This window comes from Aplidium turbinatum, chromosome 3 (genome assembly GCF_918807975.1).
Source record: "Aplidium turbinatum chromosome 3, kaAplTurb1.1, whole genome shotgun sequence".
Taxonomy (NCBI): Eukaryota; Metazoa; Chordata; class Ascidiacea; order Aplousobranchia; family Polyclinidae; genus Aplidium; species Aplidium turbinatum.
In genome coordinates, this window is record NC_137474.1 from 12,691,641 (window position 1) to 12,763,206 (window position 71,566).

The 71,566-nt window shown below is 37.7% G+C and overlaps 4 protein-coding genes across 5 annotated transcripts; 1 reads left to right on the top strand and 3 right to left on the bottom strand.

Annotated features, from left to right (window-relative positions):
* Positions 1–6,366: 6,366 nt before the first annotated feature.
* Positions 6,367–24,785, top strand: LOC145766915 (calcium-responsive transcription factor-like). Of its 2 annotated transcripts, none has more exons than XM_082578622.1 (11): positions 6,367–6,411; positions 10,605–10,771; positions 12,930–13,037; positions 13,229–13,375; positions 14,387–14,523; positions 14,924–15,054; positions 19,491–19,672; positions 20,688–20,780; positions 21,794–21,946; positions 22,300–22,514; positions 22,831–24,785. In XM_082578622.1, exons 1-11 carry the CDS (start codon positions 6,408–6,410, stop codon positions 22,838–22,840), a joined length of 1,347 nt encoding a protein of 448 aa, XP_082434748.1. In that variant the 5' UTR covers positions 6,367–6,407; the 3' UTR covers positions 22,841–24,785. The 2 variants fall into 2 exon arrangements, with proteins under 2 accessions (XP_082434748.1, XP_082434747.1); XM_082578621.1 differs by lacking the exon at positions 6,367–6,411 and adding an exon at positions 9,782–10,144.
* On the bottom strand, positions 15,980–18,750 carry LOC145765941 (uncharacterized). Its single transcript, XM_082577601.1, has 3 exons — positions 18,419–18,750; positions 17,895–18,025; positions 15,980–16,793 (listed from the first exon to the last, which is right to left on the bottom strand). The coding sequence occupies exons 1-3, from the start codon at positions 18,748–18,750 to the stop codon at positions 16,612–16,614; spliced, it is 645 nt and encodes a 214-aa protein (XP_082433727.1). The 3' UTR covers positions 15,980–16,611.
* A 1,543-nt stretch (positions 24,786–26,328) lies between the features above and the next one.
* On the bottom strand, positions 26,329–32,911 carry LOC145767622 (tolloid-like protein 2). The gene is made up of 6 exons (XM_082579478.1): positions 32,775–32,911; positions 32,038–32,240; positions 31,024–31,180; positions 28,597–28,823; positions 27,510–27,732; positions 26,329–26,681 (listed from the first exon to the last, which is right to left on the bottom strand). Exons 1-6 carry the CDS (start codon positions 32,815–32,817, stop codon positions 26,599–26,601), a joined length of 936 nt encoding a protein of 311 aa, XP_082435604.1. The 5' UTR covers positions 32,818–32,911; the 3' UTR covers positions 26,329–26,598.
* A 9,272-nt stretch (positions 32,912–42,183) lies between these two features.
* LOC145767227 (uncharacterized) lies at positions 42,184–49,206 on the bottom strand. Its single transcript, XM_082579014.1, has 4 exons — positions 48,963–49,206; positions 46,709–46,932; positions 44,452–44,615; positions 42,184–44,112 (listed from the first exon to the last, which is right to left on the bottom strand). Exons 1-4 carry the CDS (start codon positions 49,163–49,165, stop codon positions 43,702–43,704), a joined length of 1,002 nt encoding a protein of 333 aa, XP_082435140.1. The 5' UTR covers positions 49,166–49,206; the 3' UTR covers positions 42,184–43,701.
* Between the last annotated feature and the right edge of the window lie 22,360 nt (positions 49,207–71,566).

The window sequence follows — 71,566 nt, forward strand, 5'->3', positions numbered from 1 at the left end:
TGTTTTGAATCCAATGACTGGCAAATCGAAGTTGGTGTATTGTCAGCATGATCCTGGTTCGCAGTTGACGTTTGTTTCGAGTGATTTGGTGTGTGAACTTGATCTTAAACCGTACGATAAAGCGTCGTTTAACTCTTTCAGTGCCACGCTTTTTTTGATAAAATTTTCAGGATTTAGTTTGAGCAAAGGCTTTGATTTTGAACAGCTGTATTTTGAGAACCGTAACTGCTAGAAAAACAATCAAAACATGAAAGTTGTTGCATTTTCAACAGTCTTTTACAGTATGTTTACAAATTTTGTGTATTTTTTTTTTAAAATGCCTTAAATGACTAAAATTTCTGACAAACTACAAAAATTCTGTGTTTTTTTGACTTTTTTTCGCTTCCGTTTAGATATCGGAAAAAAATTTTCAAACTGCGAAAAACTTCACCGGTAGATGTCAGGCAAGTACTACGCTTGCCGCACAAAGGTTGTCACGGAGATGTTGATGCGTTATGCGAGGAAAGAACTGGATAAGCTTCACTTTGCACAAAAAATGACAGTTTTTTACAAAAAATGACAGTTTTTTGTAAATAATTGATGATTGCAGAAAAAATTTAAATACAAACCTAGTAATTTCTTTCCACTTTTAGACAATACAAGTCTTCCTCTTTCTAAAACAGTTAGATTCATGCAGTTTGGAAAACAATAAGACCAGATTTATCTATTTATCAAATGACATCAAAATTTTTGTTTTTACTACGTGATTTCACGTAGTAGGCACTGGCAGTGTTAAAATGGATACCCTGGCTGGTCAGAAAGCTACTTGTGCTGACCTTGTCAAACTCAACATCCAGTCGTTAGAGACAGATGAACTGTTTTGTGATATAACTTCGGTGGTTAACCCAGCTTGGGCTGACGATGTTAAAACTTTACCGCATAAACAAGATTTAAATGGTTTCCGTCATTTTCATGACGTGAATATGTTTCATTTGAATGATTGTAGTACTGTAGATGTACTGATTGGCAACGACAACGCTTATTTGATGTGTGCAAAAAAAGAGCGTGTTGGTGAAAATCGTAGTGAACCACATGCTTTGCTCACTCCTCTCGGTTGGTTGGCTTGTGGTGGTAAGTCACCCTTAGATGAAAGCGTTGCTAAAGTGTGCAGAGTGCAGACGTCTTCAGAGTCGGATGTCATCTCTGGCTTTCGGCGTAAAATTGAGTCTCGTAATATGGAAATAGCAGACCTGAATAAAGTCATTCAGGATTTGACGTTGCAAAATGAAACCTGTGAATTGTCTCGCAATGATAAGTTGGCTAGAGAACTTGTTGAACCGAATATTGAGTTGAAAGATGGTCGATTTGAGATACCTGTTCCGTTGAAGGAAGATATTGATCTACCTAACAATTTTGTGTTGGCGTCAGATAGAGTTGCTGCTTTAAGGAAGAAGGCTTTAAAACAACCTGAACTTCGTGACTTCCTTACTGACACCATGAAAGATCTTAAATCAAATGGCTATATTGAGCGTACTGGTGAAGCAGGAAATGTCAAGGGATTTGAATGGTATTTACCATACTTTGTTACGTCACAATTAAAAAAACGCATTGTTTACGATGGCAAGTCTGAATTTCGAGGAACTTGTGTTAATGATGTAATGTTTTCGGGTCCTGACTTGTTAAACCCTCTGGTAGATGTCTTGGCTAGATTTCGGCTTGGTAGATTTGGTCTCATGGCTGATGTGACTAAATGCTTCTTTCAAATAAAGTTACCCGAGTTGATAGAATCAGCTGAATTTCACAACGCCCTGAGACAGAGAGAGATAAACTGGGAATTTATACCTCCATATGCTCCGGCGCAAGGTGGCGCCTGGGAGGCAATGGTTAAACAATTTAAAATCGCATTTTTTCACATTTTGGACTCTTCAATTCGTAAGCCCAATTTTATTGAACTGCTTACGTACACAGGCAGTGCCGTTCGGATCGTGAACGAACGCCCTTTGATACCTTTGAGTGACGACCCTAGGGATTTTACTGTCATCACCCCTGCCTCACTTTTGACCCCATACTTAGACCCATACTGTGCTGTTGGGCAACCACATGATCGTGACCAATTAAGAAGGGATTATCGGTTCAATTTGTCACTTTCTCATCAGTTTTGGAGTAAATGGATCGATTTTTACTTGCCAGGTCTTCAGGGCCGGAAAAAATGGCTAAAAATGGCCGAGAATTTGGAGCCTGGTCAACTTGTAGTCGTAGGTTCTCTCCAGGACATTGGTAAACGTGGGAAGTATCAACTTGGGAGGGTGCATGAGGTAATTCCACAAATTAGGAAAGAGAAGCCTGTGGTTCGTAGAGCTAAAGTTGCCGTCTGCAACTATGATGAGAGTACAGGGAAAGTGAAAGTAGACTATGTGTTGAGGGATATTTCGTACCTCGCCCCCGTAAAGAACACCTAAGTGTTAGGGTTTGAGCCTGGTTTTGTCTGCGGTGGCCGACACTTGTCTGAGCCCAGAACAGTCGGTTATTATCGCAACCATTGTATATAGCGTCATTTTTTGCGTGTACCTAATACCTATGGTACCAATTTCATGTATCGTCGTGTTTATTCTTATTGCTGTTCATTCTTTGCATGCCCTTTGTATTTGCGTATTAACTTAAACGTGAGTGATTCAAACAATTTGTGTATCATGTGTTTTTATTCATTGGCTCACAATTGTCGTCAATTCTTTTTTAGTTATGCCATGTCAGACTGTCATAACTAGGGGCCGCTATGTTCCAGACGGTTGTTCGCCTGGTCAAACGTCATATAAAAACCGTTCAAGTCTACTGAATATTACGTCATGGAAATTCCTAAAACATGAGCCAAAATTGCGCCATCGTTCGTAAGAATGTGTCAAACCTGTTTAAACCTGTTTCAGTTTGAAACCTGTTTGGACATGATATGTCGCGTCGCGCTACTGCTGGCGTGCCTTTGAGTTATCACAAATTTTTCTGATTCATTCTTGAAGTTGTTTGTTGGAAGTCGGTCGCACATTTAACTGGTTTATTTGGTGCTTGCTAGCTGGACAAACTCTCCGTCTTTTATCCAAGTAATCTGTATCGTAGTGACAGTTTTAGAGGTGTACGGCTTTGCATCTCGATTTCGATAGCCGCGGGCTAATTTTACAGGAATACACTTATTGAAAAGACGTTTCGAAAGAGTGTTTATTTTTCGGTCACTTACATGCAGACGAACGGATTTGGGAATCTTATGTTACAATTTTCCCACGAAGAGATTATGGTTTACCGCTGTGACCAACAGCCTAAAGCAGAAGGAATAGTATGTGTCGATCTTCATTTAACTATCTAATTGGCTGCATTGATTTATTTCATGTAGGAGATTTCAACTGAAGCAGAAGCTCTTGAAGCTATAAAGGAGTTTGGATTAAAAAGTGGAATGAAGTTTAAACGCAACAAATTTGTTGAAGTTGGTAAGTGATCACTTTCCAGATGTCATGCTGTTCATTGGATTGACCCTGCCCTAACAATTTGCCAAATTATCTTCATTTAGCTTAGGTTTTATCTGACATAGCCTATTTACTTAGTCCATATATCCTACTAATTTGGATATAATAGGTTATTTCAAGTTTTTTTTTGGTTATATGTGTAGTCAAGTAACCTAATCTTTTTTCATGTCAGCCTACTTTGCCAAATTATCTTCATTTAGCTTAGGTTTTATCTGACATGATAGCCTATTTACTTAGTCCATATATCCTACTAATTTGGATATAAGAGGTTATTTCAAGTTTTTTTTTGGTTATATGTGTAGTCAAGTAACCTAGTCTTTTTTCAGGTCAGCCTACTTCTTTTATAGCTTTGGACAAATGTCAAAATGTTCTGTGGGATTCTACAAATACTCCATATGTCATTGTCCAAACTTCTTACTTTATCTCGACAAAGAAAGTTGTCACTGTAAGTAACAAAATCTATTTTATTTTTATTTTAACAAGATTTTCAACCTCAATATGGCTCAGGGTTTGGTTTTGAATTTTTATCCCCGAACTGACAAAGCCTTTGACAATTTATTCCTGGTAGTTTATTGAAGCGTACACCCCGAGAGCCCTCCTGCGTGTTGCCTATATAGGCCTATGTAAGCTTTGTATCTTCCTGCAAAGTGCAAACTCGTGTTTGCATTATAATGAACACATCAAGGTGGCAAAATAAAACTTTTGAAAGGTTCATTTCTGACCATTGGATTGTGAAAGTTTGGTACAGAGTAATTTAAATTTATTTGAAAAGTTGTTTGTCTCTCATAGTGCGACATGTCTGTTAGCTTGAAACATACAAGATCGTTAACATACATGTACAACGGGGGTCACCAACTGGCGGCCCGCCACGCTGAACATGAACGGCCCACGGAAGGTATCAGCGTACAAATATAACCAAAAATACTTTTCTTGAGGAGTTAAAGAGTACGAAGGCAAGAAATACTTTGCGGGAAGCGTATTTTCACTTTGCATACGATTCCACCGACCGACTAATCAGATTGTAGTTCAAGGTGGGAGTCGCTTAAAGTTATTTCAATGTGATGTTCAACCACACTGTCCCAGTGGTTGATTAAAACGTTTTTTTTTCGAATTTCAATATTGTCTATGAGCATAGGGTTACTTATTTTAAATTTATAAATTTCATGTAAACATTAGTACGGTATGCGTTTCACCGTTATTGTGTTTCACGAGCAGTATTCCCTATATGCAAGTTGTTGTTGATAGCTTGATAGCTTGAAAGTTGATAGCTTGATAGCTTGAAAGCTAGTAGTTCATCTGACTCCACCGAGGTGAACGACTCCACTGTTTTTGATTGTAGCATCAACACTGAACCTACTGTCGTTGATAGCTTAAAAGCTAGTAGTTCATCTGACTCCACCGAGGTGAACGACTCCACTGTTTTTGATTGTAGCATCAACACTGAATCTACTGTCGAGAACACACCTAGCCCAAGTGGTAGGCCTACTGAAACCAACGCTAAGTTAAACCTCATCAAGAAATTGCGCACTGCGATGAATGAAACAATCAACTTCGCGTACAATGTCGAAGATCCAACTGGCTTGAATATTGCAATTGATCGAGCGTGCGCCACAAGAGATTATGTTGCATCACTTTGCAATTCTGATGCAGGCTTAATCGTTCGAAAGGATGGCAAAAAATCTCTGAAAGTCAAGAGGAAACGCAAACCCGACACTCAATTTGCTTGTGATCCATTACCCAAGCGACCAAAATCAAATCCGTATGCGCATCGCCATGGAGAGAAAGCAAATATGATGAGGTCTTTGTGTGCAGTAGCCTATCTTCCTTGGAGGAAATTAGAAAACATACTAAACAAACGATGTAAAGCTGGACAGGTGAGTGCTAGATTACGTACTACCGTTACTGTAACTTTATTACCACACAAATGGCGTCATATTAGTTCTTTTAGTTCATTACTCTGGAACCTACATTTACTAATTGATAATAAAACCAATGTTTAGATCGTCATCACATCCCGCTTTGTGGATGTCGACTTTTGGGGGACTTGTTGGAGCATTCTTCAGTTGTCTTCATTTATTTTTCTACTGTTTGATTTTCCATGGATTGTTCGGACATTTGAACTCTGCAGTGTTTCAAGCTGAAAGTTTGCAAGCTTCAACAAACGCAACATTATTCCACAAATCAAGTTTACATGGTTTTCCTTGAAACCAGGCGACAATGAGCGACTGGCTATCGCGATACCCCCCTATTTAGGGATAATATGCGTGTCTGTGACCGCAGGGGACCTGGAGCCAAACCATGCTTCACAACATACCATTACATTGATTAAATAAGAAGACTGATTACACTGTGCAACACAATATACAGTAATTTCAAAAGAGCAATCATCCTGATGTGATCACAAAAAACATACCCTTGTTCGGAATCAGTTTGTTCGAATGGTTTGTGACATCAAAACAAAAAAATTGTGAGTTAAACTGTGTTAAAGTTAAAATTGTGTTAAAGTTAAATTGTGAGCCTAGGCCCTAGGGCGTTCATATTATTTTTGCGTAGGTTTGATTAGCATAATTTAGTTGCGCGTTAGACAGATCGATGTGGAGGCAGGGTGTGAAAGCGATTCCCGTACTTGGAGCTGAATCCGGCCACCCTCGGTTACGGAGACATGACAGGATTAAAAGTGGATTTGATTTATTTGGGGTTTGAACTGAGTTTTTTGTCAATTGTTCCTGAGTCCCTGGTTATTACCCTGTCGTTTAACTGTTACGTTACGTATTTCTGGGGCATCAATATTACTTTCAGGAAATTACTTTTGGTTTTATGAAACTCTAAAGATGCGGATTCATGGATATAATGACATTAATGAGGCGTGTATGGTCTTTGTCAAACAGCAATCCATCAACTTATGACGTAGCTAGTAATATGGGTTTGTTACAGTACAATTGTTTGTCTTTTCTTACGGTACAATATTGTAAACTAAAATTGCACGACAGGAAGCAGCGAAAGACTGTCACAGCTATCGAATTAGCTGCTTTCCGTGTTCTTAATGTGACAAATGTCAAGCATCGGCAAATTAGGCTACGTTCGAAGGAGATGGGCTGATGTGCAGTAAAAATGAAAAGAAGTTATTTGCTGCAGTAACGCTCAAGTGAAGTCCTGTGGTTATATTCAGACATCAAAAAACGTCGCAGTAACCCATGAGAAAAGCACCTACAAAACAGTGCGGTTATTTGCTGCAGCAATATTAACAAGTTGTCAGTAATGTCAACCATCGGCAAATTAGGCTACGTTGAGGAATAAAACTAGAGTTCTTTTAATTTGCTGGAATTTGAGAATTTCTCTGGCTCTGGGTAATTTTCCGTTCGTCATAAGAGGATGTGACCGTGTTTGCCGAACGACGCCTTACATTTTTGATCTCAACAAGTTAGTTTGGTGGCTGTAAAAAGTTATGTACAATAGCCTACTTATTTAAAACAAAGAAAGTTTTGAATTTAGAAGTTACATTGCCACTTTTCTCTTCTCGTCAGTTACATTGCCACTTGTCACGCATGATTGCGTACCTCTTCGGCCAGTGGGTTATGGCCTTTTTTCTTCTCTTCTCGTCAGTTACATTGCCACTTGTCACGCATGATTGCGTACCTCTTCGACCAGTGGGTAATGTTAAAGTGCCTACCCTGTTCTGTAACTAAATTCTAATATCATCAAGATTGCCAGATGTTTTTTTTTTTAATTTTTAAATTTGCACAAGCTAAAGTAAAAACAATTTTTTTTTAGCTAGAATGGCTATTCACTTTGTTAAATTTTATTTGAAATGAAACGAAATCAACCAGCACGAAATGAAAACTAAGAACACAGAACATGAAACTAAGAACATGAAAACTAAACTATCATCATAACTAAATCGACACCATAACTACCAAGAAAAAGAAACAGATTTCACAACGGCACAGATTTCACAGATTTCACAACGGCACTGAGACGCAAGGAAGCGTAAGAAAAGCCGCAGGCGCTACAGAGACCAACAGAAATTACAATAACGTTTCCAACTGTGTTCAAATAGAAATGAAGTGAAGCTTTTGTGCCAAGACAATAAAGCTCTATAAGCGTTTCGTAATAGATTTACGTTGTTCCGGTTGAGTACATTGCATTTTTTGACGTAATGTTGATGAAGCAATTTTCTTCCGTGGTACGTTAATAATAACACTGGTCAACAGCAAATTTTAATCGAGCTCGTGATTAATTGATTCTAGAAGCATTTTGTGCGCTGATTTCAAAAATGTCTTTACTTTTTTCCTAGCACATCATGTTTTCTAGATATTCCAATTTTAAAATTTTGAAGACATGCCACATTTACAGGCAAGTAAAGCAGTTTTTTTTATTCGCAAATTAAGTGTGACGTCATAATAAAACAATGATATAAACAATAAAACAATGATACGTCATAATCAAGCAAAGGGACAAAATAACTTATCCAAACTTAGAATCTGCTCGCCGGCCGGTTCCTCATGATGAAACCATGTCGCCACCTTTACCTCCACATGGAGGCCTAGATTCCATTGAAAATGATGGTGATGACGTCGCTTCATTAAGCGAACTCTCATCAACAAGTTCTGAGTATCAAGAAGAAGAAGAAGGCAGGCCACAGTTATTTTCCCAGGAGCACCTCAATGATTTGATTAGAGACCTTGGCCTTTCAAAGCAAAAGTCAGAAATCCTTGCGTCAAGATTAAAAGAGCGAAATCTGGTTGAGGAAGGTGTTGCAGTGAGCCATTACGGAAAACGAAACAAAGACCTCGCTGCTTTGTTTAAAGTTGATGGCCCCTGTGCTTTTGTCATGATATTGAAGAACTTTTTCACAAATTGAGAGAAGTTCACAATCCTCATGAGTGGCAAGTTTTCATTGATTTCTCGAAAAGAAGCCTGAAAGCTGTTCTTTTACATAACGGAAATGAAAAGCCATCCATTCCCATAGCATACTCGGTGCACCTAAAGAAATCTTATGTAAACATCGAAATTCTTCTCAATGCTATTAATCACAGGGATTATGAGTGGAGTATTTGTGGAGACCTGAAAATGATTGGAATCTTAATGGGGATGCAAGGGGGATTTACAAAGTACTGTTGTTTCTTGTGTCTGTGGGATAGTTGCGCTACTACTGAGCACTACCAGAAAAAGGATTGGCCAACAAGAAGCTCCTACAATCCTGGATGAGAAAGTGTCCAAAATGTCCCGCTAGTTAATCCTGACAAAATTCTTTTGCCGCCATTACATATCAAACTCGGCTTGATGAAGAATTTTGTGAAAGCAATGGGCAAATCAAATTCAAACGGTTTTCTGTACCTCTGTAAGAAATTTCCAAAACTAAGTCATGCATAGCTTAAAGAAGGAATATTTGTTGGTCCACAGATTCGAGAAGTTTTAAAAGATACTGACTTTGAAAAATCACTCACTTCATCAGAATGTCGAGCATGGCAATCCTTTAAATGATTATGCTTTGACTTTTTGGGAAATTTCAAGGCTGCTTCCTTCAGAAAAGGTCTTGAAAGGTTGCTCTCAACTTACAATGACATGGGCTGCCGCATGTCCCTCAAGATTCATTTTCTTCATTCCCACCTGGACTTTTTCCCTGAGAACCTTGGTGCAGTAAGTGATGAACAAGGTGAAAGGATTCACCAAGATATCCAAAGCATGAAAGCACGCTATCAAGGGTTCTGGAACGAAAGGATGATGGGTGATTACTGCTGGATGCTGCATCGCGATGATCCAACATGTACACCTATGCCCAGTGATTTTAATGCAGCAGTGTCTAAGTGTCATTGCAACATTTTAAACACTATCTTTGGTATCATGCTGAACGTTTTTCTTGTGTTTTTGTAATATAATACAGGGAGCTTAAAAACCTGACACTTCAGTATTTTGCTAGCTCAAGTATTTAGCACCTCAGACAAGGTTTAAGAGGCATTTTTTGCACTCTAGTGTCTAGTATGCATACATATGCAACTAAATAGTGTTGAATCTGTGAAAGCAATGCACAAATCTGAAACACTCTGCTCTCTGAAGCTAATCTAAATTTGAAAATTGTAGCGACAAAATCGGTATTTGAACGCAATATTGACGTTTCTGGTCAAAAATTTTCAGACCAATAACTTTAAAACCTGATGTGCTAGAGCGAAACTAGCGCCAGATTTGAAATCAGCAGCAAATTGTGGTCTAAAAAAAGTTACTCCCATTCTCGATTAAAATTTTTTTTCAAATTTTGTTAACCTGTGTAATTTGTTGCAAGAAAAAGCGGAAAATCAACAGAACATTTGTTGGAAAGCACCTGGCAACGCTGACAACAAGGAAGATTTTGTTTTTTAATCCTGATTGTTTGCGAATACCGGTATTGAATAAAATTAGGAGTTAGGTGGACCAGTTTATCACTTATCAGAAAAGTGAATCCGGAGCTGTTGTAAGCGCATGTGATTCCCACAGATACAATATGACTGAGGCATTATGCCAGCCTCAGTGGCTGTCATATGGGATGCACACTGATAATGATCCATATTTTGGGTATTGCTCATCTACTGATGAAGCTATTAATGTGCTGCATGCTTTTGAAAAAGCAACTTCAAATGAATTTGTTGTTTTAAAAAAAGAAAAGTCATTTGGCACAATGGGTGAGCAAGGATAAATATTGTCAAAATTTTCTAATTCAACGATATACATGTTGGCATTCATTTGACGCTCCCTTTCTAACATAATAATAAGAGTTAATGCACTCAACTCTCTTACATGGTTTGCTTAACTGTGTCCCAATTCGATTAGAGGAGTTTCACTAATAAAGTTGTATGTTACTTGCTATTGTCTATTTGCATTGTTCTACGTACTTAGCACTACTTAGTACCGTACATATGCAACGAGCCGATGCTACAGTAGTTTTTTTTTATTTAAAAGAGTATAGATTTACATTGCATATTATTGCTGCATTGTGCACTTAATGCCATAATGGCTCAAACCTATTTATGATGTAAAATTATGGTGAATTGTATCTTATGTAAAAACGTTTTGCAAAGTATATTAGCAAAGTACATTTTTTGATTATTTTTTTCTGAGTACGGTATGTTGTAAAAATTTCAGACATCACTGCAGAGAATCATTATGTCATGTTTGAAGGCAAAGTATCAAGAGATAGCAAATCAACAATACCTTTTTGTGGGCAACCATTTCTAGTATTAAGCCAGAGAGTTTATGAATGTAAATATGGTGTAGATCGACACTTGTGGCAAAAAGAGCAACAATTTCAAGTTAGTTCAATAAACTTTTTTTAATTGATTGCTTATTTGGTAGGTTATAAGTTTGTCATATATGAGTCATTCCATTATAATTCAACAAATGTTGAACACCACCATCTCTTAGATTTTCTTCATTTTTACATATTTGGTACATATTTTAGAATAATATTCATATCTGTTGAAATTTTTTTGATACCTTGTGTCGTTTTCAAGTTATCGCAATTTAAAACTTGACATTTTTGCCACTAGTGGCGCCATTGTGCGTGGGAATATTTTGGGAAAATGCTCTAAAGTCACCATTTCTTGTCCAATTATGATGAACAAAGTGTCTATTCCCATGTTCTCATGGGTGAGAAATTCAATTATGCTATTAAAATAACAAAAAAATAATTGCTTGATATGAAAATCCTTATGTTATTTTTAAAAGTTCTTCAAACTTTAAGCCCCCCCCCTCCCACTCCCCCATGATTGCATAAATTTTTTTCTGATTGACTCCATTTTGTAAAGTGATTGTTCATTTACCAAGAAATGAAAAATCTTTCACTGAACTTTTCTCTAAGTGCTTTTATCACATTAACTGTTAGCATACGCATCGCAAGCTAATAATTATATTTAAGCTATTGGGAAGTTAGGGATAACAATTATGACTTCAGAGCCATTATGACTTCACAAAGACATAAAAATGATGTGGTTAACCTTAATTTAAAATAAGTAATATCACACCACATCAGAAAAATCTATTTATTAAAATATAGAGCTTTTGCTACACAAGTGTGGCTTCTTCAGTATAGTATAATCATATTCAAATGGAATTATATTTGAATATTTTCAATCTTATTCAAATAGAATTATATTTAAATATTTTCAATAATTTCTATTCGAATAAGATTATACTGAAGAAGCCACACTTGTGTGGCAAAAGCTCTATATTTTAATAAATTGATTTTTCTGATTTGGTGTGATATTGTTTATGTTAAATTGAGGTTAACCATATCATTTTTATGTCTTTGTGAAGTCATAATGGCTCTGAAATCATAATTGTTATCCCTAACTTCACAATAGCTTAAATATAATTATTAGCTTGCGATGCGTATGCTAACAGTTAATGTGATAAAAGCACTTAGAGAAAAGTTCAGTGAAAGATTTTTCATTTCTTGGTAAATAAACAATCACTTTACAAAATGGAGTCAATCAGAAAAAAAATTATGCAATCATGGGGGAGTGGGAGGGCCTTAAAGTTTGAGGAACTTTTAAAAAATAACATGAGGATTTTCATATCAAGCAATTGTTTTTTTTGATATTTTAATAGCATAATTCAATTCCTCACCCATGAGAACATGGGAATAGACACTTCGTTCATCATAATTGGACAAGAAATGGTGACTTTAGAGCATTTTCCCAAAATATTCCCACGCACAATAGCGCCACTAGTGGCAAAAATGTCAAATTTTAAATTGCGATAACTTGAAAACGACACAAGGTATCAAAAAAATTCCAACAGTTATGAATATTATTCTAAAATATGTACCAAATATGTAAAAATAAAGAAAATCTAAGATGGTGGTGTAAAATTTCTTCAAAATTTGTTGAATTATAATGGAATGACTCATATACTAGTATAAAAAGTTAAGGCAAAAACATTCTTGTATATATCTATTTTATTATGTACCGTACTGGTATTCCTATTACTTTTTAACCCTTTGACGACTGCTGGACATATGTGTCCCAAAACTGTCCCATGCACTTAGACGATTACCCTACAGTTAACTTTAAAAAAATTGCCACTGCATAGTATTGGATATTGGATATGAATACCCTAACATAGTATTGGACGTCCATCCTTCAAATTAAATAGAACAATATTTTTTTTGTGTAGATGTTTTTTGTATGACATATGAAGTGTAAATAAACAAATTTTACCTAAATATTGTTTCAGGAAAATTATAAAGGTCATCCTCTAAAATTGGGGCTACTCGAGACCCACTGGGTGTAATAGTGGTATATCAGGGACATAGTATAAACACTGAAGGTTTGGGTGTTTATCAGGATTATTATTGTTTCTAGCAGTAGGTAGTTGCAACATTCATCAGATTTACATTGCAACTACTGCTAGAAATGGTGACGTACTATCTGAATGAACTAAACTGCACGCTGATGTATTTATTAATAGCTTGGAAAAAATCAAGCTAAAGCATCATCTTCCTCCATCACACCAGTAAAGCTTGACTGTCCTGCCAAAGTGGTGATGAAAGAAGTCCTTTTGTTTCCTCAATATTTTGTATGTCGATTTTTATTTTATGTAAAATGTTGCTACCTGAGGTATATTTATTTAGTTTAATATTTTAAGAAGTTGTTCTATTTTGAAGAAATGAAGTCTCCTGAATTAAAAAAGATATTCTGATGAAGTCAATAACCATGGTTTATTGAAGGGTATCATCTAATCTCACAATGTCTTTCATAATGTTTCAGGTCAAGCAAAATGCTCAACCTCTCAAGAAAAAAGCTTCCAAGAAACTACGAGATGCCCTCAAAAGCAATGTCGAGCTGCAAGTCGAGCAAAGAATTTATATTTCTCTTCCCCCTCCAAATACACATAGAAACCATCTCATAGTAGAAGTATGTAAATATATGAAAACAGGCCAATATAAATCAAAAAAATACAAAGTTTGAAACAGGATGGACTATTTTTTTTGGAAATTGCATGTTAATATAATTAATTTATTATGATGTATTGTAACCGACAAATTAGAGATATCATCAAGATAGAAAAAAAAGTATGTTTTTCAAATGTTGCCAATTAAACTTATAGTGCCTACTGCCTATCTGCCATAGATCAGATTAGACACTCAGATATTTTACTTATATGGTGCTTACTAAGGTATGTGCATTATGCAAAAATAATAAGCTACAACTAAATTTGGTCCACTTAGATTGTTTTTGCTAACTATTACAGCTCAATCAAAACAATCAACTGTATGAGTTGATTTATCAATAGTACAATACAGAAAATGTTTTCCTTAGCTATACTAAACTATGTAATGCGTATATACGCTTACAATCCCTATAGTAGTGCATATATATCATAGCAAAGGTGGTCATTATAAATAAACAAGGTAATCATGAACTTGTTAGATATTTTTTATGCTTTTTATAAGCGGCCTAGTTCATTTCAGTAAGCTATAGCCTTAAGAAGGGCCATACGCATTTCTCTTTAGAGCAGCGTACTGTTCTGGAGGGCCACTTTACAATTGAAAGGTACAGCCACATGCTCTTAAGCGGTGGCGACCTTACAAATGTCGAACCAGGGTTCTCACCACTCTGCTTTGCGACCAACATAACATTCTCTTAATTTGTGTCCATCCACTGCATACTGGGAGGTGTCTCATCTGGTCAATGGTCATAACTGTATGAAATTGTGTTATATATGTTTTTTTTAAAGTGTGAGACAGAAACACAGCACATGTACTGAATCAGAACTGTTCCATTGGCTTGACATCAAACTTTCAAATCCATGGCTTTAAAAAAAAAATGCTGTTTTTTGTGTTATTGGCATTGCATTTCTGTTATTATTACAAACAAATAAACATTCTTGTATCACAGTTTTTTATTTGAAATTCTTGGCAACAGATTGAAGAAGCAGAAAAACCTCTGAATGTTCTTTCCCAAAAGATGAAGAACGCTATGATGGAAGCGATACCCGACCCTTTTGCCTCCCCAACTCCTTTGTGGCCATCCTATGAAAATGCACCAGTTGATTCTAGCAGGTATTGCAAAACAGCAACATTTCTTTTCTCGATATTGCTTAGCTTTAAAGTTATCAAGCACAAGATCATGCTTCAAACTTTAAATACTCAGAGCAAAATAAGACAAGTGAACAAGGTATTGTGACTTGTTTGTTTGTTGTAACTTTACTAATGAATGAATTTTTGTCGTATGTCTACTGGTATGTCTGTTTTCTGACATCTATAGTACAACAAAAAATCTCAAACCGTCTTGTTATTATTTTGTAGTTTTTCACACTTGCATTAATCACCAGTAGCAACATCATCTTGTTCTATTGAATATGAATAGTTTTACACCTTTAAACTGGCTTTAATCGCTTAACTGAAAAGAATTACACCAACTTATGATACGGTACTCAAATTATTGTTTTTTTTTTGTCAGAGATTTGGACAACTTTAATTTGCGCATCTTCCCCACCGAGAAAGAGGTGTCAAACTTCATTAATGATCTCGAAAGAGAAACGTCTACATCGTATATCGTTCAACAAAAAGACAAACACTTCAGTGATAAAAGTATGTTTGATAATAATGATTCACACACATTTTCTCTCTCTGAGGTGGTTTGTCTCTTGTTAGGTCATGCACAAGCAGCTAAGCTTCGCCGGTCGTTTTAGTGATCTTCCTCCTATTTGAGTTTATCCAACATCACCGCCTTCTTCTTGACTCTTTATCTTTTAAAATTGTGATTTGTGACACTAATGTTTTTCAATACAAACAAATTTATTTTCACACTTGAATCAGATCTATCATAAACAGCCAATAGTCAATTTCAATCAGCTAGCAGCTAAATCATCTTATTTTGAATAAGAAAATATTTTAAGTTCGATTAAGCTACGATGCGATATGTTGGCGTAATAGGACACCGCACATTAAAGGTATTGAAAGTTACTTTGAAATTGTTACCTATAAAAAAGAAATAATTTTGTTTTAACACATACCGGTACTTCCCCACGTTTGGTTTCGTTTAATCCCGTTATATTATTGTATTGCGACATCATCTCACTTTCAATTGTGGCTTAGCCTTTTTGTTTGTTTGTACTTTGTAGTCTCACCTGGTGAAATACTGTATTGCCCTTTGCGGTTGAATTCCAACTATCTCTGAGGTAAATTCACTAAAGCGGTAAAGATAAACAGCACGATAAATGCCTAAAATTCGATTTGAAAAAGTTGGTAGAGATAAATTTGTCTTTGAAAAGCCTGCAAGAGACAAAACGAGAAGCTTAAGAATCTCTAGAGCAGTCAATTCGTCAGTCGATAACGCATCATAACTGACAAAAATCAGTCTTGGTCGCAAAATCCAGTCTGTCCGTTTGAATCGAACTAATGCTTAAAGGGGCAGTAAACCCCAAACCATACTTTTCGATTTTTTTCTTTGTAAGTGCTCTAGAGATGTATAATAAGTGGTTGTCGTTGAAATTTTTCCTTAATTTCATTGCGTTTCCTTTGTAGGGCCGTTTTAGTTAGCCCTTAGTTTCAGAGCGACGCGTGCTCACTGAACCGTGCCATAATCGGACGTGACGTCATAACGGTACAAGCTGCTCGTATGTTCACGCAAGATGCATTTGAAATGCAGAGTAAGAGATCGCTTATGGTGTCGTTTCCAGCAAATGCAATGAACTATTTATGTCGATTTTAAGCAGCTTAGTAGTTGATAAAATGAACACCGAAAGCAACTAGCTTCAGGCAAGCACCATATTAGTTTATAAAGAACTAGGAACATTTTCTCAAGAACTCTGATAGGTATACTTTAGTGTACAAGTACAAAAATCACTCTCTCTATGCACACGGCAAAGCTTTTCTTGAAGCAGACTTTGAATTGTGACTTCTTTTTATTTCAAATCAGGATAATTTAAATCCAACATATTTTCTATGTTCACTTGAAAATTTCGACCTAATAGCCGAAACAACGCATGACGGCAGAGGCACACGGATTGAATGACAAAGGTAACCCCAGATCCACCGAACAAATTGTCTGTAGACAATGTGCCTATAACGTATTTAAAAGCAACTTTTGGTTACATGAATATAATACAACATGATTGCCCACGTTTAGGTATTGCATTTGCTACATCATTTAAGACGGGTTTTGGTTAGAAAACCGTGAAAAATAAGATGCAATTGCATCAGAAACATCTGGATGCAAACGTCTAAGCATAAATGCATGGAAAGAGGTGTGCTTTCCCATTCTTCTCGGTGTTCTGCCAATGTTTCCCTTTCACACAATGCAATCTTCAAAAGGCTCTTGGCATGATCTTTAAAAAAGATAATGCATTTTAAATCAATAAAAATGTATGGTAGTCACAATGATTGCTGCACACATTTCACTTTACCGCACATGCTTATCCAGTCAACGAAATCAGTCCTTTTTACATTGATTCAACGTTTTGCAAACGTTGAATCAATGTAAAAATGACGAATTTTGCGTCAAATAAATGAATAATAAAATGACAATATTTGCGTCAAATCCGTCATTTTTACATTGTTTCAACGTCTGCAAAACGTTGAATCAACGTAAAAATGATTGATTTTGCTGACTGGGTAATCACATACTACAACTACACAGTACACATATTATAAAGTAGCAGTTTTGGAATATTGCTAATTTCATAAAATTATGGTGTATCATATAGATAACTTATGGTAAGTGGGGTTTTCTTTGATCGTTTTTAGAGAATAGCCTCATTCCTTATGCTTTGCTTTCGGATAGCTAACCCGAAACCTAGCGGTAGACCTGCTGCTATTCTTGTTGGAATGAATAGCAGTTACAAGTTGTCTATGCATAGTATAAAATAAATGCAGTTACAAGTTGTCTATGCATAGTATAAAAGAAATGCAGACCAAAATGATGTTTGCACTCACAAGCCAATAAAAACTTATCTTTTATTACATCTATTATAACAAATCCGTAACAAAAATGTTGACCAATAATAGGCCTTCCCATCCCGCCCCGTTAGCTCAGTGGTTACGCGCCCGGCTCAAGTTCGACTCTCGGAGTGTGCGCTTGAGCAACGCACTTTCAGGACTGCTTCCCATTCAGGGGCACCCAGTGAATTCTCCGGCAACAACACTTCAACAATCGAAAAACTTCAACTTTGCTAATCTCGGTAACCAGCCCTGTGTCAAGAGCCTCCACAAGTATGCGAAACTACCAGGAATAACCAATCAAGGCTTTGCCAGTCCGAGGATAAAGATTCAAAACCAACCAAGACACAAGCAGTTTTACAAATGAAACTCATTTTAGCAGCATGATTCTCAAAAGCAGCAAGCAATGTATGATGTATGAGGGGACGACATCATCGCCACCCGTTATTTCATATGTTAGTTTATTATAATATAAAGTTAAAATTTCTTACCTTTTGCCACACTCCTTGGCTTCATGGCATCCTTTTGACAAACAAACACGAAAATCCGATATGTTGTATTGTGCTGCGGCATAACAAATAACGATTTTTGTTTGGCTTGACCCATCAGAATACCAGGACAACTATGAACACAAAAAGCACATCACAAAACAGCACAATACAACTCAAGATTACAAGACAGTAGGCTAATAAAGAAAACTCACATTTATGTACTGTTACATTACCGTTGCATATCGTGCTAGCCAGTAAATGAAATAAACACCAGTTTGTCAAGGACTTGTTTTTGTTAATATACTTGGTGAGTTATAGATGGGTCATTTTAAAATTACATGTAGCTAGGATAGGAATCGCTATGCCAGCAGGCAGCAACTAAAATGTAATAGGCTTAGCCGGAAGATATTCTAAATTATATGAAAAACAATTTCCCAAGGATGGTACAGTACTCCCCATTCCCCAATTTATGTACGGTACTTTATAACAAACATGTAGTAACATTATTGTTAACTCAAAATTACTTCAAGAACTTGACGTTTCCTGACAGCCGGTCGTATGGATGGATTGGAATTTTGTTGTGGAGTTGTCTCCCCACTGGACCTTGACTCCAAAGGTTGCAGAGTTGTTGAAATGGATTTTTTTGAAAAAAATTGAAGGGCATGCATTGCGGTTTAATGATGTGTGGCAAGTCCCATGTTAAATTGAAGATTTTGAAAATCTGTTTCCTTGAAATGGAGTCGGCATTATTATGCTGGTCTCTGTTGCTCCTGGCCATACTCTTGTGGTGTTTACAAACTTGTCCCATTTCAATTTTCTTGTATGAAGAACCACCAGATGAACACTGAACAGTCATACACAACACATCGACTTGTCATGATGAGTATAAAACTGTAACAGGTTTAGCTTAGTCTATTCAAGTAAGGTATGGCACTGGGAAAGCATGTACCGTATATTGAGGTCACAGGCATATTAGTTTAGCCTGTCTGATAGGCCTACAAACATGTCTGATAGTACACAAACATGACTAAAGATGAAAAATAAATAAATTTAAGCCCCTACAACCCTTGACTGTCTAAACCTCTTGTTACTAAATCCCATCAAAACCATTCTGTAGCACTGAAGCAAAATAATCGCATTTGCTTGTTTCCTGCAAACAGTGCAAGGCCTAGTGTAAATGTGTAGTATGGTCTCTAAAATGATGTAATCTAGTATCAAAGCTACAATAAACTAAATCTGAGCTAAAATTTTTACTTGTGATAATCTTATCTACTGCTGCAACGCTTCAAACCTTATCTGCAGCTGCACTCAACACCTTAAACCAGCAAAATGTTTTTGCCAAAGTCTGGTTATGACGTCACGTAAGCAAATATTTTATTTTGACAACAGTTGAGGCGGCGTGTGTTCGAATTGCAAAACCAAAACTTTGTTTTAAGATTGCGCGAGAACAAATGGGTACTTTTTCATAAAAACAAGTGCAACGTGTTTTTGAATATCCCCTTTATGTATTTCAACTTTCAATTTGCATTTGAAAATGGGGTTGTCTGCCCCTTTAAAAACCTTTTAAGGGTTCTTTTTTTTGTTTTTTTTTGGCAGGTTGGAGACCAAATGTCAGTTATCGCATTTACTGGAAACATCCTGTATCCTTTGCACGCACTTCAATCAAGTTTGACGGCTTTCCCTTTATGTTTGTTGGTCGTAAAATCCTATGCTGTCATCATGGTCCAGATCAAGCACTATCGAAAAGAAAAAAGAGAGCAGAACAAAGAAAACTTCTTGTAGGTTTTGTGATCTGCTAAGATAGTGCTCATCGTTATATTTTCTCGCTATGCGTTCCACTTACACATAATGAAGTCTGCAAGTTTAAATAATTGGTTACGCCATTCAGGTAGAGGCTTGGTGCCTGTATAGTGTATAATTCCATTGCCTTCGTATCATGGTAAAATATGTTCCCTTATCATTGCTTTGGTCTGTCTCTTCCTATTTATTTCAATAATTACCGTATAGCGTTTTTGTAGCTCAATTTATAAAACCAGTTCGTGGCATACCATAGTCTACTAACTTGACATTTTCAATTATCGTTGAGTGTCTGTGTATCACATTCTCTGTAACTTTTCAACATTAAAGCTTTGGTAGAGAGTTTGCTTTGTTGAACCATAGAGAAATAAAACATAGTAACTTTAGCGGGTTTAGCATACTTTATTTCACACAAAATATAACATAATTAAATAAACTCAAACGTTTTCGACACGTACGTGTGTCCTCATCAGGAATTAAATCTGCAATACATAAAATGAAAAATCGTAAGATAAATTTGACTATGCACTGTAACTGTAACGACACTCTGGACTGAAAGCACAAACTGAACAAATGATACGAGAATGATTGCGAGTAAATTATGCGGTGGGAAACAGATCACGTGAGGTGTAGACTACAGGCATTGGACAAAACAATTAGAACACACACAAAAGGAACGATGAGCCACAGGCGAATAACTGCCGGTTGAGAGATGGATTGTTACGTTTGATTCTTAAGGCTTCCATGATCTTAGTCTGAAAATCAGATCTGCCTCGAGAGATGATTTTAAATTGGTCGATCGAGACATTGTCAGTGCACGCTTCACAAGAGGCGATGTGCTCTTTAATTGCACTTTTAGTTGTTAGGTTTGGGTTTGCTAAACCCGCTAAAGTTACTATGTTTTCAACATTATTAGACGATGCCTATGCGTAGACAACCGACTCCTTCTAATGTGCTTTGTTGAATATTATTTATTTGTTGTTTTCTCTTTTTCAGAATCAAACACCTACTCGTAACGTTGGCTCGAAGAAATTAGGTTGCAAAGCCCAAATATACATTTCTCATATAGTCAAGTTCCCTGATGTACGGGTAGGTAGCGGTAGTAGCGTTGACAGGCGTTGACAGGGGTTTCAGGGGGTGCTTTTGGACCCGTACCCGAGATGATTTTAGGGACCGCAATCTTTCCAAGGCCCGGAAGCAACTTTATAAAAGGTGCCATAAAAAATTCTCCATGTTAAAACTTCGGAATAACAAAGGAAAAACGCAAATCGTAGCTAATTTAAGTCATCGGTTTGGCATCGGCTGACTTGGCGCAGAGGGTTAGGGCGATGGTAGTCATTTCATTGACGTGGGTTTGATTCTCACCACTGCTATTGCTGCTTTTTCTTCTGTAATTACCAAACAAAGTTCAAAGTAATAAGTGTTAAAATGCCTACCCTACTGATCAGCGCGACTTTGATTTGTCAAATTTTAAAGAAGGGAATTTTTTATGGTATCTTTTGGAAAGTTGCGGCCCGGAAAGAAGCCACCGCGTCTTTTCTGGATATAATGTGTTTTTCATAAAAGTTTCTTGATTGGAACCCTAGGATATCATTGGCACCCCGCCCAAATCATCCTCTGAAGGGCTCTGGCTAACGGTTTGTTTACACAATGCCTCATTAACGATTTGTGACATCATGTACGTATATCTTTGGCACAGAAACATCTTACTATGCATTTGTAACGTTGTGTTAATATTCTATTCAATGAGTTTTGTTTATTATATTTAATATATCTAGGTGAGTCCCATACTTGAATCCAAGCATCGGGGGATGAGAAGATAAGATTCTCACCATACTAAGCCTTTGGCACTAACGAGAGTAGGATGGCCAGTTCCTTTCTCTCGGCCGCCTTTCCTTCAGCAACTACACCCACCCAATTTATTACACCCTGGGTAGAGGTGCGCGGTGTTTTTCAACAACCACCTTAAGCCGGGAGTCGAATCAGGATTGCATGATTGGAAAGCGAGCGCCTTATCAGCTGCGCCATCCCACCGCTTCTAATATATCTAATTATATCTAGATAAAACGTAACCTACGCAATTAATCGTTCATGCTTTATAGATTCCTAAGGATACTGAAAGACGACGTAAAGTCGGTGCTTCGAAACTGCGCGATATCCTCACAGAGAAACAAGACGCCATAGATTTTAAAACCTTCTTTTTAGTCAGCGTCCCTTCAACAGCTGATCACGAAGGTCATCTCCTGGAAGTATCGGTGAGCTACTCTGAGATGTTTACTTTAGAATGAAGGCAATTTTGATAAGGTCTGAAAGTCACTTCAAAGGCGAGATAATACTGTTAGAATTTTTTTGAGCGGAAGTTTGCAGTTAAACAAAGCGGTTGGTTTGTGTGTGTTTTTCCGATAATTGCACTCGAACAGAAAATAGTTATAATTTTGAATGTAAAGACCGAGAGAGAAATGACCAAGTATGATGAATTAGTATTTTACATCACGAAATTCTTCTGATTTTTTTAAATTTGACTGATATGATCCATTATCGTCATGAGCAGTTGAGCCCATATAATAGATTCTCCGTATTTCCGTTTCCTATCTGTTTTGTATCGCAGGAGATTCCCAAAAAGAAAAAATGTAAGCGAGTTGGTGAATGGATGGTTGGAACATCCCAAGTGCAAGAGGTGTCGTCTGCGGAGGACGTAACCAAGCCCGGTCAGTCTGAACTCGAAGCTTCAGATTGCGAGACGGTGGACAATGAGCTTCAGCGTAATGAGGATGGTGCAAAGTCAAGCCAAGTTATACCGAAGAATTGCTGTCAGTTTTTTTGGTATGTTGTGATATCCTTCGCTTTCCCTGCTAGTTTATCTACTAATTTGCACATGAACAGAACATGTTTAAAAAAAAAGCCTATTTGACGCGTATGTTGATAACAAGCAAAGAATTATTTCTGAAATTTTATTCCTTTTGAAGCAACTTTTGTGTCGCATTTCGGGCACCAGATGGAAGGATTTTTATGTTCCCGGAATCAGAATAATTCTTAAAGCAGCTCTTTTTGGCCGTTTTTGGGTTACCAACCTAAAGCGTTGGTAGCCTCCTTCGGTAGCTTACATTTTTTTAAATAAACTATTCAGTTGTGTTTGCAGGTTGGTATGATTAATCATGCTCTCAATAGCTCCACAAAGTTACAAAGAAGATGTCGAATGAAGGTTTTGTTGACACTCGGAATGAGATGAAGTCGGTTAGATGTGACGTGCGCGAAATTCAAAAGTGACTTTCATGAGGTTTTGGAGAGTTCTAGGGCCATGTTACCTTCCTTAGTCTTGATATTTCTTCTTTATTTTCCCCGAAGCAACTGACTGTCCGGAATAGCATCATCTGCGATGGACTTGTGTGGGTTATGATAGAGAAGGTGTATAGAACAGCTGATGATATTTGTCCATGAACGTTTCGAGATCTTCCTTGTAATACTGCTATAAGTACCTTGTACCTTACATAGCAACTCATTTGCAGATTGCTTGACCAATCTTTTTCAAGTTGTGTTTCTGTAGTTAATTTGTTAACTTAATGTAAGGACAGTGAAGCAAAACAAGTAGAGTGCCGATTCTTATTTGTAGTTGAATTTTGCTCACGTTGAAATGAAATTGGTAAGAACTAGTTGAAACCGGTCATTATGTTCGCATTGGTCTTCATGCAGCCTTTTGCGCTGTAGTCTATTTTCGACTAGCTGCGACCTCCTTTCAATCGTTTTTCACAGCAAACCAGTTAACTAAAAGATTGACAAGCGCGAACCGCATGGTCGTTATGTTTAAATAATTTCAAGGCAAAATAAAAGCTTTGGATTCGTTCAGGGCTAACAAACCTCCAATTGGTTATGTAACTTAACTTTGGATCGTGATCCATAGATAAATAACTGCTGACTGCTGTCTGTTGTGATGTCTAGATTGCTATGGTATTATATTATGCGTATTGTGTTTAATTGTACCGTACTACTCTCGCAACAGACAAAATAAAAGGTCTCTCTCTTTCTGGTCTAAAGATAAGCTTGGTTAAATCCTTGTCCAGGCAAGTTGTTTTAGATATCTTACCTACAATGTGTCAATTCTCTTCATAAAAACAGCATTTTACAAAGTCTCATGTTTCACGCGTTTAAATCAACTGACACGTGTCGTAGTTTGCTGACTCTTGCGTTGGTCTGCGGATGACCATTCTCATTGAACACGTTCATACCAGTGGCGTATATTCAGGGTGTTCAAGGTGTGCACTGCACACCCCAAGAAATCCAGAAAAAAAGAAAATTTCTATCGGTTGTCGATGTTCTTTACTTTCATGATATTCTAACATCTTGCTGCATGCTGATTGCTTTCTTTTCAATTGCAAAACTCGTCCCCTTCTAATTTTAATATTCCAACGTTTGAGGTCATTGCCTTTAATTTTTTTCGGTCATTACCTTTAAGCTGGGTGTGCACTGACAGCTTGGCGAGTGCTATTTAAAATAAACAATTAAGAAAAATGACGTCACAAGGCAGCGAAAACAGCAATGGTTTTAGGTCAGCCAGGCTGTGCACTTGCTGATCTGCACACCTTAGCGCGTCATTGGGGGAATCCCAGACAATAGCAAGTTTTAGCTTGTTGGATTAGAGTTTGAGGTGATCAGCGTTGGAAACAACTTTTGCTAGAACTGAAGCAAAAGCAAGCTTTCTACGACGATGTAATTCAAAAATTTATTGCGCAAACAAGAAGAATCGAATTATGCTATAGATGAATTTTCCTTCTGTAGTCGAGGTGTTAAACATTTTCGTTTTTACTAAGTAGTACGGCGGATAAAAGTACAGCCGACCAACATAGCAATCGACTTTCTTTTCTTGTTTATTATCGAGTTGCTTTGCTATTGTTTTTTGTTTTAACTTTCACCTGTTTGTTTTTAATTCGCTTGTACATTTCTCAAGGTGTTGCGACCGTGCCTAATCCTTGCATGAAGTAAATCATTTCCATCTCGAGCACGCTTTAACTTTCGCGTTTTTCAGACTCCTGCTGTGTTATGGCAAGTAATATTGTTCGTTTTGATGGTCGGAAATAAAAAGTGAACTGAAGTATGTGACTTTAGAAATGCAACTTAATGTTTAATATTATTAAGTCTTTCATTCAATGCGCTGTCAAATAAATATCTATTTTGTATTCTTCTCCATTCCGACAACATTATTTTTGTCAGTTCTGTTCATGTTCAGAATTTGTGCTGAAAATGCTCTCTGCACGCACCAAATTCAATGTTAATTTTAAAAATGTTCTGGGGGAGGCCCCCCAGACCCCCCGCTGTTGCTTTGCCGTCACTGAACACCCTGTTAAAGTGGTCAAGGTACGCCACTGGTTCATACAAATCAGGTTTACGACTATGATGATGCATTTAAATAAAATTTTATTATTTTTTGTCTGCAAGTTTGCATGAGTTTTGAAGGCACAGTTTCAAGGTAGATTACTGTAGAAAGTGTCGAGTTTTATTTTCTAAAGTTTCATATAAGCTTTGGCGTATCTTCAAGACTGAAAACTATAATTTCCGGGCTAATAATAATTGCTCAAACATCACACGCTGTTATTTTCTTATGGCCATACGACGTTTTCGCGACTGGTTCTAAGTCGCCAAGGGCATTTAACATTTAAACAAATCCTGAAGGTGGATGAACAGCAATTCATGGTCACCAGAAGGCTAGAAGCGGTGCGGCAGTTTGGATGCTTGCATCGGACATATTCTGCTAAACTTAACCTGGTGTACTACGGTATATGAAGTAAGTGGACTTGCTAATGCTCTTTTACAGAAGCCAAATTTTAAATTGTTCAGCAATCTAACTTTAGTTTTATAAGCCGAAAACTATTTAGTTTAGCTTGTAAAATTGTATTTTGTATCCTTTGGCTGTTATAGAGCTTCGGTTGAGAGTTTGTCTTATTGAACCATAATTATGCATATGAAGCCGAGTGACGTAATCATATTTAACATACTCAGGTTTATTTTAACATTTGGCTACAGAAAACAAAAACTACTTTGATTATTTGTCTTATAAAGATTCAAACATCTTTGAGTTTTTGCACCAAAACTCACCATTAACACATTCCACACACAACGATCATTGCTACGAATTATTAAAATTCAATTAACTGAACATGTTCACAATCACTTTTTGTGTGGTGCTGTAAAACAAGTTCCCTGACTACAACAAATCCGCAAAGGTCAATTTTTTGGTTGGACATACATTACGGTATATACAACTTCCAGTAGACTCGGTTTATGGTGAAAAACTCAATCTTATCTATATTGCTCATTGGCAAGGAAACCAGAAAAAAAATTTTTGCGCAAAAATTCAATCCCTAACAGAACACTACCCACAAATCACAATAAATTCGCAAAGACTGAAAATCGCCAATCCTACTTTTTGTTGGCCTTGTTTGGCAACCAATTTGTGTAAAATAAATTATTATGCAGTAAGAGCAAAGTTTATTGATCTTAAGTCAAGCTTAAAGATTTTGATGGGTAGCACAGTTTAGATTTTGTTTTTACCAAACCTTTTCGAAAACAAAACTTCGACCTTTCTAATTTTCTTTCTAACTTACATCCAGTCAATATGATGAATAGGCTACTTTTAGGCCTATCAACAAAGTTTTATTTTCAAAAGACTCATTGGTCATATATTCAACCAGTTACGGTCAGTAAAGTTTTGCCTGAATACAACAGTCCTTTCAACATTTTCGACAGTCAAATTTTTTAAATGTCTCTCTCTGAAAAAAGATTCAATCACGATCAGTAACCTCGACCGACTAAATTAACACACTTTAAATTGCGAATGACAGAGACGATTTTCGATAGCTTGTTCATAATAAAGCATGAAGAAGTTTTAAAAATATCATTGAATAAATATGTGAGATCAACCACCGAAGCCGAAGAATTGGGGTACAAAGCGACAATACAAAACTCTGCATTGCAAGCATCTTCTTCGTTTCCGAACTCCTAAAAACAAAGAATTGTTTGGTTAGAGCACACATTTTTGACTACTGTTTTGAATAGGTAAGGAATTTACTAAAGAAGCAATGCAACTCTCAGGATGTGTCTTTGAACAACTCACTTGAAATACAAACTTTCATTCAGCAGCACCTAGCGGATGGAATAATTCACAAATAACATTTCAGCCTCGCTGACCGGGCATGCATCAGTGGTTCGAAGCCTCTACAATTTACAAGTACGATATGCGAAACTGCCTTCATAAAGCTTTTTCAGATGGAAAGTAAAAAACTTAAGCTACAAATAGCCATTTATCGACACGTTTTCAGCGGGTTGTAGCCTTCAAAATGGGATTTTGCTTTTAGCTTTGAAACTAGGTCCAGCCTAACTTACTATTTTTCAACATAATGAAAAATGCATAAAAAACGTCTGAGGAAACGTAAACAAATTTTTTTTTTATGGAAAGCATATTCAAAATTTGTACACAAAATTTCTAAAGATGTAGGCCTATCTATCATGAAAGATCTAAAAAAAACTTTGTCATAAAGTGCAATAACTTAGTTGACTTTTGGCCATGAAAGTGTTGGCGATGCCTCAATCGCCCAAGAACTGGCATTGTCAGATGTCAAACGTTGATGCAACACTAGGGGTATTCTCTAGAAAGCATAAGTTGCCAGTGCGGACATGAGCAAACGATGTAAAATCTTCTGGAATGTCTTGTCCTAAACCAAATGTTCTGCACAAGATTTGTCCGAGTTCAACGACAGAATAAGAGCTTGCGTGATGCTCTTAAGCTACGGTCGTGTGACACACAAAGAAGAATATTAGTTGACTTACTTCGCAAACTCCCGCATCTTCTGGGAAAGACGTATGTTCCGTCGTTAAACTGAAGACAGGTCAATGCAGAGCATCTACCACCTTTTCCCACGTTAACCTGGCTTTCTTGTCCAAGTACGTCGATTTCTGCTTGCTGTTCAGGTGTTAAAGTTATTTCGACTGATGGCAATTGATTGGATTCATAGAATTCGAAAACTTCAATTTCATCATACGGACAGTCTTCCTGCAAATACAACAGAAAACGTTATTTTGTGTACATTGGTTACGGCATGTTTCAGCAAGTAGGCTAGGTTATTGTAGGTTTAGACTTGCCACATAGCTCTTAATCTTTCTGAAGTCAAGAACATTTTTCGAAAGATTATCAAAATCATAACTCGAAAACTTTTAAAAATGACGTGATAAGTAAAATACGGTGGTAACCTACTTTGTAAAATTATCAATTTTAGATAACCAGCATCCGTCTCTCAACAGGCAGTTATTCCCCTGTGGCTCATCGTTCCTTTTGTATGTGTTTTAATTGTTTGTCACATGCCTGTACTTTACACCTCATGTGATTTGTTTACGTGCAGTATAATTTACTTGTATAGTTTCAGATTAAACCATAGACAACCAAATGAATTTTAGTTTAGCCGTATAATTTACTCGTAATCATTCTTGTATCACTTGTTCAGTTGGTGTTTTTCAGTCTGGAGTGTCGTTACAGTCATCATAATGCATAGTCAGATTTATCTTATAATTTTTATTTTATGTACATTGCAGATTTAAGTAATTTCTGATGAGTAATGAGGACACACGTACGTGTCGAAAACGTTTGAGTAGATTTTTTAATTATATTATATCTCTTTGTAATAAAACATGTTGAACCTGCTAAAGTTACTTTGTTTTGTCTGTCTTTAGTGTCTGTGGTTCAACAAAGCAAACTCTCTACCAAAGTTTTATCGCTTTAAAATATATGTGGCCTACTTCAGTGGTTAAATTTTATTAATCAACTAACTTTCAGTAGGGGTAAAAATCATACTTATGATAATAAACACAAACTGTAATAAACAGAAAAGTTGAAACTGTATAGGTGTAAATGTCAATTTACCAAGTACGTGTCTTCACATTTTTCGACGATCCGAGCGATCAAAGTTTTGCTTTCATTTATGATGGTAAATTGCTTTTCAATGCAAGTGGCATTGAACTGGTAATCCCCTTTCTCCACTTTGCACTGGCTTGCGTAGCCATATAGTTCATCGGAGCATGAAGTAACAGCTGTTATGTCTTCTTGACTTCTGAGATTTTCGACTTTGCAATATGAACTTGTGTCAAAAACTAAAAATCAGTAAAAAAACAAAACAAGACGATTAGTAGACAGGAATGTTGGTATGGGTAGCGGGGATAAGATTGGCCGAAAATATTTATATCATTCCCCAAAAAATTGTAGCCTACCTTAATAAATTACAACATTTTTAGGTTTTCTTTTTTTATTTAAAAGTATCCTAAATATATCCTTTTTGCCAGTTAAAAATGTTCATGTTGTTTACATTAGGTTAAATAGGACAAAGGTAGGACTACTATATGTCCTCTTTTAAAATGATTTCTCCTTTTTAAAAACGTCTTCCGAGGACACTTAAAATGCTCAAATGTCTTCTTTTGGCATTTTGAGTTTTCTTGCTTACACCTTCAAATTAATTATTTGTTGATTAGATTTACAAATTCATGAAAAAGGGCATTTGTGACGAAATGAGAATTGAGCAAATCAAACATTGAGGAAAAAGACATTAAAAAATATGACTTCAACACAAAAAAATGCAAAAAAGTTAGTCGTGTTTATACTTTACGTTAGTATTATTCGGTACGATCAATTTTGTATTGATTGAACGCTTGTAGACGTTGTTGATCACCAACTTAAGAGTTTGGCCAGTTCGTTATTTGAAGCAAATTAAAAAGAATGCCCAAAAGTGCATTGTGTAGCCTACCAAGCTTACTGTAAAAAGAAGTCATGTCATGGATACTTAGTCTACACAACAGCATATACAAATGCAACTGGAACGTATTTTGATTATGAGGAGCCGGCAGTCGCAATAGTGCAAGTAAAGAAATAGTCTTTTTTTTAGTTCTTAACGGTTGTGTAGCCTACATTTCAATCATATTTTGAACCATGTATAAATAAAAACTAACAATTACACAGCATTTAACATAACATAGGTTAATAACATGAAATAAATTTAAAATTACAAACGTTTTCGGCTATACCCATGTTAGCCCTTATCAAAGAACCAGCAGCTGATTGATGTTCTACATAAATTGAAATTCTAATCATATTTTGTGCAACAAATTTTATAGTTTCGTTAAAGCTGACATACTGAAAAAAGTTAAGGCATGGTTGGAGATGTTGCCTGATTGGTTACATTTTGTAAATTTTTGCAATCGTTGCTGTTTGGCTGAAATTTTTGAAAAAATGTTTAATCCGGCTGTTAGCAAGCGGCTATCAGTCTGACTGCAATTTTTTTAATCGAAAATTATCTTCGTCCTTCCAATCTTTATGACGTTGAAACTCATCGTGTCACTAGGAGAAGGGAGAAAAATATTCTAAATTATTATTTTTTTAAATTTTATATTAGACGACCAAACATTGGTAAAATTTAGAAAAGTTGCAGATTGTAGAAAATCGTTAAAGAAACTATAAAATAATCATGGGCCTAATCTGTCAAATAAAGTTGTCTTGTTTTTTTGCGTCTGTTTTTTTTTTGCTGCACGGGCCTATAGTTAACCTAAAAAAATGTAAACGATTTTTCAAACGTAAAATTTTACTTGCTGGCAAAACTTCTTTTTAGTCCAAAGTCCTCTTTTTAGGCAATAAAAGTAACGAGGCCTGGTAAAGCCAAGAATTATTTTAAAAATTAGATTATTGATACTGTCATATAAGTTACTGCAGACTGCAGTAGCCTATAGCTCAGTGTTTTTCAACCACTGTGCCGCGGCACACTAGTGTGCTGTGTGAGATCGTCAGGTGTGCCGTGTGAAATCATTCAATTTTAGCTAATTGGTCTAAAAAAAACGTTTTGAAAACAAATTAATTATTATCTGCAAATAATATACCATTGTCGAGTGTACGTGCTGCAGTAGTGACTGATAGCGTAATCATGTAAAACTCTTGCACAACACTAGTGCTAGATGACAGTAGGTAGCGAATTGCATTGTACAATGAGACAAGAGAATTAGTGAGGCATGAAAGTGACAGCTGACGGAAGGGTTGCCAATTTGGCTTTTTAGAAGCCAGATTTGGAAAATCTGGCTGTTTTTTAACTTCTTAGGCTTTTTTAACTTTTTTTAACATTTTTACTAAAAGTAAATGAATTGTTGTTGTGTTGTTTATTTTATTGTATCATTATAAAATTTCGTTTAGTGTTCCGTCAGATTATTTTAATGCATAAAGTGTTCCGTGGCTCAAAAAAGGTTGAAAAACACTGCTATAGCTTACTGTTTCAGTGAGCATTTTTACCACGTACACAAACACAAGAAAACTTACAAGAATAAATAGCTCTGAAACCAGAATAACTGCGCTCTTCGTTTGTGACCATTCGAAGCCAAGCTCGATTCTTCGTTGTTGTGATTGTGAAAGGGGCTTCCATGGTACCGTAAAAGTACTGAGCCTTCGATACTTCATTTCTCTTCCCATCGATAAACTGAAAAAATCAATGCGTTCGACAATTTCACCTTATTCATATTTTGTGGCAACGCAATTAAAAATTCAAAAAGGCTTGTTTCAAAACGTAAAAAATATTGTAATCAATGCGTGTTTCCATATTTCTGTTTTTTTTTCTAGATAGCCATTTCTTGTCGCTCTAAGATGTTTAATAGTCGTTTAAAGTGCACACTGCGTTAGCTTGAAACCGGATGCAGTGAAGACTGAATAAGTGGATAACAAGGAAACTCATTTCTAGTTTTGTTTTTTTTCTTTTTTTGCGCATTTGAAATGATGCAACACCAATATGTTGCAACCAGGAACGTAGCCACGGGGCGTCTGGAGGCAATCGTCCTCGTAAAATTGTGTCTTACCTTCCACTCTAAAAATCATGTTTGTTTTAAACCTTTATAATTCATGTTGGATAACCTTTGCTCCCAACAGTTTTTTTCCCACCAAAATTTTCTTTCTAGCTTCGTCACTGGTTGCAACTTGCAATGCAATGCTTTAATCTAATTAGACATTGGCTGCATCATTTTTTGCACCAGTTCAATTACCTCATGCTAAGTCACTTTTAGTCCACGTGACTAAACTCATGACTTTAATGTCAACAACAAGCGGAAAGATTAATCGAACGCTCATTAGCCTACAGAAATTCATTTCCTGTTTTCCATGTCACAAAAATGTCATCATTTTCATTGCTTCAAAATTCAAAATTTTCTGAATTTTTTCCAACAACTTGATGAATGCAAGCGTAGCTTAAGCACTTATTGTTCTACCACATTCGTAATGAAAAATCAGGCTACTATAATATAATTAGCTTAGGGCTAAGCTGTGAGAAGCCCGGTTGCTGCCTACCTCTAGGTAATCGGTCTTTTTCTCGTTTTTTGGCTCTTCAGTTCTGAAATCTAGAAACTCTATAATAATAATGTGTCTCTTTGACGGTGCTTTGATATAGTATCTCAGATCGAGTTGATTGGGATAATTTTCCGGGTAGTTTGGACTGGAAAACTCTCCCACATTTCTACTCCGTAAACGCATTACTGTTGATCCAAGAGCATCTAAAAAAATGTTTTTGAAAAATTTGCATTTGAAATGAAGCAATTAGAATAAGTGACGTTTTTCAAGTTGTAAGAGGAAGATATTGATAAATTAAGATTTTGTGTGCTTTGTTGCCTTTTCTAACCTTGACCGCAAACCTGCCACCTACCGGCAAGTTTCAATCAATCTAGCCACCCACTAAACGATTTTAATTCTCAAGCGTCGTAACGGCAGTGCGAGCAAAATGCAAGCCATCGTAGAGCAATGGCTCTCAAAAAAAAATTTCCATGCAATTTATTCCAAGAAATGTCTTTAGTGTTGCGACGCAATAACAATAAGATTTCTGAGACTCAAATATCAACTAAATTTCGTTTAAGACAACAACAAAACAAAGTAAAGTGTACAGTATACACTGCATGAATGTATTGCTTTTTTTGTGATAAAGTCATATCCCTTGATAAAGTTTATCAAATCTTACTAGGAGTTGCGAGAGTGATCAGTTAAGTTACGAAACTTTCCTGCGTATAGAAAGGTAGCAACATAGAAAAACTTACCTTTAGACAGCACCAGTAACAGCACAGTATATATAAGCAGCATGTTTTCTTGTCTAATGTTTTCGTCGTACTCTAACACTCCAATAAAATTTAAAAAAACTTTTATGAGGCTTAAAGCAGCGCTGCGCCTTTATATGTCGATGCTGTAGATTAAAACATCTAAAATCCCCAGACAAAGGTTAAAAATATGCTGAGTAACCGAAACTAACTTGGCTTATACTATCGACACTTTTACGTCATTTTTGACGCTTTTTGTTGTTTCGATTTGTCTTATCTAATCTCCTATTTATTATACAGTTAATATAAATTGAAGAGGGAATTTAATTAAAGAATAGCCTACTTTGGCCAACACCCAAGTCATGAAATCACTTGAAAATTCTTGGTAGCTAAGCAGTGTCAGTCACGATTCACACATTTCACAAGAATGGGAGATAGCATCCTAAACTTTCTGGGTAGACAACGAAATGTCAAATGTACTTTTTATTTGGGTGCATGAAAGCAGATTGCAAAATTTTTTATACGTTTATCTTTAACTTTGTCACTGATGTAGCTATTGTTGAGAATAGCTCGCACTTTAGACTTGTCATGGTGTTTTCCAAAGAAAGTGGAATAGTTTTACGCAGAAAACCATAAAAATTTGACTCATTTCCATGACATGCAAATCACCTTTTATGTGTGCAACGTTATCTGGCGTATGTCAAGTTGGCTATAAATACACAAATGTATGCAGGTTAAGATGCATAAAATGCATTTACAAAAAAACGTCTGAGATCTTGAAGTTGTGGACTACACGTGTTAGGTAACTTTTACCTTTTAATTTAGACCTATAACATTTTAGGCCTACTGTGATGCTTTTTCTTGTGGAATGATGCAATTTTTTATTCTTTTATCTACCATTACAAAGTAACTTGCTATTGCACTGCTAACTGGCTTACGGAAGCTACAACCTGTTCTTTTAACATTGCTGCTGCACTGACGATTGACTTCCGGAAGCTACAATCTGTTTTTTTAACTTGCTGTTGCATTGACTTACGGAAATGGCTTACGGAAGCTAACAGCCTGTACTTTTGAAAACTTCTTTTTTCCCTGATATAAAATCTTCCTTCTGATATGAAATTTTTACCACATCAAGAGAACATCAAAGGCCCAGGGTGATTTCCATTTACACCAACACAAACTAACAGTTCGATGTAATCAATCATAGCTGACGTGACGAAAATAGCTTTCTTCTCGAAGGTTCTAAAAAACATTGAATCTTTTTTAAATGAGCATCTTGAGGCGACGTGATTAAACTAATGTCAGAAATCTCATTAGTTCTTTGTGATCACGTCTGCACGTGAAAAGCATGCGACATACCACGTGACTGCGATTCACTTATTTTGTAGGCCTCTTCCAAACGAATGAAAATGTTTCATTGAAGACAATAATTGCAATGATGTATAAATCATCCATAGCCTAAAGTTGATTTGGTGCTTCTTACCTAGGCTACATTTTTGCTCATTATGTATTTGACTGGCAGCCCTATATTGAAAGGCATTTAAACATTCAATCTCTAGCGAGTTTTTTTAAGGTTAAAAAGTAGGGTATATCACGCAAAGTAGCCTACATTAAACCAGCAACGTTCACATTTTTTGAACTACGCATGCTAATGACTTTGCTACTACAGGTTTATTTTATAGAAATATTGCTGTTAAGCCTGCTAACTTTTTGATCGAAGTTGGTACGTTATTCAAACTATAACCTACTGTATAAAAGTAAAAGAGGGAGTTAATTTTAATTTCAACTTTAGCCCCGATTTTAGGATAGAACAGTATGTCAAAGACCACGAGTATAATTTTTTTGAAACGTTTGTCCAAAAACGTGAGAGGATTTAACTTTAAGGAAAGACCTTCTGAAAGAATACTTCACAGTATTGGCGCATTATCTTGTGTAGGCTACTGTTGATAGAGCTTTCTCTACAACCATCTCTCATCGACCACCATCCAATAGTAGGCCTACAACAACTTTGCACGCAATATTGCTGTTGAAACATCTTGAGCAGCAGTTGTCAGCCTGAGGTTTTTCAATTGGTTGTTGCAGTAGAAGCATATAGTAACCAAGGCAAGTTTATCTCCATGATTAAACCGAAATCAGGAAATAGACAGCAAGATGAAAAGGGGTTGAGCCGAGAATCTTAGAATGGGTGCTAATCGAAAATGCAAGTAAGTTTTTGCAGATATACAAGTCAAAGACATTTTGTCAGTAAAATCTGTTATCACTACAGAACAAGCCAAATGCGACTTTATGTTTTGAACAAATTGTATTTAAAGATAAATTTCGATCAATTTACGACTGCTTAAATTTAAATATAACCAATTTCACACAAACTGTTTCACATTTAAAAAAAGCGATATGACCACTTTACAGTGCTTTACGATGAAGCCAAAATAAGAAACACTGTTTGCGGCCGTCTTGCAACATTTTTAAAGTGTTTTAGTACAGTAACAAACAATGCTAGAACGTCAAATACCATAAACAAAAATTGACGTCCATACAATGCAAGGTAATTTTAAGCAAAAAGTGATTTTCGGGGTGTGGGAGAGGTTTGTACAAAATGTCGATTTTCTTTAAGGGTCTTAGAACTTACTGTTGTATCCTAAAATCGGTGTACGGTCGTTTGGTCGACAGGACGTTTGGTTGACAGACATTCGGTCGACAAGACATTTGGTCGACAGGACGTTAGGTCGACACAACGATTCATTTTAGGGTTAGAGTTAATGTTAGGTTAGGGTTAAGGTTAGTTGACTAACCCTAAAATGAATCGTTTTGTCGACCTAACGTCCTGTCGACCAAATGTCCTGTCGACCAAATGTCTTCTCGACCAAACGTCTTGTCGACCAAATGACCGGGTACCCTAAAATCACGGCTAAAGTTGACTTTAAAAAAGGCGGATAAACCTCCGCTCCCTTTCCTAATAAAAGTGCATAAGCCTATGATGAATGTTGTAAATGGGACTTTCATAAACGACATGGTCAGCAGTTTGTTCCTTCGCTCAGCATTTACAAGTCGACAAGGGACCCAACCCAACTTGTAGCCTACATGTTGAAATGGAAGCGGCCGACTTTTCTTCGAATTCCATTGAGCTTAATCCCAGTTGGCGGGACAGGTCCGTACAATGAGGGTAGAGCACCGGGTTTCATGGTGAGGTATGAAATCATGGAGTTTAGTGTCGGTGGCACACTGTGCAGCATTCTAAGTGTCTTCCATGTAATGTACTGCGTTGATGATATGATCCCTGGATAGTTGTAACAACTCAAGGGCAGTTGGCACAAAAGACTGTTTTGGCTTTAATCGTAGGAAAGATTCCTGAGGTGGGACGTTGAGCTTTGCGTGGAACAAATAGTTAGAATCTTCTGCTCAGAGAGCAAGGTGTTGTTCCCTTTTGGCGAAGCTCAGCAGATTGGATGCCTGCAAGTTAGCCTAGTTGTTACCCCAAATTAGCTGCAGCTGCATTTTTTGAAACGTTAGTGGTATTTTAATCAATGTAGCCTGTTTAAGTAAAGTCATTTACTTTTAATGCAATATGAATAACGGTGATGGCAGTGTGGAATCTCCTTTTTATATAAATTCGTTTTGCAAATATTTGTCGCTTTCCTGCTGGATAACTGGTTCAGACGCTTTTGGAGACACTTCCTTTTTGCAAACATCAACCTGTAGTCTAGCCTATTTAACTAATATGCTCGTATAACTTGATGTTTTTATGGTTCAACTAGACTTTTAGTTTTCACTTTGAAAAGTCTGGTTTATCGAATTACGGTCTGGTATTAAAAATTTCTGATGTCTAACAATAGCCTACGGTACCGATATAATAATTAATATTGTGAAAAGTTCTGGCAAAACTTTTATAACACAAATAAATGGCGGGTGTTAGGAGTGGTCTGATGATCAAGCGACAGTTAATTGTCGGCAATTTATAGCAAGCTACTGTACCTAAGCATATTTGTAATCTTCAGGATCAGGTCGCTGCAGCAGATGGGGTGTTTTGACTAATCAGAAGGCAGGATTTAACGCGTCAGAAGGAAATTTTGTTGGGAAAATTTTATCTGGTTTCTCATAACTCGCAACATTTGCCTACTATGTCAAAATTACCATAAGCACGCTAGCAACACACTTTGAAAATTCTGGCAAGTACCAAGTAGCCTAGCCTAAACTTACCTGAAACTGAGCACTCGAAAATATGTACCATACGCCAACCTTATTTACGGTAGCCTGCTAAACTTTTGTTGCATTTTTTCAACTCGCCTCTGACTCTTCCCAAGTTTGATTTTGACAAATAATGTTGTGAGAAACCTGATCTCTCAAACTCTCTCCCTCTCCTGGATTAAAGCTTGCCTTCTAATTGGTCAATAAATTACTTGTGCTGCAGCGACCTGTAGCAACCCCATATCACCAGCTACAGTACTCAGCCACAGTACTCAGCTACAGTACTCACAACTTGATATAACTGGATTTGATAAAGACTATAGCCTACGTGACTCATTATATCTAAGCATCTTAGTGCTCCATAAACCAAATGGTGGTTTCCTGAAAATAATGTTGATGCCTCGGAATGCATGCGAAACGTGGCCCAAAGACTATACACATAGTGTTGTTATTTCCCCCGATCATTTATCGGAGTTTCACGAACGGCGATATCGTATTTGAGTTGTTGGGTCGTTTTATATATGTCGGAGCTTTTGTAAACATATCGGACCCAATCCTGATTTACTCGGAGGATGTCACGTCAGCGTCGGATTCAATTACTTAATGCAGAGTGATAAATTATATATACTTTCGTAGTTGCATTTATTTGATTGGTCAATGAAGTGTCTATGTGGACCTATTCGAGTATTTCATTGGCTGGACCAGACATATAAGCACTAAGCAGGTGTTTGCTTGCCAGAAGTTAGCTGCGTTTAGTTGGGTTTTCATCTAGACCAGCTCAGTTGCGCCGCAAGCATTGGCATATGTTTATATGGCTGGACCTATATTGTGTTAGACTGTTTTAGCGCATTAACATATACCGGTAATCAATGTATAATATAATGTGTTGTAGTTTTGTCCAGAAAAGTTAAGCCAGGGCAATAATCATGACTCACGAACAATTTAGACAATGAACTCGGCTCAAACCCCGATTAAATCAACTTAAGTAAAATACGCTATACGGAACTATACAATAATTATATGAGCACTCTAGGGCTAGGCGACATGTGGGTGTCATAACCTATAGATTACAAATACGCCAACTGTAACCAGGGCCGGATTTAGCTGATGGGGGGCCCCCGTGCAAAAAAATTTTTCACGCCTTCGGCGCAAAAAACCACCTCTATGTCTACAGTAGCATCAGTCTAGTACTGCACAGCATCTTGCAGAAACTTTAAAGGCCAAAAGGAAAAAAATTACACAAAATCACATTTTTTTCCACATAGGGGGCCCTTCAAAAGTCGGGGGGCCCGGGGCAACTGCCCCCTCTTCCCCCCCTAAATCCGGGCCTGACTGTAACGCGAAAGCAAATGCTCCCTTTTAAGCAAATTTGACCTTTCGCAGTTTTGCACAACGGCAGCAATATTGGAAGCTCTGCATTGGACAAAAAAAATGTATTTGTAACTCTTTATTTCTTAGTGCAGCTTTCTTTCACCAAGAGCTTGTGACTTTTTCTTGAGCAGTGTTTTGTTGTATGCCTCAGCACGATCTGCTTATTTGCATAGGCGTATCCCGCCGAATTTTACCGTTTGGCATCACCTTATCAATCAATCAAAAGAATGCACTTTATGCAAAACACAGTTGTTTTCTCCACGTTTTGGTAGACGCATCAGCAAATGAAGCATAGCAACCGTGACTATTTTCTGCTGCAAAATGTGTCACGCGGAAGTAGAGAGTGATGAATGATTCTGAGTAATCTCTGGCCAGTAACTTAACTTTTAAGACTTTATTACAGATGAAGTGTTCAACAGATAAAAATATGAATATCTAAAAACTACTGACAGTACAACAGCCGGGCAGACGGAGCCCGTCAGCCTTGGACGGCAGTTCGTCTAGGGGAAGGCAAACCCTGATTCAAAAACCTCCGCTGTCTTGCGGCTACATCCAGTCCTGGAAAAGGCTACGGGAGTCAACCCAGACAGAAAATCCGGAGTGGAGTACGTGAGGCGGTCGACTGTCAAACTCTGACATCCTTCCGGCAACTCCTGCAGCCAAACCGTTGCCGAGTGTTCCCTCGGACCACGCCGGAGAGGCAGAGAGGGGGGTCCTGTTGTGTTTTTGGGCAGCGCAAGACCTCCATACAGACGCCTAGCCCAGCACTCTGGAGAGGCCACTCCAGTCGCCCCCATCCCTGGGTGCGTAAAACAAACCGGAGGACAGCAGTCTACAGGTTATAAGTTTCATATGTCCAAACTGTGGACGAGACTGCCACGCCAGGATTGGACTTCAGAGCCATATGAGAAGCTGCCGTACCCAGAGTGCTACCATCATCTGAAAAGATGGAAGGATGCCTACTACTACTGTTCAAGTAAGCCATTTGGCTGGTAGAGAATGTTTTTACTTGGCAATTTACCTTCATTAATATAGGCTATAAGCCGAGCGCTGAGTTTCGTGTTTGCTTTCCCAATTACTTTATGTCAAGCCTAAAAGCTTAATATCTGTAAGCAGGCAATTGAGAGCATACTTTGAGCTTCACCCATTTCTTTCGAGCTAGTTCTGTTCCTGTTGGAACATTGGTATTGGGGAGGATCGTGAATTAAACTGGTCTCGCGACTTCTTTCCATTCACTATTCCAAACTTCGGAAACATGGAACTTGGAGTTGCAGATAGCTGCAACATGGCGGGAAAAAAGGGAGTCGAGATTTCAAGCGCTGGGGCTTTTGGCGGTGCGATTTTAGGATCATCTGGTTAGGGTGGTGGTCATCCATTGAGATAGCTTGTAAAACCAGGCTATGTACGTGATTTCTCCTACGGAATTTAGCTGGGGCAATGCCTGATGATACCGGCAGAAAGTCAGTGGGAGTTGGAAGCAGGCAACCGATGATCTTTCTCATGCTGATGTTAAGGACAGTGTCAATTTTGCTAGTGTGTAGCCTACGCTGCGGCACCAAGCAGGGGAAGCATATTTGGAGGTGCTGTAAATAAGTGCACAGTGTACTGTATAGAAATGTAGACAGAAAAACTTACCTTTAAACAGCACCAATAACACACAGTAACAATGTAAAAGAATTTAAAAAACTTTTGTTAGATTTATGCAACGCTGCATCTTTATGTTGCAGCTGTAAATTAGAAAATGGAAATCTCCGGACAAAATGTTAAAACAGGCTGAGTAAGCAAAACTGAATTCACTCATGTTGTCAAGAAAAGCCGGGATTTTAGACAGAATAAAAATACGATTTGATCTAAAAAAGTTTAAATTATCACTTGTCGCATTTAGCTATAACCAAGGGCGCGGGAAGTAGGGAAGCTCAAGAGGCTTCAGCCCCTCCCTAGAGCTAATTCAGCCTCCTCTGGAATTTTGGATAATTGCTTCAGTCCCCCCTAGAAAATTCTGATAATTTAAGGTACGTAACATATTTTCAGAAAATTATTCGAGCAATAATTGCTACGATGAATCGATCGAGTTCCTATTACGTGTGATCGCGCTCATCATTCGAAATAAAGAGTCGTCAATCACAGGGAACTATACCTCGCAGTAGCGGTTCCAGCCACCCTCCCTACTAACACGGCGTTCCATCGTTTATTGGACATCATTCTGCAATATTCACTTTACACTTACAGCATAGAACAGCAAGAGATCTAGTTGTTAAAACGGAGTGCGGACCAAACTTAAAGCATTATGCCTTGGATCGTTATACATTCACTGCAGTAATCATGCTCTCGATGTGATTTTGCAAGACGTTGTAAAGGAGGTGAGGCTTATTGCCGATGCCTTAAACTTCGTTCAAGGCAGTTGTAATTCGTGAATCGTCTAAACGTAAATCTTTATTCATGTCGTTTTTTGGTTCCGATGAAGTTGCCTGCAATTTTCTGGGTTTGTGTCCTACTCGTTGGTGCGTTCGTGCTTCTGCCCTCGTTCGTGTTGTTAAGTGCTACCCTACCCTGTTGCAATGTCTGACCGACATGACAGAAGATAGTGCAATGGAAGGAGACGCACGTGCAAAGATCGCCTATTCAGCTTGGTAAAATAAGCACACACGATGCGGCTTTATTTTGCGATTACCTGCAGAGGTGAAGTTTTTCAGCCTGCAGAAGCCGTCGCTAGACAGCTCCAAAACAAGAAGATCTCCGCTTCTTCAGCTTTGGATCCATCACTAGTTTCCGCGAACGGATCAAAAATCTCAGAAAAGATGAATCCGTTTCCAAGCTTGTGGGAGCAGCGAACGTCCCAGCGTCTGCCAATAGCCTAAAGACGCCAAAGAATCTCCGAGTGAGCAAAACTTCAGCAAAATTTTGAAACACAGAGGAATCGGATGCTTTGTCGTCTGCGGGAGAAGGAGCGTGAAAACGGCAATACATCAAAGCCCTTGAGTTGTTCAAGCTGAGCTTGATCGAAGATTCGACCAGGTGGATCTGCTTACAGCAGCCATCAGAGAAAAGGCCCTTCTGAGCTGTGCAAACGGTGAGGAAGGATCTGATACTGAGATCAGCTTACCGGATGCCATCAGAAAAGATCGCCTAAAACGGAACTTACCTTGCTCAGCGATGCTGTATAAGTGGAAAAACCGCAAACTCCGTTCAAAAGGTTGCTGAGATACTATCGCAGCCAAACCCTCCAACACTGATCTTTTCAAAGAAACGTGAAAATTCGTGGAGCTCTGCCTTTGCCTCCCGGTTTCAGCTGCATCATCAAAAAGTTCTTTTTCTGCTCTAAGACGCCTGAAAACGTGGTTGAGAAGCTCAATGACACAATACAGACTTACCGTACTCATCTTGCGTTGATGTATGTCCACCAAAACATTTTGAACACCGTCGATGTCAAAAAGCTCATGACACAGTTCATATAAGTTAGAGAAAAACCTGAGCGAAAAGCAATCTTCGAAAGAGTGTGAGAACTCATTTCCACAAACTGTCGTTTTCACATCACTTTGTAATTTGTTCGTTTACTTTTTAATTTCCTGAACAGCTGCTTTGTTGTTGCCGTTCTTCGTTTCTTACAACTTACAATGTGTGTGGTTTGGCGTCGTTTTACACACAGGAGGGACCTATAAAAGTTGCTACCAGTTTTAAACGTTCTCCTGTACAAGGGGGGTCTGGGGGGCGAAGCCCCCCAGAAGCTCACAACACTAATGGCAGCTTCAGCCCCCCCTAGAAAAAAATAGTTCCCGCACCACTGGCTATAACAGTTATAACACCACATATACATAACATTGTCTCCTGCTGCCTCCGCAACACAGTTTCACGTTGAATCAATTTTATGGTACGACTATAAAGCATACCTATATCTAAGGAATTTTTGTTACTGCACATTTTCTTAGAAAGCAGTTACATAGGTCTAATGCCCTATGGAATGAAAACTATGAAATTGCAAACTTAAGCAAAAAAGCTTTTCTGGTTACCTCGCTTTCGGTTTCGCTCGCTACTAAGGCTGTTCGAAACGAACTTTTTCAAGTCAAAACGAAACGAAATCCTTCTCGAGGATTGATTGATTGCAACCCAATGAAACTTGTCTTCCAATCAATAGATTTATGAACTAATGCGAACAGACTGTTACTTATCAATCTTCGTATTTGGTACATTACGACTCAGCTCTTCGGAGTTAAGTATCTGCTTTGTTTCTACTTTTTATGTTTGATTGGAATATGGATCATCTTGAGTCTGATGCAAGTAAATAAATACTGATTTTAGGTTGAAACAAAATATCTCGTAATATCGAAACGAAATATTCATGTAATACTTAGATAGGATTATTTCAAAAAAGATTTAGCTTGTTCATTTTTGATTTAAAGCCTTTTACAGTTTTGCATTCATTTTTTATAGTAGGGGAAGCTTGTTCCAAACTGTTGGCCCCATGTACCGTATTGATTGTTTGCAAGTGTTAATTCTGCAATATATCGGAAAATAAGGAGAATTACTTCTTGTTAATAGGCTACTTGATTGTTTACACATAATTATATCATTGAATGTTGTGGGAAGTAGCTTTTTTGAATATTTAAACATGAAAGTTGAATCGTCCCCCCCTGAAACTAGTCGATTTAAGCAGAAATGTACTCAGCTCAAATAATAAGAGTTTCTACATTTTTTCCTCTCGAAGCTGACAGTATAGGCTAGATCGCAGAGTAAATTACAATGTAGCAAGAATAAAGAAGTGCTGACACTTGTGAATAGCCTACGAAAAACACAATAGATAATACGATTAGTGCAATAAAATTATGTACAAATGCAGTTAAAAAAGACAAAAAGCAGACTAAGTGAGCTTAGTATTAGCTTAGCCTCGGCCAGTAACGCAGAGTCTAGTAATATTTATAAATCTATCGACCCCTGTTCAGGGCCAGATTTAGATGATGGGGCCCGGGGCACTTTTAGATCGGGGGGCTCCCGTGCCAAAAAAATTTTCGCGCTTACGGCGAGAAAAACCGCCTCTACGTCTACAGTAGCATTAATCCAGCACTGCACAGCATTTTGCAGAAACGTTTAAGGCTGAAAGGAAAAAATAACACAAAATCACATTTTTTCCACGTAGGGGCCCCCCTAAATCCGGGCCTGCCCCTGTTGCTCGTTGCTATATAGAAAATATCAAGGGTCAAGCCTTGCACAAGAAGGCCTGACAGAATCATCTGCTCATATCAATCAAAGTGAGGAAAAAGCTGAGCACGAGAAAGTTAATTCTTACCTTAGAAATTCAAAATCATACTCGATCAATTTACAGCAATACAGTTTTGAAATATACCTAAACAATTATTGAAAATCAACAAGCAAATGTAACTTATGACGTAAAACAACAACAAAACGCGTCCAATAATTGGTTGATAAAACTTTCTTCTTCTGGTTCTTGAGAAGGGAAGCGATCTTGTCGGATCCTGGCTTGATTGCTATGATTGACAGAAGTAGATGAATGCCCACTTACAGTAGCACGTGAAAAAGCGTGAAAAGCAGGCGAGGGGTGATGGGGCACCACTGGTTGTTCCCTTGGTTTCAAAATACGACGGGTGGAACCATTCATACTGTGATCTGGAAATGTGCTTATGGGTTGAAATGATTCTTTTGGAGTAGTTCTTTCAGCACCACCGCAACAAGGTTCCGAATCTTCGCTGTTCACTTGTTGTCGTTGAGAACGTCTGGAAGATAGCCGCGTCGGGACACTTTTAAAATTTGAGGTGTTGTTTTCTTCTGCAATCTAGAATAAAATATTGAATCTGTAGCCATGTCAAGAATCGGGATGTGTCAACACAAAGAAAAAACGTTGTTCAGCAAACAAGCTACAGAAATTGAACTCTTGAGTTGTACAAGTTTTGCGGCAGTTTTTTTTCATTATTAAGCCCAGATTATAGCCTAACCTGAAGGAAACGGATCTGCCAAAACCAGTCGAAGTAATGCAGTTAAAGCAATAACGATTTCGTTCTCGTTGCCTAAGTCTTACATTTGCGTATACCGTAGCCTGAAGGAGACATGCCCTATTTCTATGTAATGGTAAGTTTTTATGTAAACAATTTAAGGATTTTTATCTTCTACGTACTGTGATTTCCGCTGGGCGGCGGTGCAGTTTTGGAGCGACCGTCAGCGAACGTCTTGTAATGTCATCTCGGCCAGCTATATTACTTAAACGTAACTGGTTAGCGTGCTTGATTCGAGCAGCGTTTACCAAATCAACGTGACATTTCCATTGCTTGTTCCACCAATCTAAAAAATAGAGCAGGTCATTAACATAAAACCATTTTAAGATTAATGTAAATAGCTTTCTCGAATAATTTAGTTTCACACACACATGACGCCATCCTGTTTGTTTATGTTATATTCGTATATTGTTTTTGCCTCACAAAATAAAATATATGTTCAACCGATTGATGTTGCTCGTGTATGTCTACTCATGTCTGATACAACAAAGTAAACTCGATCGCTGCCAACGCTCTACCGATGAAGTTTCACATGTTGTCAAAGAAGAGCAGTCCTGCTAACTCCACGAGAACTATAGGATCAGTTGGACGTTCATCTTAAATGTTATTACAGTTACGTGCCATAACTAACTTTTTTATTAAGTTAAAGTTTAAAGTTGTGACAATTTGTGTAGAGACTGGTGAGGCAAATGAAACTACTACTTTAGAGTTTAGACATTGAAGCATGTCAAAGAAGCTTCCATGATGCTCTACTATTTTAATCGTGGCTTCGGCAACAAACTGCTCATTTTTAAATGACTATTTGCAGAAACGTTTATTGGACACATGCTACTAACCCAGCTTTTTCGTAGCCCACCTGGCTTTTTTAGCATTCAACATTTTCAAGTTTACAAAAGTTTCTATAGAACAGCATCCTATACAAACTACTTCGTTGTGCACACTTCGCTTTTTTATCACACCCAGCTAAAAGTATACTTTGCAAGGTGAGTGAATTATTAATTTGCTTTGTTCCATTAAAAGCTTGAATGGGAGTGTACTGGATTTAGCTTAAAACCATAGAAAGCCTTTTAGTGAAAAAAAAAGTTTAAATGCGTATCAAAGCGAAGATAATCTACCGCTTTCTTGAGAAGGTTAATGAAACAAAAACAAAAAGCGAATAAAATACTATAAAACACGATCATTGTACGATGTATAAGCTGGAAAGCAGTGAATCCCTAGGCGGGTCCCAGAGTCGTATTCGGCTCTCATCGGTCTTCCTTGCGGCTCTCATTGGTGTGATGATATAATTATTTGTACAACTAAAGTTTATATAACTTATTATAATTAGAGATTGGCTACTGTGACATTGGTTAAAAATTGACTACCCAGTCAGCAAATGTCCTTTTTTACATTGATTCAATACCTGCAGACGTTGAATCAATGTAAAAAATAACTGATTTGCTGACTGGGTATCACTTTCATATAAGATCAATGGCTTTTCAATCTTTAGGAGATGTGGAGGAAATCTTGCCCAGGGTAGATCCACGGTGTGGAAACAACAAACATATTATATTTGTACTATAGTCGTTTCAACCAATTGAGTCGAGGCAGATCTAGTCTACTGGGCCACGTTTCTTGATTATGCATGTAGCCTATATCTGCACAGTCTGCTGTCGGTGGTTGGCCTATATATCAATCCGCCTTCCAAGTATTTTTATTCAGTGTGCTGCGTTATTTCCATGACATGACCATTGAATGAATGCGCCAGTTTAAGCACAGCTGACACAAAGCGTTGTCTCAACACCAGTCGATGGGAAGACTCTTAGAGTTGGATCGTCACCATCGAAAAACAACATTGCCACAAATGCCACTGTTGTCTCGGTGATAACGGTTGGATGCACCAAGAACAGATAATTCAACGCTGAAGCATATTCAGTAATTAAGCAAACTAATTTGCAGACTACTTCTTTCCCCATGAGTCAACAATAATCCGCTAATAAAAACCGACGTTTACTGATCTACCGATGAACTTTGCAAAAATTGATTTTTCGGTTATCTAATCAGAGAATTAGCTTAATCGGCCGCTTAAAACATTAGCTGCTGGTACATCTGGCTGGCTGTTACATCTTCGATTAAAGTGGACTACACGGTTTTTTATGAGGCATGTTGTTGGGCTCCAGCATTTACCCTCCAAGCAAAATGGATGAAGATTTAAATATTGGTGCCCACCTTCAGGCATATCAAATAGCCAAAAAATAATCATATTTTCTCCGTAGGGTTAAATCAAGCCGGTAACCTTAAAAAGTCTAAGTATTCAATGAATAAATAGCGCAAAGATTCCTTATGCCTATGCTGCTATATTAAGCTTATCGTTGCTAGTCAAAGATGCAGTTTAATTACCTGGTAGCTTTTTGTTTCTTTCGTACTGACAATTACAATGTCGAAATATGACAACTCTTTGCCACCGGTTGTTGTTATCCTTACGACTTCTGACCCGCACATGGCAGCCATCATTCTCTGTGGTGAACTCTCTTTCAAAGTAATTTATTTTCTTCGCAGTTATTTCAGGAAGAACTCCAAGCAGATTCAAGACTCGAAAGATGTATAAGCGACGATTGTCTACGCTGAAATGTTAACAAACAAGCATTTATAGTTAAACCAATTCAAATATTCAAAAAAGATTGCTCAATTGTTAATGCAAAACAGAACAACAAATGCAAACAAACGAAGTCATTTCTGTTAAATGTCGATTTCTGTTGAGCATTGATAGTAAAAATATTAACTCTACATGTTTTACAGTCATTGCATTGAATGCAGTAGGCAACTGGCCAATATGATATTTTATCAACAGTGTCGAGTGAGCACCAAAGTTGTCTTTAAAATGCATTGCGTAAGCGCACTTCCAAAAATTGAACAGCGGCTTGGTGATCTTGCTATTTTTGCGTTCACAGTAAGTCACTGCACAAATAAACTATCGGAGCAGACTGGCTGGACTCTACTATCTTTTAAGAACCAGTACCTACTTTGACTCAATAGCAGTGCAAAGGGCTAAGAAGTTAGACTAAAGACACCCTCCTTCACCCCAGGTATAAACACGCAAAAATCCTTCCACACTAAAACTAGCCTATTCTTTACACTTCTTCTTTCGTATGAGAAGTTGTTGTTTTTAGACTACGTTTTTATCTGGGTCAGATACCTGGACCCTCCTCGAACAGCTACTTGGTGAGGTAGTCCAGCGTTGACAGACCAACTGCCCTTGGTGGAGTAAATGTTGGGCAGTGGTAGAGCATGTCGTCTGCGGTTTGCTCTTCTGCAGCACAGTTGCATGCCGCAGATGATGATAGGCCCCATTTATGCGTCATGGATCCGAAGCGCACAAAGTCTGTGCGAATGCAATTCAGCCGTACTCAGGCAGGTCGTCTAAGGTCCTTTCCTGATGGCATCGGTCCAGCGCCAGGGACTAAGAAATGGAGTCTGGAGGTGTCGTGTATCCATTTTATTTCCAGGTGTCAGTGATCCAGGATGAAGCAATATTGTCATGATTAAATAAGGATTGTGCTTGAGCAGCAAAGTTTTTTTTGATTTGAGGGGTTTCTTTGTAGGTCTGGAGATGTAGCTGTGGAGCGCGTGTTTGTGCAGCTCCAGTGACCGGCAAGCCAAGGAGAGTATGACAACTCTGCAACGAAACTCAGCTGGGGCAATGCCTGAAAGACAATCGGACTGGGCTTGCGTCAGTGGTTCAAAGCCTCTACAAGTATGCGAAACTGTCAGGAGCAAGCTCTTAAAAAAGCTTTTCCAATTGATCAATCAATCAACTGGTAAAAACTCAGCCGGTGTAGGTTTCAGGTATCCCAATACAATACGCAAGGCGTTGTTAATGGGTTTATCCAGCAGTTGAGTATGAGCACTACGACTCCATACAAAGACGCAGTAGGCCTACTCTGTGGTGGAATACTGTGCGTCTTCAACAAAACGTTTTAAACCATTAAGGCATCTCGCCGACTTCTGTGTTTTGATTTCTGTCTTGACTTTATATATATTTTTCATTCAGGATATATTTTTTCTGGAGTTCAACCTGCATTCGGCCTATCAACGTGGCTTGATGTTTCCCGAAATAGTCGAATGATTTCTGCTTTGATTTTGTCACACATTGTTCTCAAGAAAAATCTCTAAAAACGAGTCATTTTTTCACTTTTTATTGGAAAGTATAGCTGGCAGCGGAAATGTGACTGAAAAAATGTAACGTCTTTCCGCTATCGCTACACGGAATAAAAAGTAGCGCCGCTACTTCAACAAAATTGTAGCGGCGCTACCGCTCCCAAAACAGTAGCGGCGGCCCACCTCTGCAGTAGTGGCCTTGATTTGGGACCCTAGAATCTCATTGGTACAGGGCCTGAAATATCCTCTCAACAGTCCTAACAAGAAGGTTCCGGGAGTACGTTTGGACTCGAGCCCGGAATTATTTTAGGGGCTCCTAACGTTTTCAAGGGGCACAGCAAGGAAGAAGTTACCGCTTTTTCTTTGGATATGGTGCGTTTTTCTGGAAAGAGTCTTGATTTGGGGCTATAAGATCTCATTGGTACCGGGCCTAAATTACCTTTTTAACGGCCCTGTTCCCACCAATGCGTTTAAGTTACTGTGCAATAAAAACTACCTGTAGTAATGTCCATCATCATGAAGCCTCACTCTTATCGAAGGAAAGTTTTCAACATGTGCAACACCTTTGGCTATGTCTTCACACGTGGCATTCAGTTCTGTTCCGTTTTGAAAGCACATCCCAACCGAATCTTGCGTAAACCTAACTTCTAAAGGAGATAACGAAATTGTATTCCAATTTCTTCCAAAGTAGCTGTCCATGTTCAACAACAGGCAAGTGGTATCAATTTCAAAATTTCTTATTCCATGTCTGCATGTTATTTATTTGTTAGCATTTTGTTCGGACAACCCAAAACAGTTTTATGGAACATTTTTTCTAAATAAACACTTTTTCCTAACAAACATCTTTTCCAAATAAACATATAGCCCAGCATAGGCCAGGGGTTCCCAACCTGTGGTACGCGAAGGTTTTTCAGGTGATACACGGGTAGCTTGTGTTAAACGTGGATTAACAACTTTATATTTTGTTTATCTGATTTTGTTTACAATTTGTTTTTTCCCGGAAGCCTATTCTTATTGTTACATAACTGTTCTTGTTGTTTCGTATCGTTACGATCTTCAAAATACAGGTCGTGTCAATTGTCAACAAGGAGCACAGTTGCTTTGAAAAGTCGTACAACGCTGTTTGACAATGGGCGTTAATTATGTCAAATGATTGTTCTTGATAGATATCATGTATTGTTTTATAATTTGTTACAAATAGCGTTGAATAATGCTAGTTGTAAGCTAAAAATAAATCAAAATAAAATGTTCAATAACAGTTACAAGGAATGTTCTCTAATAACCTTCTGGCTCAGTATGGCCTCTTCATATTCAACGCTAGCTTCCCATGCTGTTCCACAGCTACTGATTTTTCCTTCCACGTGGGAATGCGAGCAGGGATTTTCATTCATGATAAACATAAAGTCAAAAAATCGAAACCGACTAGGTGCGGCCGGAAATGACTTTCGATGCGCTGTTTGCAAATTTACACCGGGCATCGACCAATTGGTGGACAGTAAACCAAAACAAAAATCTCATTAAATTTAGTTGTGGTGCTTTAGTGTTATTTTAGTATGCCGATATTATTCTTCTGAATAAAATATGATTCGATCAAATTAGTTGTTCTGCAAGAAGTGGTACGCTTGGCACTTGGCAGTACAGAGCGTCCAAGTGGTACGAGATCGTAAAAAGGTTGGGAACCCCTGCTATAGGCTAATTCTAAAGAAAACCAATCGAATTAAATAGTTAAGACATAATTAAGACTTGAAGGCTAAGCTTGTTGGCAGTATTTTGAAGAACATTCATGCAAAGTTACTGCAGCCTATACTTTAAATTTTACAAAGCTACAAAGCTACTTTGAATTTTACGACACTTTTCTGCTTTATGAAATTTTCGTGTGTTTTCTATTCGAAGTTACAGTACTTCAGTACTTTACCAATCAAGCTGAGCAATATTTTCGCACTTAGGCTAATTGCAATTATCAATCTCATTCAAAGACTTATCAAGTGTATCAGTGGTGCCGAAGTAGGGGGGGATGAGGGGATATATCCCCCCACCAATAATTCAGAAAAAAAAACAGTTGCTATGAAGTTGTACTTCGATTTAGTTGTTTGCAAGCATCTCGAATTGCTGTTGTTTTTCTTTTATTGATGTTTGATCACAGTTCTAAATTGTCTTGGATTTGACGCTAGACAATGAAGGACCTTCACTGAAGGTATTAAGGACGAGTTGGACCAGGCCACTGGCCACGGCACTGCAGTAATGAAGAAACTGCAGAAACGTATTTGGGACTTGTGCTGATTTTGAAACCTTTGGCACTGATAGAGCAATTTAGTTATCACGTTGCAAGGAGAAAAGCTTGACATTGACTATTGTGAAGAGCTGTTTTAGACCCTGAAAATCACTCGAGAGAAATATCGTGATTTGGAGTTTGAGAACAATTCCAAAAATGCAGTTTCACTTCCAGAAAAATGTGCTGCTAATTTTATCACGCCTTTGCAAGCACCAGGCCAAAGAAGAGTCCCTGAAAGATTGAGTGGAGGCTCGATGTCAGCTACTGCAGACACTCAACTGCATTAAGTTATAAAACACTTTTCAATCAGTTCATGGACAGAGTTATCTCTGAACTGACCAAACGGTTTGAAAGTAGCCTGAATTCCGATTCGGCAAAGTATAAAGAACTTGCACGAATTTTCAAGACCGGCTTAGTTCCTGAAATGGTAAAAAATTATCCAGAGCTGAATAGACAATCGATGAGTTATCAAATCGATTCATTCAGCAAGGCAACAAGAGCAAAATCTCTGTACGATGCTACAAGAGCTTACCACAGGCAGGCCCGGATTTAGGGGGGGGGGCAGAGGGGGCAGGTGCCCCGGGCCCCCCGACTTTTGAAGGGCCCCCCTACGTGGAAAAAATGTGATTTTGTGTTATTTTTTCTTCCTTTTAGCCTTTAAAGTTTCTGCAAAATGCTGTGCAGTGCTGGATTGATGTTACTGTAGACGCAGAGGTGGTTTTTCGCGCCGTAGGCTTGAAAAAAATTTTTGCTGGGGGCCCCCCTGATCTAAAAGTGCCCCGGGCCCTCCATCAGCTAAATCCGGCCCTGACCACAGGCATTGTCCGAGTTGTAAAAACCTATCTATTCTCAAATACTCCAGCTGATTAAGATCTTCTTTTTGCCCGGTAAGCTCTGCTGCTTGTGAGGGGTCGTTTTCCAATTTTCGATGATTGAAAACCTGGCTGAGAAATACTTTGGGACAGGTAAGGTTAAATGCTAGCATTGTTTGCAACATTCACCAAAATATTCTTAATGACATCAGCATAAATAACAGTGCTAATGTATTTTCAATGCGGTATATCGTAAGACGCAATTCGGTTGTAACAAGTTCTTGTGATGTGTTTGAAAGTTAGCATTTTTGTCATAAATTTGCAGATGTTCTTCTGTAGCTTCGATTGTTTTCAGTCTCCTGACTAGTGACTTTGTCCTATAGATAGCGCACTAAGTGTAGTGAACCTAGTGAAGGAGAGGGCAAGAAGAAAAGCATAACTTCTGTTTTTTTTGGAAAAACTAAGTATTCATTGGAAGATCATAGCTTCGAATCCCGCTGGAGGTACCAATTTTTCTTTGCTTGTTTCTTAATCATGCAGCAGTCATTCACAAGAGCACTGGTAGCGCTTTTATCTCCATGATTTCTTGTCTGTATATTATGCTGTTAGCAGTTAATTGACCGAGGTCCGGTGATTGTTTAATAAACTTAATACCAGAACCACTAAAATTGTGTATAAAAGTATGCATCCCCCCAATGTTCAAAATCGTCTAAAATTTGATAAAATTTTGATTTATCCCCCCCCCCCCAATCCTCAACTAACTTCGGCACCACTGAAGTGTAGGCTATACTCTGAAAACGTCTGATAGCGATTGTGAGAGACAATATTCTTTTAAACTCTAAATCTAAATCAATCCGAAATAAATGTTCGTGCTTGAATTGAAAAAGTTTTTTTGCTCATTTTAACGAAATTAATCCCTTGAAACTTTTCATAGAATCTCAAGACAGAGCGCAGCAAGCGCCCTCCGACCGGAGGGGCTCCGCAAGGAATGAGGGCCCCTAAAATATTTGGGGGGCGCGAATGATCCTAACCGCTGTGCTGCGACTGTGCGAAAATATTCATCAAATTAAAGAGCTTTTCAAAAACCACCACCAACAAGCTAAAACAAGCCAATTCTGCTCTTTGCGCAACAAAGCTCTTTCAATCGTGATCTGCTTTCTACTCGCTGTGATAAGAGCTAACAACAACACGGCGAAAGAAGATGTAGTAATTTCGCTTTCCTCACTAAAGAATCAAAACAAAATCTGTTATTATTGGAGTTATTGCGCAACAATATTGGCCTTTTCATTGCTATTTTTTATTGTTTCCTACGCTGAAGCGTGCTTTGTGATGTCCAAGAGAACGTGTAAGAGCGGAGCTATTAAACGAAAGGCAGCAAAAGATGCCGAAGAAGGAACTTGAGAAAATTCCAAAGTTGTCAACGTATTTTACGCTGCAATCCAAAGTACGGGTACACGCACATGAAACGGACAGTGGCGTTGTAAGGGGCCCCGGACTTATGTTCGGAGGGGGCAACGTTCTTTGTTGCTACGGCCCTGTCTCAAGGGGTGTGTGAACCTGAGTTTAGAAACCACAGATCCATATCGCATTTCAGCATATCTCATCAAGAAAAACACCGGTACAGTACTTAAACGACATTGCAAAAACGTTACCGGTAATACTGCAAGTCAACAATGATGCAGGCTATATATACAGTAGTAACTGATATGCCTAAACTTAGCTCAACACTCAACTTAGCTGTTCGTACTTAATATAATTAGACATTACTTTGTTAAATTTAAACCTGGAGAGTGGAGACAAACACAAAGGACAATACTTTGTGGCTCGAACATGATTTTTGGCTATATTGCAATTTGGCCTCTCTTTCTATGATCTTTGCTATTCACAGAAATTACGAAAAGGGTAGCATATGAAATTCTTCAAAAAAACTGCACGGTTTCTTTTTTTACAAATCCGCTAAATCAAGCAAGCTTTTCTCCCGGCACTGTCTTACCACCTACACTACAGTATACTATACTTTATGGTCTAACTTGTCTGCTGCAAGCCTTTTTTTGATTACGTCACAAAGACATTTGATTCTTGATACGCAACAATGAATAGCGTGCGTGGCTGCAGTGCAAAAATGTGAATACGCTTCTGAGACCAAGAACAACAAGCTTTTGTTACTTCATTTATTAATACACTGACTGATAGGCCAGTTTATCATGAAACACTACCAGACTCAACGTTATTGAATGCTTTTAAACGGAAAAGATTAATGTTTAACCCAGGGGCGTATCCTCAATGGAAGCAAGGGAAGCATTGCTTCCCCTGCCAAAATTGAAAAAAGAGAAGATGATATTTTTAAGTAAAACGATTTCGTAATTTCTTTACCTGAATACGAATTAGAACAGTTTCTCACTCACGCCCCCGTATGACTTCAGCTCGGTTTTAATTTTAAAAAAGTTGGAAGCTTACGGATGCAAAGATTGTATCGCTTCCCTTGCTCTCGTTTTTGCGATAAGGAGAAACAAGCAAGAGAGAAAGGAAAAAAAGCAGCGCAAAGTTTGCGAGATTTATGTTTCTTTTAACAAATCGATGGAAGCAATATTTAAATTGCTTCCAGAGTTGCCAGATTGGACGAATTCCTCGAATTAGGCTTTTTTTTAAATTAATTCTTCAAAATGCATAATCAATATTTCTCAAATATCGTAACCTTACCAGATAAAACCATATTCACCATTGTTCAATACATGTTCTATACTTGTTTATACTCGTAATGTGACCGATTAAAACTCATCCGCTACAGTAGGCTATTTTTATAGATTCTATTTGAATAAGGTGAATTAAGAGTGAAATTTAATTAAAATTTGTTGTAATGATAATAATTGAAGTAAAAAGTGAATTTGAATACGTCTAAACAACATGAAGGAAGTAATAATCAACTCCTTGCTGTGGTTTGTGTACAATCGTATGAGCATGGTTGATAGTGACACCATCATCAAGCTTGTGAGTGATCATTATGAGGAAAATATCATAGCAGAAGCAAAATCAGTACTGCATGAAAAGGTCTACAAAGATGAGAGCAATAAAAGACTGGTGACTAGAAAAGGCCCCTCAAAGCTGGAAAAATCTGTGAAAGATATTCTTGAAGTTTTGCATGAAATGTCAGGTCATGATGATCAGTCTAAAACTCCAATTTTTGTCACAGCCACATGTGACTTCCCATCTGTTGATGTTCACAATGTAGATGCAGCAAGCATGGTTCATGATATCCTCACACTGAAAAATGACATGAGGCAATTGAAACATTCCAAGGAATCTGAAGGCTCTTTCATTGATGCATTGACCAGCTCCATATCTGATTTGAAAGCAATGGTAATGAAATCAAACCCTTACATGAAAAGGCAGTGGCTGTAAGTGTGTCTCCAACTACTGAACAACCAGCTACACTGTTACTAACTGATCCTGCTAAACAGTCATATTCCAATGTAGTGAAAAGACACAACTCCACGATTACAGTGGATAATCATCCTAAGTATCCCCACAAGATTACCTCTGATAAAGTCCAAACTGAATCTAATGTCAGAAAGGATAATTGGGTTACAGTCAAGAAAAGACGGCGCAAGCCCCGTCTGGGCCAGCTTGATTCCTCATCAAGTTTAAAAGCCATACACATGCCTGTACACATCTTTGTATCAAGGCTTCAGCCAGACACAACTTTAGAAACCATCACATCTTTTGCATCGAAGCAATTTCCTGAAGCCACTGATATAAGCTGCATGAAGTTGCAAACAAAATTTGATCACTACTGTTCTTTTAAAGTTTCTGTCTCAGGAATTCCAATGAAAACATGTCTGGATACTGCCAACTGGCCTACTGGTATCTTGGTAAAACGTTTCTTCAATGCTTCTAAGAATTTTAGGATAGAGCCTACAACCACACAAACTCCTGATGGAAGGTAACAATAAAGAACAATTAAAGGCTGTCTCATACAACTGCAGAGGTGTGGCATCATCTCTGCATGATGTTCAGTTACTATGCAAGGATTATGATATCATACTGCTGCAGGAAACCTGGTTGGCTAAGCAAAACCTGGCCTTCCTTTCTACAATTAGCAAAAATCACTATGCATATGGTTATTCTGCAATGGACTTTTCTGATAAGATGAATACAGGTAGACCTTATGGTGGCACTGCCATCCTATGGAGTAAAAGTATTCCTGCTTCTGTTTTTCAAAGTGATGATTCATCTATTATTGGCCTTAAAGTTGCAATAGGGGAAGCAGACATGGTCCTTATAAATGTCTATCTACCTTACTGCTGTGATAACAATGAAGACAAATATTTAGAATACTTGGGTAAATTAGAAAGTATGCTTTTTGACTGCCCAAGCAACAACACTTGTATCCTAGGTGACTTTAATGCAAGTGACAAAAATATGTTTGGAAGCATGTTCAAAAGCTTCTGTGCAGACCAGGACCTGATTATTTCTGACATGGCCCTGTTACCTGCTGAATCATTTACCTACATCAGTGATGCTCATGGGACATGTAGCTGGATTGACCATTGTGTCACTTCCACCGCTCTACACCAATCCATCTGTAAGGTAGAAGTTCTCAATGACTATATTATATCTGACCATCGACCCTTATCGGTTAATTTCAACTGTAAGTCGCTTCCAAAATTGGATTTCATTGATCCCAAATATACCAATTCAAATACTTTCTCTTGGAAAGCAGCATCTCAGCTGCAATTAGAACGCTATGCTCAAGAAACCAAACACAGGTTAGCTCATATTTCTTTGCAAGCTGATTCTGTCATATGTCAAAACTCTCTCTGTTGTGATAAATCTCATTTAAAGGAGATTGACAAGTTTTATGACAGCATCGTGGAGGTCCTCCTAGATGCCTCAAGAAAAGTTCTTTTAGTTAAAAACAAGAAAATATCTACTTATTCAACTCCTGGTTGGAACAATACTGTCAAGTCACTCCACAAGCAAGCCAGAGCTAAGTACCTGGACTGGGTTGAAGGTGGCAAACCTAAAACTGGCAGCATACGCAAGGCCATGTCTGCTACTCGTAAAATATTCAAATCTTCTCTACGAAAGTGCAAAAGTAACAGAGATCAGCATGAAGCAGATGCCATTGCCAAAGCATTTCATGCAGACTCCTCGTTTAAATCATTTTGGGATAAAATTAGACAGTCTGGATCACAAAGATGTTCATTACCTACCTCTGTCGGAAGTGCTGTTGGAAGTAAAAACATTTCGATCATGTGGATGTGTCACTTTAATAAATTGCTAAACTCGACTGGTAAAAAAGTTGTCAATGAAGAATTTGTTTCATCGCACTTAAATGATATACATGGCTATCACAATACTAAACAATTTCTGACCTCTGCTGACACAGTTTCTTCTTTGCTTCATAAATTGCCATTAAATTGCTCTGTTGGTTGTGATAAAATATCTTCTGAGCACATTGCTTATGCAGATTCCAGTATAAGTGTATATCTTTCATCATTTTTTAATATGTGCCTTATTCATGGGTATGTGCCAAATGCTTGTCTTAAAACTGAATTAGTTCCCATTGTTAAAAACAAATCTGGTGACGTTAGAGACATCGCAAACTACAGACCTATTGCTCTTGCTACTGTCATTTCTAAACTATTTGAACATGTTGTACTTTTTTTTATTAATGACTATCTCACAACAAACGATAATCAATTTGGCTTTAAACCTAAGCATAGCACAGATATGTGCATTTTTGTACTTAAGCAAGCTGTGTCTTACTACAGAAAACGTGGAAGTCCTGTTTTTTCTGTATTCTTAGATTCTTCGAAAGCATTTGATAGGGTAAACCACAACCTCCTATTCAAGAAACTAATTCAACGAGGAGTGCCAATGTGCTTTGTTCGTCTAGTAGTTTATTGGTATACCCATCAGCGGATGTACATACGCTGGGGTTGTCATTACTCACAGTCTTTTTCTGTCAGCAATGGTGTCAAACAGGGTGGTATTCTCAGTCCTTACTTATTTGCCGTGTATATGGATGATCTATCGACTGTGTTAAGCAAAACCAAGGCAGGCTGTTACATAGGTAATACACTTGTTAATCATCTCATGTTTGCTGATGATATTTGTTGTATTTCTCCAAGTGTTCATGGTCTGCAGAGTATCTTGAATGTGTGTGAAGATTATGCGCTTTCTAACGATGTCATTTTTAACTGCAAAAAGTCATTTGCTATGTACTTCCAAACAAAACACTTAAAGTTAAATATGAATCCAATTGTACGGCTCAATGGAAGTGAGATCAAATTCGTAGACAGTGTCAAATATTTGGGTGTTTTTCTTGACACGGCAATGTGTGACGACAAGGATATAAATCGACAAGTGCGATCAATCTACTGTTCTGCCAACAAATTAAAATCCAAATTTTACAAGTGCTCCAGTGATATTAAAAATGTTCTATTCCGTTCTTATTGTACTCCAATGTATGCATGTCATCTGTGGGAAAATTATCATCAACGTGACATTAATCGTCTGCGTGTTGCCTTCAATAATGCGTTTAGAATTATACATAATTTGCCTAAACACTATAGCGTACGTGAACATCAAGTCTTGTGTAACATCATAACATTTGATGCATTACTTCGTAAATATGTTTTTTCTTTTGTTGGAAGATGCGAAGTATCGTCTAACTCTATTGTTGCCTCCCTGATGAGGTCTGATTGCCATCGTATATCAAATTACCGTCTTCATTATAATAATTCTATGTATGCTATTAACTAGTTTTGATGGCTGCCATGTCATCTGATTGTTTTTATCGTTCTCAATACTTTCAGTTCTTCTAACTTGTAACGCTACCGTACCATTGTCTGTAAACTTGTAACAGTAGATAGCCTATTTATTGAGATTTTGTGCATTTGCAGTTTGTGTATTATTTTGTTATTTTTTGATGTTATTTCGTTGTTGTTGTTCGTTATTTGTGCATTTGCAGTTTGTGTATTATTTTGTTGTTTTGTTTTGGATATGGACAGCTTTGTCTGATGCAAATAAATTATTATTATTATTATTTATATTTGCTATTTTTTGGGATACTTTTAGAATTATTTTTGCTACAGTTTATTAAAATCCGCTACAAGTCATAAAATATATGTAGCCTACATTTTATAATTTTTAATAGAAACAGGTAAATAGGCCTATATCCATTTGGCCTTTTTGTCTAATATTTTCCTTGTTTTGGCCTTTTTTGTATTATTTTGGCTTTAAGGCCTTTTCATAGTCTGGCAATTCTGATCTGTTGGATATTGTGTCATTGGATATGGATATGGATATGGCATTGGATATGGCTAGGTAATGAGAAAATCTAAGGCGCTGTTATGGTTATAATATCGGCCTAGTAAGCAAAAGTTTGAGCCAAATGTTGGCTTTACACTGTTATCTTGGCTGGGTAGACTTTGGCATAAGACATGATATGTGAGGTCTAGGCTAGAATTAACTTGACTGAAATGAATTCTGGCTTAAGCTACTTCAGCAGTAGGTAGCTGTAGCTGAGTTTTTGGTGTTCTCTAATTTTAGCAGCATATTTTGCCCGTTTGTGTGTAAGAGCTACCTTTAATAAGTTAATAGCTGTTTATCTGCTAATAATTAAATTTCATACAAATATTAATTACCCTAAAAGTGTTTCTAGAAAGCATTATAATCCATTATTTGAGTGTAATTTTGCAAAAAATTTCCTGGGGGAGCATGCCCCCGGACCCCCTAGGATACACGTGCCTTCGGCACGCTCTAACCCCCCACGAGTTATATTGCTTCCCTTGCTCAACCAACCAGGATACGCCACTGGTTTAACCTAAGCCGAAAGTAAACCAGGCATGCAATAAAACCTATATACATAATAAACAGCTGTGAAGTGTTTTAAGCTGCCTCCAAGACAATGTTGCCAAGTGCTGATCAAATTAGTTACACTAAATAACTCAACATCAAGTACAAAAATTTACTTAATAATGTATCCTACAATTTGTTCTAAGTTATAAAAACTAACAACGCTAATGAAAAAGGAGTCATTCTCTTTTCTTAATTTATCATATCTTTGTTTATAAGAACCACGTCAAGAAATTTATCATAGGTGGTAGGCTAAAGGTAAACGGCATTTTTCAAATACTGAAAACCATCTATTTTTGTTTACAAAGTTTCTGTTCATTATCTTAACATAGATTCTTTGACAGAACAGTAAGTCAATAAAACCAGCAAACAAAAAGCCATCATTAAAAGAAATAAGCATCCTCTGTTTTCTGCCGCTACCTAGCTGAGAAGCAGCTCATAGGCTGCATGAAAAAAAAAGAAACTGCCCCTAACCACGATTCTCTACCTCCCAGACAGCAAGTTAACCATTTTTTTTACATTGCTTTATATTGATACGGTTGATTTACTATCTGGGCTTACCTCCAAGGGTATTGACGTAACACAGACCTATGCCTTATTTTACCAAACGTACCTTTGCTAGGTAAGCGTCATTGCACCTTATTTTTTATATGAATTACTTTTTTCTGCTTGACTCGAGGAGGCTTGGCCGCTCAGTTCTGCAATTGCTACAGTTGCGACGTTGGTCAGGATCAGGAACAGATCTCCGATAATATTCTCATTGCTATTTCACTGAATGCCCGAAATTTAGAGGCTCTCCTCGACTTACCAGCTATATAAGTCATATCGCTTCTATCGCTGAAGAATACTGCGAAGGTGTGGACAAATTTTTCTAATACGTGTAGTTCTACTTGTCAAAAGTAGCGCATTTGTAAAACCCCTGTCCACTGTGTCCAGTCTAAGATGAACGCTTTTCTTTGGCTAATCTTTGTGTCTATCCTGATGCAGGTTTAAGTGTAGGCCTAATACTGACAAAAACACAACTACGTTGTCAGGATAAATGTCAAACCGACGTTTTCGAAAGTCATAACAGCAATCTCACCACCTACGGCGTTCAATGCTAAATGATGAAGATCTTTCTTCCATAACTTCATTGTACATTGTGAAACATAAATTAAAAATTCTGTTGCATTAATTTTTGTACTATTTAAGTTTAAAGCTTAGTTATTATTTTTTCCTTTAGAAATCCTAACATATAACTATAAGCAAAAATTTTATGACATACTGTATATATAAAGTAGCCCAGTCTATGGTGAAGGGCCAAAAAAAAACTTACAAACTTACAAAAAGTGAAATGCAGCCCTTGCCTAAAAAACGTGTGACACCCCTGATTTAAGAAAATTAAACTATTGTATTTGATACTGAAAGAACAAAATTATGAACCGAACAAAACTTGAAAGTGTTTTTTCTAAAATTTTGTATAAACCCATTCAAAGTTGTGGCATTTAAGATATTATCCACTTGAAAGAGCTCTGAGAATTTGGCAACATTGCAATGACGTTTCTAAATAATTCACCAGACGCGAAACCCATTTCTCGCTATTTTTCTCGATGTTAACCACGCGTCATCTCATATCATGTGATTGTGCTAAAAACAATCAAAGCATATCGTAACACGTGACTCCTTTACCGAAAACAAGAAAGAATGTAGCCTATAGTTGCTGTATACCGGGTCATGCTAATCATTCCCGTATCCCCCGGTCGTGGGGGACCACAAGTCCACAACCGTTGTAGGACACACTGATATTAGTCTATTTAATGTTTTTCAACTATTAAAAAAGAAAAGATGAAAAAACTGCTGGATTTTCAATAGCTTGCATCACGCAAGGTGATATGAACCGCTCCATGCACCCCCGACTGGGGGGGAGAGTTACTTCTTCTAGGGGCTGGCCCATTTACAGTTTGTCCAAAGTTTTTTTGCTTTTTGAAATAAAACAGGTAGCCTACCGTAATACTGTTGCTGCAAAGACTCGGTATTTAAACCAATTGCTTAGCCTAAATCACGTAACCTACAGTTATGTTTGGGCAGCAGGGTTACAGGCGAATTCTTCGTAAACAATTCTTTGTAAAGCAATTCTTCGTAAGCAATTCTTCGTAAAACAATTGTTCGTAAACAGTTGTTGGTGAAATGAAATCCGTAAAAGAATTTTTCGTAAAGCATTTCTTCGTATACATCAAATCTCCATTGCATGCACGAACAAATGCTTTGGGAAGAATTGTTTTACAAAGAATTAAGTTTACGAAGAATTGTTTTAGGAAAAATTGCTTACGAACAATTGCTTTACGAAGAACTGTTTACGAAGAAAACGTCGAACACCGGCCAGCAGTCATTTGGTATGACTATTGCAAATCAACGAAGCTAGTGAATCTACGTAGGGGAGACTGGGGATAAGTGGGACAAAATTTTAAGGGATCAGAAAAACGCAAATTACGATTTTTTGCTTTGCGAGATTTTATTACTAGCGCTTGTATTTTGTGGAGTTTGATGCCCTTCATCTATTATGAGTTGCATAAAATCATAGGTTTAAAGAAAAATTAATGGTTTGAATTTGAAAGCAGTGAGTCAAATGGGTATATTGGAAACACGTGCAGGATAACTGGGACACAGTGTTAGGAGAAGGGGGACACCTTGGGGTAAAATGGGCAGTACGAAAAATGCACACAAATTTTGCTGTTGAAGCTTGTCTTTTAGTTTTATTACAATAATAACAAACTCAAATAACGAAAGTGATGTTAACAGTCAGCACTCAGCACACTATAGAAATGCAATGTTTTAAACATGTTTGTGAAAAAATATCTTTGATCTTTTAGCGAATATCAAAGATCTCCAAACTTGACGGCAAATATTATGCTGTCCTTGGTATGAAGTAGCCTATTGTTCCTTTCTAAGATGACTTTGAAAGAATGGAGAAATAATAATACCAAGTGGAGAAACAGTGTGGGAGTCAAGGACTTGCGGATGAACAAATTTGTTGTTGAATTTAATAGTTTTCCTTAAACAGTTAACAACCACCTCTTCATCTTCACTAGATGTTTTATCAACTTGAGCCACATAGAATACAGGATCGAGAGCCTTCTCAAATTTTTTTAAATTCTGCAAGAACATATGACCCCACTTGCAAGGCATTCGGATCCACACCTCCTAAATAAATGGGATCTAAAGATTCATTTTCACATTCCTCAAGCTCGTCATCTTCGCTATCTGCCATGATCATCACAACGTCGTCATCATCTGAGCTTTCATCACCAGCGATTTGTTTCTTCTTTTGCAGACGTTTAGGCTAAGCGACACTGCAAAGTTAGACTTTTTCCAGTGTCTTTTCTCAAGATCTAACCCTACGATGAGAACTAGCACTACTATCAGCTTTTAGGAAGCAGCTGACTCGATGACTAATATAGTCTTTCGCTGCTTCCTGTCTGTTGTAGATTCTAGTTATAGTTATGGTGTTATTTTATTTGCATTGTCTATATTTTGTACCGTATACTTTTCTCGCAACAGACAAAATAAAAGGTTTCTCTCTTTCTCTCTCTATCGGGGAGAACTGGGACAGCCTGTCCCAGTTCTCCCGCATGATGTTTTTACGCCATTTTATAGTTCTACTATTTTTCTTGCAAAAAGATGACTTCTTTCCTACCATCAATGCAAGCTGATACCTGAAGCAACACAGCCAATTCACTAAAACAAATATATCTTTCTAATTCGAGCACTATTACAAAATAATGCCAAGCCTAAAAATTAACTTTTTCCACTCAAAAACTACTTACAGCGACTGAAGTTGAATAGCTGCTACAACAATGGTCTCAACTGCACACATGTGAAAGGAAACTGATGTTTACGTGAACACGTGATCGCTAGCATGACTGGACGTAAAACGCGGAAATATTGCAGGTTTCCCAGTTGTAACGCGTCCCAATTATACCCACTCTCCCCTATGTTTTTGCAATAGTTCATAGAAGAAATAACATTGTCTTTTCTCCTTGTTGGAAAACTTTTGTGGCATCTTTCAATAGTTAGTCCTGGCATGAGCTTTTTTCCACAAACAAACGCTCGTGAAATGGCGCAAATGTTGGATTTGACAGCCAGTAGCATTGAGTGACACTATAGTAAAGGGATTCTCAAGTATGCAAATCTAGTTATGCAAAATGAGATTCGCGCCCCTGCGACGTAGCTAGCAATATGATAGTGTAAGAGATCTTCACTGAGGCTAACGAATCGTTTGTGTCTGTAATAAATGACAAGTCATGCGATATTTTCCTGCAACGCGAAAAATCACTAAAAAAATACAAAGAAAACTGTGCTCATTGTGTTGTAATATTGTTGTAAAAAATAGCATAGAACAATAATTGCAGCTTTTGTAACAAATTTTATGCAACAATGGTTTTGAAGATGGTTGGTTGGTTTTGAATCTTTATCCTCAGACTTACAAAGCCAGTTTCGCATACTTGTAGAGCAGTGGTTCCCAACCTGGGGGTCGCAGAGCATTTTATAGGGGGTCGCGAAGCTGTTGCTCATGCAACAACAAAAGTGAATGTAAGTAGGACGAGATACCGGTCCGCTGGTAGTATGTGCCAGACTACGTTTACATGACGTTTCATTGCGCCCGAAATGAAAATTTTCCGTTTTGGTTAGTCTGCCAGACTTGTATATAGTCTGTTTGCATGCGATGACCGAAATGAGATTCGTGGCGGTCTGGATTTCATGTCGGTAGTTTCAACAGAAATGAAGCGGTTGCGGGTGATGTAAACACACCGCAATGAGATCCTAGCAACGAGATTAGCCCTAGTGCTAGTAGTTTGTAATCTGTTTAAGTATTTATTTGTAGTGTAGGAGGAAGAGAGAACTTGAACATTACATCAGTGCAATAGCTTTGTGTTTTTGAAATCATAATGATAGATATTTTCAACTGGGACTGTAATGCTGATTGTTTAATTTAAGTGAGCAATTAGCAATTGCGAACCAGCAATACAAAGTCACTCTCTCAATTTTGGTGTGAAATGTATGATTCATACCCACAGATTTCTAAGCTGGCTTTTCAAGTATTACTGCCCTTCACTACGACGTAGGCTATATAAGTGAAAGTGAGAGTAGTTTTTCAGCTCTTCTGCATATGAAAACGAAAGAAAGAAATAGAATGGATGAGGAAGACGACATGAGACTGACTCTGTCTAGCACGCAACCTCGAATTTCACGGTTAGCTGCAGACCTACAAGGTCAACCATCGCATTGATTTGTCAATAAATGCAAGAAAAACATTTTTAGTGCTGCCTTTTGTTGTATTATTTGTTAATAGTAGGTTATACTTGCATTTAGGAAAGAATATAAGTGGGGGTCGCGGTATCTACAAAATTTTTTAAGGGGTCACCAAGACAAAAAGGTTGGGAACCACTGTTGTAGAGGCTCTTGATTGGTATGGGATATCTCCTAATCAGGCCTCTCAAATCAAATTATATAGCCTAAACCTGCTGTGAATAAAGGTTATTTGTCTGAACGACAGTTCAAGACTTTTTCAAACAAATTATGATAATTCTTCTGCTGTCACCAAAACGAAATTTCAAAATTAAATTCAATGTTGAACCAAAATTTTTTTCCAATCCATGACCACCTGGAGATGCGGCCTGATTTGTCACATTTTGCAGATTTTGATTACAGCTACTGCTAGTGCTTAACTGACATTTTTTGAGATGTTTTTACTTTTTGCGGTTTCCTAATGACAAAAAACTTTTTTGCTGCCTTGGGGAAGCAGTAGCAAATGACAAAAAGTAAGTTGAAAAACGCAAAATCAGACTGTTATTGAAAATTAACAGTCTGACTAAAATCTACAAAATCAAATTTTCTTTGTTGTTCAACATGTGAGGATGTTAAAACCTATTGTGTCATCTGGGGAAAAGAATAAAGAAAGCGTAAAAATCTAATTTGTAGAAAAATTTATTTAAACGTTCGCCCAAAGTTAGAAAAACCTGGAAATTTCTTCAAAATGTGACAAATCAGGCCGTATCTTTAGGTGGCCATGTTCCAATCTTATAGAAATCTAGCGCTGATGATTGTGGTCAAACACGACGTGTGCGTCATAAATAAAACATCATTATTGGATCACAGGATAGGGGGAAAAAACGTCCCAAACGAAACAAACTTTTTCACATTTTTTTGGGGACAAATCCCCTCACACCAATTGCCATTTTACAGTAATCGGTCCTCAAATTTTGCTTTGTCCATATCTTCTTAAAAATGTTGTTTCGTCGAGATCTTCTTCGTCTGGATGTGAAATGCTCAGGTTGTTTTGTTGTATTTCACGAAACTTGACTGTTATTGTACTAGAGATAAGAACACCTTAACGTCTGGCTTATAGCCTATAGGACTAGGCGATTCAAGCAAACAACTAACAAAAAATTATTATGTTGGCATTAAATGACTATTTGAAGAAAAGTGAAAGTTGTGATAAACAATCTACAAGACAACTTTGTCGTCTTCTTGCGAATAAAGTAGCAACAGACATAAAGAGAATCGTACCAACAATTAACGTCACGTGATATTATCTACTTAGTCGACGTAAAATAGTAAATGGTACTATCAATATTAGTAGACCAAGACTAGAGACGAATCTTTCTAAAAACGATTCTCATGATGTGTTCACAGTAATTGCATGATACGCAGGGATAGTGTGCTTCTGCACGTTTTTAAACGGTCTAAAGTTCTTTGTTTTTCTTGCTTTTGGCAATTATCAAATTTAAAAAAGGGAAAATAAAGCAAAAGTCTTAAAAATCTACCTATGTCATTTCGTGGCGCGATAAAAACAAAAGTTTCCGAACTTGTGTTGCTGCTGGTGACACCTGGTGTGATATTTTTAAATAGAAACCTATTCGCATGACAACTTGTTTTTCGAAGGAAAAAATATTACACGCGTGACTTGTTAGAGAGGGTTTTTTAACAAATTATCTCTCAATATTCAAAATTTAGACAATTGGCAAAACATTTATAGGCAACAACATTCCAACAAGCGAATACTTTTGTCAGTCTTGGTAATTGTTGACAGGAATTGTATCCAGAAATGCGAAGTAGGTTCTTTAATTTCCCGGGCCCTTCAGAAAGTTCAGTTCAGTTGTTTTTATTTCTGACCATCATATCAAAAACAATACACGTCAACATAGCAAAGGTCGAAAAAAGGGTAGAAGCGACAAAACGCGAACGTTAAAAGACTACGAACTTCAAAATCATCCCAAGCACGGCTCCAAAAGTAGGGGAGACCGGGGCTAGTTGTAACATTTTTTGAATTATTTATTATATGTCTGTAAAAACAAGTCTGAGCGAATTTTTTGGAGATTAGTTGTATAGGTAGACTATTTACGCATATTATTCCACCTAAAGCCCTGTGATATATATGAAGGATTTTGAGAAAATTGGCCTAGAAAAACTTTAATCGGGCGTTACAACTTGCCCCGGATCTGGGGCAAGTTGTAATACAGGCAGAGGCAAGTTGTAACAGAATATTTTTCCTGCGAATAAATAGCAAACACTTTACTAAACATTCACTTTTCTTCAAGAAAGGTTTATTCACTCCTCAAGGTCAGAAAATTTTCACCAGAAGGTACACACTGAAGCAAAACTGCACACAATATAACAGGCATTTCAAAAATTCACATTTTTCCTTTACTCCTCACAAAGGTGACAATAATACTTTGGCAATCCCTCGGTACATTGAGAATGCGACCAACCATGGCACTTTTCACACCTGACCCAATTTTCTCCCGGTCTACTGTTCGAATACGCTCGAAAGACATAGGCCTACAGGTGTTCAATGTTTTTTCTTACAATCAGTAAGCTATCTTAGGTAGGCTAGTTAAGTTTACCTTTAACTTTCTTAACCAGTCTGTACAAAGTCACATGGCATATGTTGTAATCTTTGGCAATTTTTCGAATAGACTCATTTCCAGTGATGGCTTCCTCAGCAGCACGTTTTAATACAGCAGGTGGAATCTTCCCACGTTCACTTTTTCTTTTATAATTACGCATAATTGTAACAGTTACCAAGTAATCTAGCTCATTTACTGCCAAAGAACATAACACAGCTCTTGTTACATCTTGCCCCAATAGCAGTTAGCCATGAACTGTTCGATATTTCACCAATAAAATGCCACATATTTTTGGTCACCTTTAATTTTTTAAATACCTAAGTAAATGGTTATATCAAAAAAAAAAGACCAGCCCTTTAGCTTACTTTTTCTTGTCGTAGTAACTACAAGTTTATTTTTCTAAAATTTTACTTTCAGTAGGCAAAAAATGCTTTTCGTTATAACTCAACTGTACGGAGAGATATTGAAACGAGGGTTTATCTGTAACTTAGCTACAATACACTTGATAGAGGGCGCAATAGAAAAATACATTTTTCTGTTTAGTTGGGGAGAAAATGATAGTGTTACAACTTACCCCTGTTACTTTTAGCCCCGGTCTCCCCTACCTTTTGTACCCCCATGTCAACGCTACTAATCAGTGATCTTGCTTTGAAGCCAAAAGGGAGCCCGGCGCTGTGTTCCTTGGTCTTACATTCGCCTACACCGTAACGGCACCAGCAAGGCCTCATATACAAACTGCTTTGCCTTCTCCCGTCAAGTCCGTGGTAGGCATGATCATACAACATGTTTAAAATAGAAGTTTTATACACTCACCAATGAAAGTATTACCTTCACCTCCTAGAGTAATTTACAGACAACAAAAGGAAACTTCACTCTGTCGAACACGGTGATCGGCTCTGCGTCAGCGGTTCAAAGCCTCCACAAGCACAGTATGCGAAATTACCAGAAGCTCTCAAAAAAGCTTTCACAGTCCGAAAATGAAGACTTCCACAATTAATCAAGTGATATAGCCTAGCCTACTATGCAGGTTACAAAGTTTTAATAAAATGGCGTCTTTCAGGGACCTGCCCGGTCTGTTCAACATCTACATCCACGACGTGCCAAACAGGATATCCGCAAACTAAGCCAACGCCGAAGCCAATTATTTGGAATCTCCATTCCCGTCCAAACACTGGAAAGAACTCTAAACTAGGACATGTCGATACTTTGGCCATTACTTCACAAATGGAAACTGAAACTCAGCGAAACCGAACCAATGACTGAAACCGCTTTCTATTTAAACAGCCGGGAAGTGAACGTGAGCTCAAAATCAACTCGATGGAAAAAGCAATACATTTTTTCCAGACACTTGGTGCACAGTAGGGTGGAGTGAAACTTTTTTTCTCTTTCAAATCAAAAAGTCGAGTTTACCAAAATTCGTAGTTGACCTCAAAAACACCTTCAAACACAATTTTGGGTCGGTGCCCCACAGGGGGTGCAGGCACACCCCCCTAAAGTTCGAAAAAACCCAATTTTATGAAAATTTTAATATCTCATTAACCACAGACGATAGAAAGTCGGTTGATGGCTCAAAATCATCAGAAGGTGCAAGTTTATATTACCTTCAAGAGAAGTGTTTTTACTAAAAGCACTACAAAGTGGTCATTTTTGCAATAATGTAATTTTAGTCGTAAATTTACGTAAAATTTGGTCGATTTTTGTAAATTAAGTTAATCTTTGTGCTTAGTATATATGTGTCATAGAAGTAAAAAATCAAGCAGATTCATTGTCATTTAACAATTCCAATTTTCTTAGCAAAGAAAACTGCTGTAAGAAATGCACTTAACTACAGTGAGCTGATGTAAAAATGTTCAATCACGTGCAAGTTATACGACCAAGTTCAAATTTATCATAAATCAAATTTCAGAAAATTGTTCATCAGACATTAAATTGATTTTTGGTATTGAAGCACGGCATTAGCATACGAGACTTAATTTTTTGTCTGATCATGCCATCTCGTCTGTGAAAACCTTCAACGCTTGCAGCAGCTTCAGTTACCAACTGCACATGCCTTTCCACTGCCTGGTTATGGCAGGAACAGTTTAGCTCAAGTTTATCTGTCATAAATTGTTGCACAGCTTCATTCGTCATGTTCCTGACTGCAGGCGGCTCGTGAAAATCGGAAAGGTCCAAACTTGACATCGTAATAGGCTTTGGCTCCCGCATCTAACTTCGGAAGAATGAACATTCGTATCTTAGCAGAACCACTTTCTTGATGGATGCTTTGACTTCAGCTTTGAAGAATTTTGTTTATTGCAGTGATACGAACGCTTCGGTCATCATCACCCAGCATTGCCAAAATTATGTTTTCATGGTGGGCAAAAAAAGCATTGTTTTACAAAACTTTAAGTCTTGCGTTGTTTACCAGTACATTTGGAACATTAGAAATGGCATTTAGCATAAAGAAAAAAATTTTGGACCCGTCTGTAATTCTATGATGATATTTGATGCGGAACCAACAGGGAAAATAGACTCGAACAAGGTATTCAGTCAAAGTGCGCAAATTCTTTAAAGGCCTCTTCTTTGAAACGTAATAACGTAGGATTCGACATCCTTAGGTCAACCAACGGGAATGGCATAATCCATCAACTTCAAGGTATTTCAAATCCTGTGTAACAACGCCTGTCATAACAGCTTGACACATTTGCATAGCATAATACTAGGGGTGGGCAAATTCAGGTCGATTTTTCAGGACCTATTTTTTCTAATGCCATTTGGGCTGGTAAATATGAATCCGTTGATTTTTTTGCTCTATGACGTCATAATAGGTTGGTTCCGTGACCATTTTCAAAATGGCGGCCAAAAATAGCTATTTTGCTCTCAGGACATACGAGTAAGACGAATATACCTGTGCAATATGTCTAAACATATGTTTTGAGGGTTAAAGATTACAATAAAAGCACTTTTAGCTACCTGGCATGACACCTTCTTGTATTTTTCTGTAGAAAAGATCAATTTTAGGTTATTATTTGTGTATTTATTACGCCAATGATCGTTTGAGCTTCTTGTTATATGCAACCATGTTACCAGGAAGATTGAGAAGGCACTTTCAAACTGCATGGAAGTTCACGGATATGCGTTTTTGTACTTTTAGTTCGTGGCTGTTGTCAACTTCCGCGAACTTCGTTCACTGAACTTCACACATGAAGCGAAAATGGCGCGCGAACTTCCGTCAGCTCAAGAAAACTTACATCCCGATTTTTTGTTTTGCTGGGTCCAGGTTCTTAGGCTAGGCTATTGAGAGTTTTGAGGTTAGCGACTTATCCCGTGGGTGTTGGCTTTTAGTGTTTTGGCAAACTGTTTTGGCCCATACAGAGCTGTGTGTAGTAATACTGTGCCAAAAGATTGGCTTAGATCAAAAAAGAGGAAGGAAAATAGAGAAATTTCGCTGAAAAGAAAGCATCTTGCGATTGAGGAAAGGAAGAGAGAACAGCGAGAACTGGATAATCTAGAGAGCATAGAAGCAATGAATTCTGCAGTCGACACAGACAAGGATGTCAGCTACGAGGCTTCTGAACCATCGACATCCCAAATAACATTTCCCAACAGAAAGCTTCGTTCGTCAAAAGAGTCAGCTGAGAAACAAACCGTAACATCAGAAGAAATAAAGTTCCCGTCAGTGAAGGTGAGGACTGGACGAAAGTCTTTCAATGAGACAGTCATACGTTGCTTGGTCCAGTGTTTCTCAGAAACGGCCGCATCGCCCAATGAAATATGCAAACCAATCGTCAACGTAGCTAATATGATATTTGGTCAACAATGGCGAACCGAGAACGAGGAAAACTGCAATGCCGGGAACAAATATGATAATGGAATGAATAGCGATGACGATAATGATGATGAACCTGACCAAACAGTACGTGATCTGACTTACGTACTCCCAAGTCGACGTACGATATCGCGTTATCTGGAAGATGCATCGTATTTGAATCTCGAGTACGTCGCGCGACAGCTGCTGCATAAAGATGATAAAGTTATCACTACAGGCCTCGACGACAAGCTACCGGTCACCGTCATTACGATGTTAAAACAGATCACATTACAATCGTTGGAAATGCTGGTGATAAAAGGTCATTTACTACTGGTTACGTGGAAAATTTGAGTCATTCCGGTGAAGACGGAGCGAAAGCGTACAGTTTCAAATTGAAAACCTTAGCTGTCCTCGCGAACTGCACTGTGGAGGATATCAAGAGTCAAATTGACTTTTGGATGTCTGACCGGGCGGCTG

What these genes read in the sequence shown, in the direction of transcription:
- LOC145766915 (XM_082578621.1), top strand. Translation starts at nt 9,967, where the DNA reads ATGACTGAGGCATTATGCCAGCCTCAGTGGCTGTCATATGGGATGCAC. An exon ending in TTTTGTTTCCTCAATATTTT is followed by an intron (nt 13,038 to 13,228) that starts GTATGTCGATTT and finishes ATAATGTTTCAG; the next exon opens with GTCAAGCAAAATGCTCAACC. An exon ending in CAAACACTTCAGTGATAAAA is followed by an intron (nt 15,055 to 19,490) that starts GTATGTTTGATA and finishes TTTTTTTGGCAG; the next exon opens with GTTGGAGACCAAATGTCAGT.
- LOC145765941 (XM_082577601.1), bottom strand. Translation starts at nt 18,750, where the DNA reads ATGACTGTTCAGTGTTCATCTGGTGGTTCTTCATACAAGAAAATTGAA. An exon ending in GGAAACGTCAAGTTCTTGAA is followed by an intron (nt 18,026 to 18,418) that starts GTAATTTTGAGT and finishes TTGTGTTCATAG; the next exon opens with TTGTCCTGGTATTCTGATGG. An exon ending in GCCAAGGAGTGTGGCAAAAG is followed by an intron (nt 16,794 to 17,894) that starts GTAAGAAATTTT and finishes TCTTTTTTAAAG; the next exon opens with ATCATGCCAAGAGCCTTTTG.
- LOC145767227 (XM_082579014.1), bottom strand. Translation starts at nt 49,165, where the DNA reads ATGGACAGCTACTTTGGAAGAAATTGGAATACAATTTCGTTATCTCCT. An exon ending in GATGATGGACATTACTACAG is followed by an intron (nt 46,933 to 48,962) that starts GTAGTTTTTATT and finishes TTAACATTTCAG; the next exon opens with CGTAGACAATCGTCGCTTAT. An exon ending in AAGAAACAAAAAGCTACCAG is followed by an intron (nt 44,616 to 46,708) that starts GTAATTAAACTG and finishes TCTATTTTTTAG; the next exon opens with ATTGGTGGAACAAGCAATGG.
- LOC145767622 (XM_082579478.1), bottom strand. Translation starts at nt 32,817, where the DNA reads ATGCTGCTTATATATACTGTGCTGTTACTGGTGCTGTCTAAAG. An exon ending in TTTCAGAGCTATTTATTCTT is followed by an intron (nt 28,824 to 31,023) that starts GTAAGTTTTCTT and finishes ACTGATTTTTAG; the next exon opens with TTTTTGACACAAGTTCATAT. An exon ending in AAGATGCGGGAGTTTGCGAA is followed by an intron (nt 26,682 to 27,509) that starts GTAAGTCAACTA and finishes CTTTGTTTTTAG; the next exon opens with GAGTTCGGAAACGAAGAAGA.